General features: G+C 36.9%; 2 protein-coding genes and 1 long non-coding RNA gene across 3 annotated transcripts; all 3 read right to left on the reverse strand.

Moving 5' to 3' along the window:
* Nucleotides 1-13028: 13028 nt before the first annotated feature.
* On the reverse strand, nucleotides 13029-17063 carry LOC137817257 (uncharacterized). The gene is made up of 3 exons (XM_068620512.1): nucleotides 16408-17063; nucleotides 16118-16242; nucleotides 13029-13531 (listed from the first exon to the last, which is right to left on the reverse strand). Exons 1-3 carry the CDS (start codon nucleotides 17061-17063, stop codon nucleotides 13029-13031), a joined length of 1284 nt encoding a protein of 427 aa, XP_068476613.1.
* Nucleotides 17064-33823: 16760 nt separating this feature from the next.
* On the reverse strand, nucleotides 33824-37263 carry LOC137819449 (uncharacterized). Its single transcript, XR_011082292.1, has 2 exons — nucleotides 35459-37263; nucleotides 33824-34255 (listed from the first exon to the last, which is right to left on the reverse strand). It is a non-coding gene; the product is annotated as an uncharacterized lncRNA (long non-coding RNA).
* Nucleotides 37264-54814: 17551 nt separating this feature from the next.
* On the reverse strand, nucleotides 54815-56448 carry LOC137819084 (AT-hook motif nuclear-localized protein 22-like). The gene has a single exon (XM_068622824.1). The coding sequence runs from the start codon at nucleotides 55863-55865 to the stop codon at nucleotides 54933-54935; it is 933 nt and encodes a 310-aa protein (XP_068478925.1). The 5' UTR covers nucleotides 55866-56448; the 3' UTR covers nucleotides 54815-54932.
* Nucleotides 56449-72089: the final 15641 nt, after the last annotated feature.

The following is a 72089-nucleotide window of genomic DNA, read 5'->3' on the forward strand; positions in this document are numbered from 1 at the left end:
ACTTCAACTCCTCGGGAGGTGCCTTGTGCCAATCGGCGTGCTGCTGGCATTGTTTGCAGCACTGGGCATACTTCTTGCAATCTTCTCTCATGGATGGCCAATAGTAGCCTGCACGGAGAGTCCTCGCGGCCAGAGCTCGACCCCCGACGTGACTTCCACATATTCCTTCGTGGAGCTCTGCCATAATTCTCGTGCACTTCTCGCCGTGTATACATTCCAGGAGTGGGTGAGTGAACCCAAACCTGTACAGATCGCCATCAATCAATGTATACTTGCTGGAATTTTTCTTTACCTTCCTAGCTTCTTTTGGATCCAGCGGGAGGAGGCCATCCGCCAAGCACCGCTTGTACTGTGTTATCCAAGTGTCTGGCTCATGGGTGGCGCAGACCTGCATCACGTCCACCTTCTCTCCTCGGCATGCTCTGATTCTCGGCGATCTCAGAGTTTCCTGCGTCAAAGACTTATGGCTTCTCGCTGCTTTCTCCGTCGACTTGCTTATCTGAAGGACCAGGTGATCTGCTACAAATGCCCTCGGCGTCTTCAGAGTTTCTTGAATCACCGTCCTCTGCCTACCCCCCTTGCCTGAACTGGTGAGCTTAGCAAGCAAGTCAGCTCGGGCATTCTGTTCTCGGGGCACATGTACTACTTCAAAAGAGGCAAAGGAACTCTTCAATTCCTGCACATACGCCAAGTAAGCCGCCATTTGTGGATCTTTAGCCTGGAACTCGCCTGTTACTTGCCCTGTGACTAGCAGCGAGTCACTCTTAGCCATCAGCACCCTAGCTCCCATCTCCTTGGCCAGCAGAATCCCGGCGATCAGCGCCTCATACTCTGCTTGATTGTTGCTGGCTTTGAAGGCAAATCTCAACGATTGTTCGATCAGCACGCCGTTGGGTCCTTCCAATATGACTCCAGCACCGCTACCCTGCTGGTTCGACGATCCATCCACCGAGAGTACCCAACGGAAATCATCTCCTTCAACCCGCGTCGCCTCTGATGAGAGCTCGACTACAAAATCTGCAAAGATTTGCCCCTTGATCAGGCCTCGGGGCTCATATTTAATGTCAAATTCTGACAACTCCACTGCCCACTTCACCATTCTTCCCGCAACGTCAGGTTTCTTCAAGACCTTCTGGATGGGCAGGTCAGTCATCACCAGTATTGTGAAGCTGTGGAAGTAGTGGCGCAACCTCCTCGCCGAAAACACCACAGCCAGCGCAGCCTTCTCCAGGGCCTGATATCTCGTTTCTGGGCCCTGCAACACCTTGCTCACAAAATAAATAGGCTTCTGAGCCTGATCCTGATCCTGGGCGAGCACCGCACTCACCGCCCTCTCAGTCACAGCGAAATACAACCTGAGAGGGATTCCCGCCAGCGGTTTGCACAGAACCGGCGGGCTCGCCAGATACTCCTTCAGCTTGACGAAAGCTTCCTCGCACTCTTTCGTCCAAGCGAACTTGTTATTGCGCCGCAGACACTGAAAATAGGGATGCCCCTTTTCTCCGCTAGCTGACACGAAGCGAGATAGGGCTGCCATCCGACCTGTCAGCTGCTGGACTTCTTTTACTGTAGCCGGGCTTCTCATCGCCAAGATGGCGGCACACTTGTCCGGGTTAGCTTCTATTCCTCTTTCAGTCAAGAGAAAACCCAAAAATTTTCCAGCCTCCACGCCGAAAATGCATTTCTCCAGGTTGAGCTTCAACTTGAACTTGGCGATCGTCGTGAACAACTCTTCCAAGTCTGCAACGTGCTTTCCTTTCTCCTGCGAGGTTACGACCATATCATCGACGTAGGCTTGCACGTTCCTTCCCAGCATTGGTGCAAGTACTCGATCCATCAACCTCTGGTACGTGGCCCCCGCGTTCTTCAGCCCAAACGGCATCACCTTATAGCAGTAGCACGACCTCTCCGTCATGAAGGCTGTTTTCTCTTCGTCCATGGGATGCATCTTGATCTGATTATAGCCCGAGAAGGCATCCAGGAAACTCAGCAGCTTGCACCCTGCAGCACTATCAACCAGGGCATCGATGCTTGGTAAAGGATAGGAATCCTTTGGGCAAGCTTTGTTCAGATCGGTGAAATCGACGCACATGCGCCATTTCCCGTTGCTCTTCTTCACCAGTACGACATTCGCCAACCATTCAGGGTACTGGACCTCCCTGATGTGGCCTGCAGCGAGGAGTTTCTGGGTTTCGTCCCTGATCGCCTGCCTCCTCTCCTCGTTGAATTTCCTTCTCCTTTGTCGCACTGGTCTCACCATGTTGTCTATCGCCAGATGATGGCACAGAAAGTCGGGATCAATCCCGGGCATGTCCGAGGCGGACCATGCAAACGCGTCCAGATGCCGCTCAATCACCTTGGCGATCTGGTCCTGGAGATCGACTTCCAGAGATCTTCCCAGCTTGAAGATTTTCCCTCCGATCTCCTTTTCGAGCCACTGCTTGACAGGTTTGGGCCTGGATTCTCTGGCGATCACCGCCCTGGTGATTCCCTGTTCCCTTGCTTCCTCGGGGCGATTCCGCGCCTCTTCTTCCTCCAAGCCAGCGTTCCTCTCCCCCAGCTCAGCATCTACCATCTCTACATCCCTTCCGGCGGCCTCCTCTGTTACCGGCGGTCTGGGCTTCACACCGGGAGGCGGGGTGGTTGTAACATAGCTCACTGATCTTTTATTTTTCAGGCTATTCTCATAGCACCTTTTCGCTTCTTTCTGATCAGACTTTATCGTGATCACCACCCCTTCCATTGACGGCAGCTTCACCTTCATGTGCCGAGTCGACGGAATGGCACCTATCCTGTTAAAAGTGGGCCTTCCCAACAGGATGTTATACGCTGAGGGGGCGTTTACGATGAGGTACTTGATTTTCTCCGTCCTTGACACAGCCTCATCTGTGAACGTGGTTCTCAGCTCAATGTACCCCCTGACCTCCACCTGGTCGCTAGCGAACCCATACAAGCACCCTCCATAGAGCCTTAGCTGGTCAAGGGGCAATTCCAACTGCGTGAAAGTCGGCCAGAACATCACATCTGCCGAGCTTCCTTGGTCCACCAGAACTCTGTGGACCTTCCTTCCCGCCGTGATCAACGAAATAACAATGGGATCATTGTCATGAGGCACAACGTCCCGAAGATCCTGCTTGGTGAACGTAATGTCCACTTCCGGCGAGTGATCTTCAAACATGTCCACTGACATCACCGATCGCGCATACTTTTTCCTCTGCGATGCGGTGCATCCACCACCTGAGAAACCCCCTGCAATGGTGTGGATCTCCCCATGGATAGGCATCTCGTGTTGTTGGGCTTCTCCACCTGCTGGCTGGGAACTCGACGCTCCTCCGGTCCTTCTGTCCAGCAGATAGTCGTTTAGGAACCCGCTCTTAACCAGATCGTCGAGCTGGTATCCTAAAGACAAGCACGAGTCCAGGTTGTGGCCGAAGCACTGGTGGAACTCGCACCAAACGTCCGGCTTTGACCCCAGCACCTTGTCGCCCACCTTCTCGGGCGCCTTCAACCTAGCAGATATGTTAGGGATAGCGATCAGGTCCGCTAGTCCCATGACGAATTTGTGCTTAGGCGGGCGATTGTACTCTCGGCGTGCTGGTGGTTGGCGCGCTTGGCTTCTTCCCTTATTTCTCCTATCGTAAGGATAGCGAGCCCTTTGGTCTTTTCTGGCCGCTACGGCCGTTTCCAGCACCCTCTGCGGCTGGATCCTGGTCTGGGCGCGTGGCCTGGCGGGGGCCACGCTGCCTCTCTTCTCGGCGACTTCACTCTCGTCGGCGATGTGGGCCACCGCTAGTCGCCTGACTTCAGCAAACGTCGCTGGATGAGCCCTGATCAAGGCCTCGCAGAATGGCCCTGGCTGCACGCCCTTCTTGAAGTCATAAACCAGCATTTCTTCATCCTTGGCTAGCGATCTGACCATCTGCGCTCCGAAGCGATTGAGGTAGTCTCTGAGGGACTCCCCATGGTACTGCCTTATATCAAACAGATCATAGGACACCCTGGGCGGTGCCTTATTCACAATGTACTGTTCGACAAAGATTTTCGAGAACTGTTGAAAATTGGTTATGTGGCCGTTAGGCAGGCTCACAAACCACTCCATCGCCGTTCTTGGAGCGTGCTCACGAACATCTTGCAGTAGACGGCGTCTGACCCTCCCGACAGCATCATCTGCGTGTGGAACGTGGTCAGATGAGCCTCTGGATCCTCCACGCCGGTAAAAACAGCTTTAACCGGAACCACGCTCGTGGGAATTGGCGTGTCGGTAATTGCCTGAACAAAAGGCATTGGGAGCACACGAGGTGGCGTCGACGGTGCCACCTCTTCAGCAGAAGAACGTCCCTGCTGCTCCTGAAGAGCTCGACGCAGCTCCTCAGCTACCTTGCTGAGCTCCTCATTCCTGGCGCGAGAGGCGACCAGGTCCTCATGTATCCTTGCCTGCTCTACGCGCGAGGCTTCCACAGTTGCCTGCAACGAGCGCATCATTTCTGCCATCTGCGCCATGGTCATGGCGGCGTCGCCTTCAGCAGCGACGGGAGCCACGGGACTGGAATGATTGCTTCTCATCTTTCTCATTAACTTCAGCGGACCACAGGAATACAGCAAACAACACTTCAACCACGATCGAAACAGCGATCAATCGGAGAAAACTTAAGAAACTGCGCAAGAACTCAAGAACACCGCAAACCTTCGCAGAAAACCACAAAAGAACTCGAACTTCCACCAGACAGATTGCGCGCAAGCAACAAAAGACCTCACTCCACCGATTGAAAGCCAAACAAACGGTACAAAACGAAAACTCACCGAACGAAACCCAAAGAAACTGCAAACGACGGTTGCACCAGCACACAACCGCGCAGAAAACCTCGAAAACTTCCACGAACTCACGCTGTGGATGGGAGCACGTTTTACACGGCCCCACGGTGGGCGCCTGATGATCATGCCTGTTGACCGGAGCGCTGGAGAATGCCTCGTCAAAGGATCGACGTGCACACCGCTTATCACCTTCGTTCCTCCCTGGATCTACTTCAAGAACCTGCAAAGAAACGACACGGCGCCGCTGCGGCCGATCGCACTCCGACGCTCAAGTCAGTGACGGTATCACCAAATACTAAGAACTAGAACCGTGCAAATTCTCTCTCACAAACAGCTCTGTCACTCGCAAGCGTAAAGTGTATGAACTGAACGTGCGTACCTCAGAAAATCTGTTAAGAACTCTTATATACCTGGTGGTTTTCTCTCTCCTGGCAGTTACAGACTTGGACACGCGGCTCGCATCCAACCGTACACGTGCCATCATCTGGAGGCTCTCTGACTTGGCGCTGCTTCTACTCTCATTTTGGCTAAGTTACCTATGCATGGTACTGCCCAGTGCATAGCTAACTTAGGAGTGCGATCCCTACTGGAACTGGCGAGTTAGGGCCTTCATACACCTTCCCTGTGGTCTCGCCGGCCACCTTCATAATCTGCTTCTCCTTCATCTTCGGCGATGTGCTTGTTCTGGCGATCTCCGACTGCTTGGTCGCCTGGGTCTTCATCTGGCGACTTGATCCTTAACCTGGCGATCGCCTATTTTGGTAAACTGGGAGTCGGAACACGCCAGCTTAGCAACTGGCGACTACGCGTGCCCCCCGACTTCCTTCCCTTCTTGCCAACCTGGCGCCTTGTCAACACGCCTACACTGTAGCAGGGTGCCACATCATCACATCCGACCACCAGGGCGGTACAGTGCTTAATTGAATGGAAACTTGACTTGGGTAAGGTCTAGTCTTTTGTTAGGTGCTGGAATTGGAGAATTAAAACCTTCATTCTAAGGGGAAACAAAGCCAAGGCCGAAACAAGCTTTCTTGAAAAACACTACAAACACTTGGAGGGCCTACAAGCAAAGACAACAAGGAAGTGCATTTAGCAAAAAGAGGATCAACAAAGGGAGTTTTCTTAATTTCCTTGCAACTTAATTTGTGTTAATTACCTCTTAATTACGATTTAGACGGTGAGTGTGTCTTCAAGGGCTCAAAGTGTCCAAGAAGCCTCACCTAGGGCCGACTAGTATAGAATTCTTAATTAGCAATTGTTAATTGTTTGTAATTGCCTTTTCTTTTGCTTAGTTAGTAACGCTTTGCATGATTATTTTGATTTTGTGTTAAACCGACTAGCTTTGTTAAATTAGTTAGCATACATTGTTTTTCTTGCATTGAAAAAAAAAAGTTTTGATTTCTCAACTTAATTGTGTTCTAAGTAGTTTACTAAGAGGAAGTTTTGTGTGAAGACATTGAGGGATAGTTTTTGGTTAAGGCAAAGGCTTGGTACTTAAGTAGTCCTTTGTGACTCACCTCCCTTACCAGGAAAACTACCTTCTTTGACTTTCCTAAATTTCCTCAAGGTAAAACACTTATATACACAAAAACTTTAGCCATGTCTTCTACTCCTCACTCTCCAAAGTCTATTGAAAGTGAAGTCAAATCTATAAAATCTCTTTTAAAAGAAGTTTCACAAGCTGTACAAATGATTTCTTTTAGACAATTGGAGAATGAAAATAAAATCAATGAATTGGCTAAAGCCCCAAGAGGAGAAATCCCAAAAATCACAAAAATCAAAGAAAACTCATACTCATGCATCTAGGAGTAATGAGTCTCTAGGGGAGGGAAGCCTTAGAATTAATGACTACTACCAACCACCCCCTAGAAGGAATAGGCAAAGGGAGCAAGAGGTACCAAGGGAAACTAGAGTAGACCTACCTCATTTTCATGGTAAGGAAAATGTAGAAATCTATCTAGATTGGGAAATGAAGGTAGAACAACTCTTTGCTTGCCATAGGGTAAGTGAGGAACGTAAAGTACCCTTAGCCGCCCTTAGCTTCCAAGGGAACGCCATGTATTGGTGGACCTCTCTCGAAAGAGAAAGGCGTCTTCATAGGGAACCTCCCATTACATATTGGAATGACCTTAGGGGAGCCCTAAGACGCCGACACATACCTTCCTACTACCATAGGGAGTTGATGGACAAGCTCCAAAGACTCGAACAAAAAAACATGAGTGTGGAAGAGTATAGACAAAAAATGGAGCTCTACATGATGAGAGCCTCCATTAGAGAAGAGGAGGATACCACAATAGCTAGGTTCCTTAGTGGCCTATCACTTGAGATAAGAGATAGAGTGGAGCTCTTACCTTACCAAGACTTGAATGATTTGGTTCAACTTTGCATTAAAGTTGAGCAACAAATTTTACGCAAAACATCAAGTCAAAAGGTGAGCCCTTACTCTAACTTTTATCCCAAGAAAGAGTTTAGAAGGGAGGGTAGTACATCAAAAGAAAAACCAAAAGAACCTACCAAACCTTTTACCAGAGAAACCTCCACCCCACCCATCCGAGCTAGAGATGTCAAGTGTTTCAAGTGCTATGGTAGAGGGCATGTGCAAGCACAATGTCCAAACCAAAGGACTTTGTTTCTTAAGGGTGTAGACGAGTACACTAGTGGCGAGGATGAGCCTAGTGAGAGAGAGGAGGGGGGAGAGGATGAGAGGGTAGCTCCACTAAAGGGAGAATTGCTTATGATTAAGAGAACCCTCAACAATCACCCTAGCACATCCATTGAAACACAAAGAGAGAACATATTTCATACAAGATGCAATGTTTTAGAAAACATATGCTCTCTCATTGTGGATAGTGGATCTAGTTGCAATTGTTGTAGTGCTAGGATGGTGGAGAAGCTTAAGCTACAAGTAGTTCCTCACCCAAAACCTTATAAACTTCAATGGCTTAATGAAAATGGGGAACTACATGTAGACAAGCAAGTGGAAATCAAGTTTTCCATAGGGAACTACAAAGATAAGGTTTTATGTGATGTAGTACCTATGGAAGCTTGTCATATCTTATTAGGGAGACCATGGCAATTTGATAAGAAAACCTTGCATGATGGTCTCACTAACGAGATTTCCTTCACCCACAAGTATAAAAAGTTTGTACTTAGTCCTTTACCACATTCTCAAGTGGTAAAAGACCAAATACAAATGAAGCAAAAGAGGGATGAGGAAAACAAAAAAAAAAGAGCGCTAGAAAAAGAGAAAATCCTTAGGGATTGGAAGGCGTGGGAGAAGAGTGTTCCTTCCCACAAGGTTGGTCAACAAGAAAAGCCTCTTGAAAACGTTTTTGAAAATTTGCTTCTTGTTGAACAACCAAGCCTTATCTTTTGTAAAGGAGCACTTACATGCACTGCCACTAGTAGTGAACTTATGAATTTACCTCCTCAAATAGAAAACCTTTTAAGTGAATTTGAAGATCTATTCTCTAATGAGGGTCCCATTGGGCTTCCTCCACTTAGAGGTATAGAACATCAAATTGACTTCATTCCGGGGGCAAGCCTACCAAATAGGCCTGCTTATAGAACCAACCCCGAGGAAACAAAGGAGATAGAATCACAAGTTCAAGACTTGTTGGAGAAGGGTTGGGTTCAAAAGAGCCTAAGCCCTTGTGCTGTACCTGTCTTGTTGGTGCCCAAAAAGGATGGAAAATGGCGCATGTGTTGTGATTGTCGAGCAATCAACAACATCACCATCAAGTATAGGCATCCAATCCCAAGGCTTGACGATATGCTTGATGAATTGCATGGGTCAACTCTATTCTCCAAAATTGACCTTAAAAGTGGATATCACCAAATTCGAATCAAGGAGGGTGATGAGTGGAAAACCGCTTTTAAGACCAAATTTGGATTATATGAGTGGTTTGTGATGCCCTTTGGGCTTACTAATGCCCCAAGTACATTCATGAGGCTTATGAATCACACCTTGAGGGATTGTATAGGTAAATATGTAGTAGTTTATTTTGATGATATCTTAGTATATAGTAAAACCCTAGAAGACCATCTAAGTCACCTTAGGGAAGTTCTTCTACTGCTTAGGAAAAATAGTCTTTTTGCAAATAGGGATAAGTGTACCTTTTGTGTAGATAGTGTAGTTTTCTTAGGCTTCATAGTAAACAAAAAGGGGGTGCATGTAGATCCCGAGAAAATCAAAGCCATCCGCGAGTGGCCCACTCCACAAAATGTAAGTGATGTAAGAAGTTTTCATGGGTTACCTAGCTTCTATAGAAGGTTTGTGCCTAATTTTTCTAGTCTAACTTCTCCTTTGAATGAACTTGTTAAAAAAGATGTTGCATTTTGTTGGAATGAAAAGCATGAGCAAGCCTTCCAAAGGCTAAAAGCTCAACTCACCAATGCACCAATTCTATCTCTCCCAAATTTTTCCAAAACTTTTGAGATAGAGTGTGATGCATCGGGGGTAGGCATAGGTGCGGTTTTGTTGCAAGGTGGACACCCCATTGCTTATTTTAGTGAAAAACTCCATGGTGCCACCCTCAACTACCCCACCTATGACAAAGAGCTCTATGCTCTTGTGCGAGCCCTAAAGACTTGGGAACACTACCTTGTGTCCAAAGAATTTGTCATCCATAGTGATCACGAGTCTTTAAAATATTTGAAGGGCCAACACAAGCTCAACAAGAGACATGCTAAATGGATGGAATTTCTTGAACAATTTCCTTATGTAATCAAATAAAAGAAAGGAAGCACCAACATAGTGGCCGATGCTATTTCAAGACGGCATACACTCTTTTCAAAATTGGGTGCCCAAATTCTTGGATTTGACCACATAAGAGAGCTTTACCAAGAAGATCAAGAACTCTCATCCATCTATGCCCAATGTCTACATAGAGCGCAAGGAGGTTACTATGTGTCCGAGGGATATCTTTTTAAAGAGGGAAAACTTTGCATTCCCCAAGGAACACATAGGAAACTCCTTGTCAAAGAATCACATGAGGGGGGACTCATGGGCCATTTTGGAGTTGATAAGACTCTAGACCTTTTGAAAGCAAAATTTTGTTGGCCACACATGAGGAAAGATGTCCAAAGACATTGTTCTAGATGCATCTCATGTTTAAAAGCAAATTCTAGAACAATGCCTCATGGACTCTACACCCCTTTGCCGATTGCAAATGCTCCTTGGGAAGACATTAGCATGGATTTCATTTTAGGACTTCCTAGGACTGCAAGAGGCCATGACTCTATCTTTGTGGTAGTGGACAGTTTTAGCAAAATGTTCCATTTTATTCCATGCCACAAGGTAGATGATGCTCAAAATATTTCTAGACTCTTCTTTAGAGAAGTGGTGAGACTTCATGGTCTCCCTAGGAGTATAGTATCCGATAGAGATCCCAAGTTTATCAGCCACTTTTGGAAAACTCTTTGGGGCAAACTTGGAACAAGACTACAATTTTCAACTTCTTGTCATCCTCAAACGGATGGCCAAACCGAAGTAGTCAATAGATCTCTTGGGACTATGCTTAGGGCTATCATGAAGGGCAACCATAAATCTTGGGATGAGGGGGGACTCATGGGCCATTTTGGAGTTGATAAGACTCTAGACCTTTTGAAAGCAAAATTTTGTTGGCCACACATGAGGAAAGATGTCCAAAGACATTGTTCTAGATGCATCTCATGTTTAAAAGCAAATTCTAGAACAATGCCTCATGGACTCTACACCCCTTTGCCGATTGCAAATGCTCCTTGGGAAGACATTAGCATGGATTTCATTTTAGGACTTCCTAGGACTGCAAGAGGCCATGACTCTATCTTTGTGGTAGTGGACAGTTTTAGCAAAATGTTCCATTTTATTCCATGCCACAAGGTAGATGATGCTCAAAATATTTCTAGACTCTTCTTTAGAGAAGTGGTGAGACTTCATGGTCTCCCTAGGAGTATAGTATCCGATAGAGATCCCAAGTTTATCAGCCACTTTTGGAAAACTCTTTGGGGCAAACTTGGAACAAGACTACAATTTTCAACTTCTTGTCATCCTCAAACGGATGGCCAAACCGAAGTAGTCAATAGATCTCTTGGGACTATGCTTAGGGCTATCATGAAGGGCAACCATAAATCTTGGGATGAGTATCTTCCCCACATTGAATTTGCTTACAATCGAGTAGTTCACAAGACTACTAATGCTTCTCCTTTTGAAGTAGTATATGGTTTTAATCCTCTCACACCCATGGATTTGATACCTCTTCCTAATCCACAAGATTTTATGCATAAGGAAGGAGTAATCAAAGCCGACTTTGTAAAGAAAATGCATGAGAAGATTAAACTCCAAATACAACAACAAAAAGAGAAGTACGCAAAATACAACAATAAAGGGAAGAAAGAAATAATTTTTGAGGAAGGAGACTTAGTTTGGCTTCACCTTCGCAAAGATAGATTTCCAAATCAAAGGAAGTCCAAACTAAGTCCCCGAGGTGATGGACCCTTTCAAGTCCTCAAGCGAGTCAACAACAATGCATATAAATTGGACCTACCTCTTAAATATGGAGTTCATGACACTTTTAATGTAATTGATCTTTCTCCATTTATAGGTACCAATGACGATGACGAGCTGGATTTGAGGACAAATCCTTTCCAAGGGGGAGGGGATGATGGAGGAGGGCCAAGCACATCCCACCATGAAAGCCAAGACCCAAAGCTAGACCATGATGAGCGTCTAGACTCAAGGGAGGAGCCTCTAGAACGTGAAGAGGGGAGGCTACACAGGGAGCGTCTAGGGGGAGGCCTAGACCGTTTAGGCCCAATTACAAGATCAATGGCTAAGCACATTCACGCCCAATTGAATGAAGCCACAGATGGAAGAGAGAAAGCCTTGTACATGTTACATGGAGGCCCATTAGGGGTGCTTAGTAATTAGAGTAGTGTAGAAAGCATAATTGAGTGAACATTCTAGAACCTCTTTTGTGTTTGGCCGGTCATGAGCATGTGCCATGTGCCTTGTCATTCTTGCATTTCATTTGGCTCTCATTTCATTTACACTTAGCTTAGCTTTTACGGTTTTATAGCCTATAAATAGGAAGGCTATCCCTTGTATTTTCCAAGTTTATTGTGAGTAAAGTTATGCTGCCATTTTGTGCCAAGCTTTGCTTCTCCCTAGAATTCTAGGTTCTAAACTTCACATCCTTCACCTTTCCTTGGGCTGGCCGAACCTCCCAATGTTCATACACATCATGCACCTTCAAGATCAACATCACTCTTAGGAGGATCTTGCACACACACATCCATTGCTTCCGCACCCTCTTTTACATGATTCAAGAAGACCTTCATGAAATTTGCCATCAATATACATATAAACCAACCACTTCAGGGGTGATTCAACCCTTATACAAAGAAGTAGGAAGGACCTAACTCCCTAACACCTTCCAAACAACTAATAAAAATACTAATATTGAAAAAAACGAACTACATCACGAAACTAAAGCGAGTAAAGAAATACTTCTCTAAAGAAGAGTTTAGAAATATTTTGAGCATCATCCACTTTGTGGCAAGGAATAAAATGTGCCATTTTACTAAAACGATCCACTACCACAAAGATGGAGTCATGACCTCTTGCAGTCCTAGGAAGTCCTAAGATGAAATCCATGCTAATATCTTCCCAATGAGCATTTGCAATCGGTAGAGGGGTATAGAGTCCATGAGGCATTGTTTTAGATTTTGCTTTTAGACATGAAATACATCTAAAACAATGTCTTTGGACATCTCATCTCATGTGTGGCCAATAAAATTTTCCTTTTAAAAGATCAAGAGTTTTGTCAACTCCAAAATGGCCCATGAGACCCCCTTCATGTGATTCTTTTACAAGAAGTTTTCTATGTGTACCTTGGGGAATACAAAGTTTTCCTTCTTTAAAAAGATACCCCTCAGACACATAATAACCTTCTTGTGCTCTATGTTCACATTTAGCAAAGATGGATGCAAATTCTTAGTCTTCTTGATAAAGTTCTTTTATGTTGTCAAATCCAAGAATTTGAGCACCAAGTTTTGAAAAGAGCACATGTCTCCTTGAGAGAGCATCCACCACTATATTTGTGCTTCCCATGTCTCCTTGAGAGAGCATCCACCACTATATTTGTGCTTCCCTTCTTGTATTTGATGACATAAGGAAATTGTTCAAGAAATTCCATCCATTTTGCATGTCTTTTATTGAGCTTGTTTTGGCCTTTCTAATATTTTAAAGACTCGTGGTCACTATGAATAACAAATTCTTTTGAAACAAGATAGTGCTCCCAAGTCTTTAAGGCCCTCACAAGTGCATAGAGCTCTTTGTCATAGATGGGGTAGTTAAGGGTGGCTCCATGAAGTTTTTCACTAAAATAAGCAATTGGATGCCCCCCTTGTAACAAAACCGCACCTATGCCAACCCCCGATGCATCACACTCTAGCTCAAAAGTTTTAGCAAAATTTGGTAGAGCTAGAATGGATGCATTAATAAGTTGAGCCTTTAGCCTTTGAAAGGCTTGTTCATGCTTTTCACCCCAACAAAATTTAGTGTCTTTCTTCACTAACTCATTGAGTGGTGAAGCTAGACTAGAGAAGTTAGGCACAAAGTGCCTATAGAAGCTAGCCAAACCATGAAAGCTCCTAACATCTCCTACATTTTGTGGAGTTGGCCATTCTTGGATGGCTTTGATTTTTTCGGGGTCAACATGTACCCCCTTTTTGTTTACTACAAAACCAAGAAAAACTATGCTATCAACACAAAAAGTACACTTATCACTATTTGCAAACAAACTATTATTTCTAAGTACTAGAAAAACTTCCCTAAGGTGGCTTAGGTGGTCTTCTAGGTTTTTACTATAAACTAAGATATCATCAAAATAAACTACTACATATTTACCTATACAATCTCTCAAGACATGATTCATTAGCCTCATGAATGTACTAGGCGCGTTAGTGAGACCAAAGGGCATCACCAACCATTCATATAGTCCAAATTTGGTTTTAAAAGCGTTAGTGATATCCACTTTTAAGATCAATTTTGGAAAATATGATTGACCCATGTAGTTCATCAAGCATATCATTAAGTCTTGGGATTGGATGCCTATACTTGATGGTGATGTTGTTGATTGCTCTACAATCACAACACATTCTCCATTTGCCATCCTTTTTAGGCACTAACAAGACAGGTACAACACAAGGGCTTAGGCTCTTTTGCACCCAACCTGATATGATTCCACTAGCACAATTAGAATGATTCTTGACATTCTTAGGAATCATCTTGAGTTGGTTATGAGATAGGCACTTTATCATAGAATTGGATCAAGGTTCTATGAACAAGAACTCACCAAAACTAGTGCCAAAACACAAACTCATATGGAAGTTCCACATATTGTCAAATTAAATCGATTGAAATGAAAGAAAAGGTAAAGGCACCGATTGAACAACACAAAAACTAATTTGCACCGAACAAAAGATAAGAAAACTGAATTAGAAGTGCTGGAAATTAAAAGGCACCGAACCAAAATCAAAATAGAAGAAGAACAGCAGTTGGAAAATGAAAATGCCAAACCAAAAGACAAGGAACACAAGCTAATACATGAACATAGAAAGAGAAGGAAGGAAGGAGAAGAAAAAGCTCATGAAGATGGAGGAATGGTTGGATGATCACGCCACTAGGAGGATGGAGACTCCAAGATAAGTGTGCAAGCCGCCACTTGAGGTAACCATGGAACCATCAAGATAAGACTAGTGAAGAAGGCACAAAGCTCTCCAATGCTCTCTCAAAAATTGAGTATAGTTTCTTTAGTCTAAATTCAAATCTGAAATGTACAAGGGCAGCACCTTAATTTATAGCCTAGAGGTGCTGAAATGCAAGCTAAATAAATTCAAAAACTCCCCCCAAATTCAAATGAAAGTGGCGCCTAAACCAAGTTATGAGGAAGGTGTGATCTCTTCTCTCACTTTGGCACCTCCTTATTTACTCCTACACCTATCTACTAACGCACCCCCCTTCCTAAGACTCCTAACTAAAGACTAAAAGATGCTTTAACAATAGAGGTTTCTAATGTTTCCCTCTAAGCACCTTCAACCAAAGAAATTGCAAAAAGAGAAAATAAACGTCCCCTAGCTCCTAAAGCTTTGAACATGCTTCTTGTAAGCCTTTGAGGTGGGTTTTGACCTCCATGGCCGTCCTCAACCTCTTCTTGCTCTTGATGATTGGCCTCCATGTCCACTTGAGCTTGATCTCCATCATACTCCCCGAGTTGGAGAGAATTCGACCACGAATTCTGGAGACCTACAGAAAAAGGAGTTAGATCGCTGACATTAAAAGTATGATTACCTAAGAATGTATCAGGCATATCTAACTCATAAGCATTGTCATTAATCCTCTTGAGGATTTGGAAAGGTCCATCCCTTCGAGGCATTAGTTTGGACTTCCTTTGAGTAGGAAAACGATCCTTCCTCAAGTGAAGCCAAACCCAATCTCCCTCATCAAACAACAATGCTTTTCTCCTTTTATTGGCAAGTTCAGCATACTTGCCAACCTTCTTCTCAATTCTCTTCTTGATGTCTTTATGCAAAGTTTTCACAAAAGAAGCTTTTTCATCCCCATCTTTGCACAAGACATCTTCAAAAAGGGGAATAGGAAGAAGATCAAGAGGCGTTAAGGGATTAAACCCATAGACAACCTCAAAAGGAGAATGTGAGGTGGTATTGGACTTGAGACTCTATCTCCTTTGTTTCCTCGGGGTTAGTTCGATATGTTGGCCTATTTGGTAGGCTTGCCCTCGGAATCAAGTCAATTTGATGTTCTATACCTCTAAAAGGAGGAAGTCCTATGGGTCCCTCTTTAGAGAATATATCATCAAATTCACTTAAAACATTTTCAACTTGAGGAGGTAGAATCATAGTCTCAAGGTTTGTGGTAAGTGTTCCTTTACAAAAGATAAGGCTAGGTTGTTCAACAAGAAGCATATTTTCAAAGGTATTTTCAAATGTTTTATCTTGTTGAATGACCTTGTGGGAAGGAACACTCTTCTCCCACGCCTTTTGATCCCTAAGGATTTTCTCTTTTTCTGTTTTTGTTTTATTTTCTCCTCATCCCTTTTATGTTTCATTTGTATTTGATCTCTTACCACTTGGGAGTGTGGTAAAGGATTAAGTACAAACCTCTTTTCTTTGTGCGTGAAGGTAATCTCATTAGTTAGACCATTATGCATGGTTTTCTTATCAAATTGTCATGGTCTACCTAATAAGATGTGGCAAGCTTCCATAGGTACTACATCATATAAAACATTGTCTTTGTAGTTACCTATAGAGAACTTGACTTTCACTTGTTTATCCACAGCTAGTTCCCCATCTTCATTTATCCATTGAAGCTTGTATGGTTTAGGGTGAGGAACTACTTGTAGATTTAATTTTTCAACCATCCTAGTGCTACAACAATTGCAGCATGAGCCACTATCCACAATGAGAGAACATATGTTTTCTAAAACTTTACATCTTGTGTGAAAGATGTTCTCTCTTTGTGTTTCCATGGTTGCACTAGGTTGATTGTTGAGGGTTCTTCTAATCATCAATAATTCCCCCTCTAAAGGATACACTCTCTCATCATCTCCCACTTCCTCTTCTTTCTCACTAGGTTCGTCTTCACAACTAGTATATTCATCTATTCCTTTCAAAAACAAGGTTCTTTGGTTTGGACACTGTGCTTGCACATGTCCTCTTCTAAAGCATTTAAAACATTTGACATCCCTAGTGCGAATGGGTGGAGTGAGGGTATCTTTGCCTAAGGGTTTGGTAGTCTCTTTTGGTTTTTCTTTAGATGTACTACTCTCCCTTTTGAAATCTCTTTTTGGATAGGAGTTAGGATATGAACCTACCCTTTGACTTGAAGTTTTCCTTAAGTTTTGTTGTTCAACTTTGATACAAAGTTGAACCAATTCATTCAAGTCTTGATAAGGTAAAAGTTCAACCCTATCTCTTATCTCAAGATTTAGCCCACTTAGGAATCTAGCTATGGTGGTGGACTCATTCTCCCTAATGGAGGCTCTCATCATATAAAGCTCCATCTTTTGCCTATACTCCTCTACACTCATTGTTCTTTGTTGGAGTCTTTGGAGCTTGTCCATCAAATCCCTATTATAGTAGGAGGGTATATGGCGGCGCCTTAGGGCTCCCCTAAGGTCATTACAATACTCTATGGGAGGCTCCCTATGAAGACGCCTATCTCTTTCTAAAGATGTCCACCAATACATAGCGTTCCCTTGGAAACTAAGAGTGGCTAGGGGTAATTTTCTTTCCTCACTCACTCTATGGCAAACAAATAATTGTTCTACCTTCATTTCCCAATCTAAATAGACTTCTATGTTTTCTTTTCCATGGAAATGGGGTAGGTCTACCCTAACCTCTCTTGGGCTCTCTTGTTCTCATCTATCTCTTCTAGTTCTTCTAGGGGTGGTTGATGATACTCATTTATCCTACGGCTTTCCTCCCCTAAAGAATCATGATCTTTAGAACTAGATGCATGAGAATGTTTTTTTTTTTTAGAAATCTCATCCTTTTCTTTAGTCATTCTCAACTCCTTGATTTGGGCTTCATGCTCCAATTGTCTATATGAGAGTGATTGAAAGTCCTTGGCTAATTGTTTTATAAGAGATTTGATGGACTTTATATCATTTTCATTAGATTTAGAAGAATGAGTTGACATGACTAAAGATTTGTGTTTAAAAGTATTTTACTTCAAGAAAGAAGAGGAAAGTAGTGAAGGTAGCTTTCCAGGAAAGAGAGGTGAGTCACTAGGACTTCTTAAGTACCAAGTCTTTCCTTGCCAAAACCTATCCCTCAAAAACTTCACACAATTCTTTTTCTAAGTAAATTACTTAGATCACAATGAGGAATGAAAACTCAAATTTTATGCAAAGGAAAAAAAAAACAATGCAAAGCAATTAACAAAAAAAGCAATTAATCAAAGCTAAACAAGTAATTACCGTAAACGATTAAGCAAAGCTATACAAGTAATTAACGTAAAGCAAACTAGCTAAGCACAATTAAAGATTGCTAATCTACAAAGTTTTAAACTAGACGTTTCCTAGGTGAGGCTTCTAGACACTTTGAGCCTTTGAAGACACACTCACCGTCTACGCGTGATTAATTAATCCACTAATTAAACAAAGGTTGAATGTAATTACAAATCAAAGAATTACAAAGAAATTGAATTACACAAATTAAATTTCAGATTTCTATACTATGCACTCCTTGGCTTGTAATTGCTCTTCTTTGTTGTGTCCTTCAAAGTGTTTGTGTTTGGTATTTGTATTTGTGTTTGCTGCTGCTCCTTGCCTTAACCTCTTATGGAATAGACAATTAAATTCTCCAAAACAGTACCTACTAAGTAGAGATAGACTCACCACAAAGTCAATTCCACTTATCAAGCACCAATTGAATTTTATCCACCAACAATTAAGAGGTCAAGAAAAGAAAGCAAGAAACAAATTAAATTTTAAAACAGTACCACATCAAATGGATTTGAATTATGTGACACAACTTAGAAAGAGTTTAGAATGATATTGGACAAGCAAATAAAAAATAGGCACTCAATAAAGAATGACACACAAAAGGAACCTAAAGAAAGGCACTAGAATTGATTTGAAAAACCAAAACAGAACTACTAGAAAATTAAGGTTAAGAAAGCGTGACTTAAAATATTTATGCTGAGCTGGCTATTTTGAATTTGCTTCTAAAAATTTAACCAAAAACAATTCAATGTCTTAGCAAACTTTTGGCGTTGGAATCACACAAACATGCACCAAATAATTGTGATAAAGTTTTCAAAATCACTGTCCAACTACCGTATATTTTGGCGCCAGAATGCACTCTTTTCTTATTTTATTTATCATTTTTTTTTCTATTTTGTCTTTTCATCTGATTCTTTTTTTCTTGATTTTCTAACACATCAAACTGTATTAATCCAGATTTTCAGAATTTAAAAACAGAATAAGAAACTTCAAAAACACAATGGAGTAGATGTATATGAATTTGTATGGAACTAGCATACAAATATGAACTCAAACTAAAATAAAAATGCACCAAAGGTTCAACAAACACAGAAATATAATTCTGGACTCAAATCAAATCAAGAAACCAAAATTATCAACAAATTCAGCAGAACAAGGATTTGATGACAAATTAGGAAATACATGACTAGACAAAACATCATAGGATTCAGAAAATAAAATGACTCAAGACATATCATATGAACCGAATAAAATTTCAAACAAGACTCAAACAACCTAAACTCAAAACAGCAACACAAACTATATGGAATCCTACACAAAATTGCACAAGGATTGCTCAAGAATAATTGAACAAGATGCACCGATTGGAATTTCCAAACAACACACCAATTCAAAACGAAAATTAAAAAAACAGCAAGACATTGTGGAGAAATGAAGAACAACACAGAAACAAGAAGAACACACAAATTAAAATGAAAGAAGACACTTAGCTCTTGTAGAACCATAGCTCATGATACCAAATGATGGATTTGTGTCTCCTTTCTTGCGGTTTTTGTTGATGAATGCAGAAGCTCCATGGATTGATGGTGGAACAAGGCTCTCCTAAGAGTTGTGATAGCCTTGGAGGTGCATGAGAAGTAGGAAGAGTAGGAGTGGTTCGGCCAACTCCCTTTGTAGGTGAAGGTTTGAAGATTAAAAGCCTATTCCTAAGAGAGTTTAGGCAAGGAGTGAGAATGACACAATTTTGGCAGCATTTCACTATTCAATTAATCTTGTCAAAACATGAGGTAGGCTCCTCCTTTTATAGCCTAAGGAGGACCGAAAATGAATAGCCAAATGGAAAGGAAATTCAAGCCAAATGAAATGAAGTTGACGCCAAATGCAAGCACACATGACAAGCGTGACATGGTGTGTCTCATGTGATGCTTTTAGGCCTAAAGTGATCGGCCTTAGTTAGATTAGGAGTTTCTAGAAACCCTAATCTAACTTAGGTTGGTTTTTAGGAGCCAAAATTCATCCTAATTACAAATTAAACAATTTTACAAAAGAAAATTCTTATACTACTTTGACAAGAATTTAAAGACTATGCTACACTTGATTTTGGACCTCTTGGAACATGTAGAGGTAAGTTTCTCTACCATCAGTGGCAGTGTTCCAATCCTCATCAAGCCTCTTAGCCATGGCCCTTGTATTTGGCCCAATATGTCTTAATGTTTGGCTCTCTTTTGGGTTGGTGCTTGGCCCTCTTACATCATGAACCTAGAGAAATCATCAACTATAACAAGAGCATAGTATTTTCCACCAAGACTCATGGTTCTTGAAGGACCAAATAAATCCATTTGTATCAGTAAAAGAGGTTTTGAAGTAGAAACTACATTTTTTAGTTTGAAAGAATGTTTGATTTGCTTCCCCTTTTGACATGCTTCACATATATGGTCTTTCTCAAACTTGAGATTGGATAAACCTATCACAAGGTCTTTAGAGACCAACTTATTTAGATGATGCATGTGGATGTGTGCTATCCTTCTATTCCATAGCCATGATTCCTCATGTTTGGTTAGAAGGCAGCCAATAGATGCAGAATATGAGATATCAAGAAGATAAACATTGTTGACCCTTTTACCAATCAACAATACTTCCTGTGAATTAAGTAGTCGTATCTCACAAGTGTTGGGCTTGAAGGTTACTTGATAACCTTTGTCACACATCGGGATAATGCTAGGGAGACTATTCTTGAGTCCTTCCACAAATAGCACATCATGAAACAAGAAGGTGTTCTTGTCACCAATGGTGTCTCTTCCAATAATCTTTTCTTTGTTGTTGTCTCCATAAGTCACATGACCTTCTTGCTTGAGGAGAAGATTGACAAACTTTTTTTTTTATCCCTTGTCATGTGCTTATAACAACCACTTTACAGGTACCACATATGCTGATTTTCCACCAAAGGACCCTACAAGAGACAAGATCAAGAAGAAAGATTTTGTCCCCTTTTAAATTTGGGTCCATGAGCATCAATTGGATAATTAGGAACCTTAAGAACCTTATAAACCTTAGGAACCCATTTCAAAATACCTTAGGGAACAAAAAAATTCCTAACTCTGCAGAATCTAAAAGAGTGGCCCTTCTTCATACAGTAAAATCATGAAACAACCGATTGTTTCGACTTTTCAATCGGTTGTTTTTCAAAAAAACTTGAAAAAGGCTTTGAAATAGATCTCTTCTTGCTATGTGGATTAAAACCCAATCCAGATTTTCCAAAAACACATTTTTGAGATGCAAGAGTTGTTTCAAATTTTGATTGGCCTTTTGAAAGTTTATCCACAATTTTCACAAGATAGTGAACCTTCCTTTGAAGAGATTCACAGTTTTCACAAAAACATGAGTCATATTTGCAAGAAGAGTTTTTGTAAATCAATTCCAGATTTTCAAAATCATTTTTTGAATTATTCAGCTCTTCTTCCAATTCTTTGACTCTATTTTCCAACCAATTATTCATGCCTTTCAAGTGGTTGTTCAAAAGGGCCAGCTTATTAGCTTTTTCATGAGTTTCTTTAAATGCATCAAGAAGTTGGTTGTAATTTTCAACATTGATTGAGGTGCTGGAACTTACATTACTTGTGTCAGATTCTTCTTTAGCCATCAAGCAAATATTTGCCTCTTCATCTCCATTGGATGATGAGCTTGAGGAAGAAACATCATTGTCTTGCCAAGCAATGTAGGCTCTTTTAGATTTGCCCTTCTTTTCAAACTTCTTGCCTTGTCCTTTCTCCTTGCTTTCATTTTTTGGGCAATAAGCTTTTATATGGCCCTGTTTACCACATCCAAAGCATGTATAATTGTTAGCATTAAAATCATTGAGTTTCTTGTTGTTATACCTGTTGGAGGATTGATTCTTGTTGTTTTCCTTCAAGAATTTGCTGAATTTTCTGGTCAGCAAACTAAGAGTTTCTCCATCACTATCTGATGGAGATCAAGCCCAAGAGAACATGGAGGCCACTCATCAAGCTCAAGAAGAGGTGGAGGCACAAATGGAGGATGCCCATGGAGGTCAAAGTCCACCTCAAAGGATTACAAAAAGCATGTTCAAAGCCTTGGGAGCAAGAGGACATTTATTTTCTCTTTTTGTAGTGTCTTTAGTTGAAGGTGCTTAGAGGGAAACCTTAGAAACCTCTTTTGTTATAGCATCTTTTAGGTTTTAAATAGAACCTTTAGGGGGGTGTATTAGTAGATAGGTGTAGGTGTAGTTTTTGGGAGGTGTCATAGTAGAAAAAGGTCACACCTCCCATGTGACTTGTTTTTGGTGGGAATTTCAAATGAGTTTATTTGAAATTTCCCACCTATTTTTCAGCACCTTAGGCTATAAATAGAGGTGCTTCCTTTGTAAAATTCAGATTTGATTTTATCTAAAGAAACTATACTCAAAATTGGAGTGAGCATTTGGAGAGCTTTTGAGCTTCTACTCTAGTCTTATCTTGAAGGACCATGGTTTCCTCAAGTGGCGGCTTGCACACTCATCTAGGAGCATCCATTCTTCTAGTGGCGTGATCATCCAACCATTCCTCCATCTTCATGAGCATTCTCTTCTCCTTCCTTTCTTCTTCTTCAATTTGTTCATGTAGCCTTGAGTTTTGAGTTGTTTTTGTTTTGGTTCCTTTAATTTTCCAGCACCTATTTTCTGTTTGCTTCTTAATTCTGTTCGGTACTTTTGTTTTTAATTCAATTCTGTTCGGTCTCTTCTTTTCATTCTCCTTTGTTGATTCAATTTGACAATATTTGGTTCATCCAAATGAGTTTGGGATTTGGTACTTGTTATTGGTGAGTTCTTGATTTTAGAACCATGATCCAACTTCTAAGAAAGTGCCTCTACATTTTCCAGCTCAAGGTGATTCCTCAAAGTGTCAAGAATCTTGTTCTATGTGGCTATTGGAATCACATCATGTGGTATCATGAGTCTTAGGTTCATTCTTGTTTAATTGTTGAGTTGTGTGCACTTTATTTCAAGAGCTCTTTAATTTTTCTTGCAATTTAAGTTTCTGTTTTAGAATTTTAATTGAGTATTCTTGCTGTTTTTCTTTTGCTCCAAGTGTTTGTGGAAAGGTTTATGGCACTCATAATTCTTATGAGTATGGTTGCTCTTTTGGAATGGCATTATCCTTCCTAGAGTTTACCTTAAGCTTCCTTCCACTTGTTACAATTTGTGTTGTGTCTTTTAATTTTTGAATCTTGTTAAGTTTTGTCTTAGTCATGTTATTCCATATATGTCATTACTTCTAGTAGTACTTTTATTGTTTTGATTGTTTCTTGCTTTGGTGTCATATATTTTTTCTGAATTGATGTTGATCCTTTGAGCATTTTCTTTTTAGCATTGAGTTCATACTTGTATTCTAGACCTATACAAGTTCCAATACATCATTTTCTATTATGTCTTTGCTAGTTCATCTTCCTGTTTTTTTATTCCTATTAGGATTCCTCTGTTTCTGAAAAAAGTGCTTACTGTTTTTCCTTATTGCAATTGATTTACGTACTGTAAAATTCTGAAATTCTGGATTTGAGATATTCAAAGTGTTAGAAAAGAATAGAAAAAAGAATCATTCAAAAATATGAAGTACACAAAAAATGATAAATAAAATAAAAAAAGTGTACATTCCTGCCGAAAAAAATACGGTAATCTGGCAGTGATTTTAAAAAATTTATTTCTCTCAATTGGCTTACTGTTTTTAATTGATTCCAGTGCCATTTTTGAGTTAACATCTTGAAGTTTCTGTGGTATAAATTTCATAATCCAGTTCGCTCTACAACGTTCCAGTTAAATCAGTGAATATCAAACACAGTTTGCATTAAAAAAAAATTTCCAGTAGCTAAATTTTTTTTGTTTTCTTCATCTACTCTAGTGCTTTTCCTTAGGTTTTTTTTTTGTGTGCCTACTTTTCTCATTGAGTTCTTTATTTTCTTGATTGTCTTTCATTCTTACTCTTTGAGTTTGTCTTACACATAGTTTTCCTTTTGCAATTACCTTTCCTTGCTTATACCTTTTCTTGTTTGTCTTTATTGTTTCATTGGTTTTGTGGTGGTTTGCTCTTAAGATTGGTGTGCTTGCTTTGACATATTTCATTTGAGGATTCCAAGGCCTCAAGATCAGATTGGTGCAAGAACATTATTTCTTTGAGAGTGATATCTTTTCAGCCTTAAATTCACTTCGGCAGTTTCAATTGGAAAGCTCACTGTTTTTGCTAATTTTTAACTTGTTTGCTGTTTTGTGTGTTTGCTGTTTTTTAATTACAAATGGCTGGATCTTCAAGTGATGCATCCTCCAAGCAGAATTCTCCTTCCAAAGCTTCAATTCTTGGTGAATTACATGAAGCTCAAAGAACAATTAGAAGGTTGGAAGAGAAATTGCAAAAGATGGAGGTCAAACAAACTAGACCATCTCCTTCTATCCATGATGGACATCATTCTCATAGACCATCTTCAAGAGCTTCTTCAAATGATGTTGGCCGTGAAGATGAGCATAGGAGAAGGAGACCTCCACCCCAAGTCCATGGACAAAGACATCATCACCAAGGGGAAAGAATTCACTACGGCAATGGCTTCTACCATGATGCAAAGTCCAAGCTTCCTTCGGTCAAACTACCTTGTTTTAATGGTTCTAGTGATCCAAATGTGTATTTAGATTGGGAGGCTAAGTGTGAACAAATTTTTGAGATCCATGAGATCCAAGATGAGCATAAGCTCAAGCTAGCCACCCTAGAGTTTAGTGATTATGCCATGAAATGGTGGCATGGGATTGTAAAGGACATTATCTATCACAAGGGTCCTCCCGTGGACTCTTGGAACTCTTTAAAGGATCATATGCGCGCTAGGTTTGTGCCCCCACATTTTAGGAAAGACCTCATGTTGAGACTCCAACGGTTTCAACAAGGCACGCTAAATGTGGATGAATATTATAAGGAGCTTGAGACGCTTGTGCTTAAAATTGAATTAGAAGAAAGTGAAGAAGCCATGGTTGCTAGGTTTGTGAGTGGTCTTAGGAAGGATATCCAAGACATTGTTGAGTTACAAGAGTATTCATCATTGGGCTCTTTAGTTCATCTTGCAATGAAGGTGGAAGCCCAACTTGCTAAGAAAAACTCTTTTAAAAATGCTTCCAATAATGGATACTACTCCAAGTCTTGGAGAAACAAAACTTCTTTTTCAAAACATCCTTCCAAAGATTCTTCTTTCAAACCCAAGGAATCTAAGCCATCAACATCTAGACCTAAGTCTCCCACTAGAACATCTAACACTAAATGCTTTAAATGTATGGGTTATGGTCATATTGCTGCAAATTGTCCTTCAAAACGAAGTATGTACATGCATGAGGGCATTGTAGTTAGTGAGCATGATTCGGATTCTTCAAAGCATTCATTGCATTCTCATGCATCTAGTGAGGAAGAGAGTGAATGTCCACTTGAAGGGGACTTGTTAGTTGTGAGAAGACTTCTTGGACAAGTTTCACAACCTTTTGATGAAAGTCAAAGGGAAAATATTTTCCATACAAGATGTCTTATTCAAAACAACATTTGTTCCTTGATAGTGGATGGGGGTAGTTGTGCAAATGTGGCTAGTACAAGAGTAGTAGATAAGCTTGGATTGCCTACTATCTCTCATACAAAGCCCTACAAATTACAATGGCTTAGTGAAGTAGGAGAAATAATTGTTAATAAACAAGTCCTCATCCATTTCTCCATTGGAAAATACAAAGATGAGGTATTATGTGATGTTGTGCCCATGGAAGCCACTCATGTTCTTTTGGGAAGGCCTTGGCAATTTGATAGAAAAGTTTTACATGATGGCTTTACCAACAAATTATCTTTTGAATTCCATGGTCACAAGGTTACTTTAAAATCTCTCTCTCCAAGAGAAGTCCATGAGGACCAAGTTATCATGAAGAAAAAGAGGGAGAGTGAAAAAGATAAAAAAGATAAAAAAGATAAGAGTTCTAAGCCTACACTCCTTGTGTCTAGGCGTGACATTGAAAGGGAAATAGTGGCTCATCATCCTCTTTTTTTAGCCATCCCTAGAACTCTTAGCATAGAAACACTTGTTGATAGTCCTCATTGCTTGGAAAATTTGGTAGAAGAGTTCAAAGATGTGTTTCAAGATCCTCCAAATGGCCTTCCACCTTTGAGAGGGATTGAGCACCAAATTGATTTGATATCGGGCTCTTCTTTACCAAATCGTCCCGCATATAGGACCAATCCAAGTGAAACCAAGGAAATTCGCCAACAAGTTGAGGCTTTGATTGAAAAAGGGTGGGTGCAAGATAGCATAAGTCCTTGTGCTATGCCTATCATCTTAGTGCCAAAAAAGGATGGCACATGGCGAATGTGTTCGGATTGTAGGGCCATAAATAACATAACCATTAAGTATAGGCATCCCATACCTAGATTAGATGATTTGTTGGATGAATTACATGGTTCAAAAATCTTTTCAAAGATTGATCTTAAAAGCGGCTACAATCAAATCCGTATCAAACCGGGTGATGAATGGAAGACGGCTTTTAAGACCAACTTTGGTTTATATGAGTGGTTAGTTATGCCTTTTGGTTTAACTAATGCACCAAGTACCTTCATGCGCCTCATGCATCATGTTCTTAGACCTTTCATTGGTAAGTTTGTTGTGGTTTACTTTGATGACATTCTCATTTATAGCTTATCTTTGAATGACCATAGGTTGCATGTTAGGCAAGTTTTGGAAACCCTTAGGAAGGAACATTTGTATGCTAACCTTGCTAAATGTATGTTTGCTCTTGATCATATAGAATTCCTAGGGTTTGTTGTGAGTTGTAAAGGGGTCCATGTGGACAAAACCAAGGTGGTGGCCATTCAAAAGTGGCCTACACCGAAATCTTTGAATGAGGTCCGAAGTTTTCATGGGCTTGCTTCTTTCTATAGAAGATTTGTCCCAAACTTTGGTACCATTGCCGCACCACTCAATGACATAGTGAAAAAGGATGTGGTCTTTCATTGGGGAGAAGCACAACAAAATGCTTTTGATACTTTGAAAGAAAAATTGACTAATGCTCCCATCTTGGCCCTTCCTAATTTCACTAAGACATTTGAGATTGAGTGTGATGCTTCAAGCATAGGTATTGGGGCTGTTCTCCTTCAAGAGGGCCACCCCATAGCCTATTTTAGTGAGAAATTGAAGGGAAGTCATCTCAACTATTCCACCTATGATAAGGAATTATATGCACTTGTTAGGGCTTTGTTTACTTGGCAACACTATCTTTTTCCCAAAGAGTTTGTGATACATAGTGATCATGAATCTCTTAAATATTTGAAAAGCCAAAACAAACTTAACAAGAGGCATGCTAAGTGGGTGGAATTCATTGAGCAATTTCCTTATGTGATCAAACACAAGCAAGGCAAAATAAATATTGTGGCGGATGCTCTTTCTAGAAGATACACCTTGCTAAATCTTTTAACCTCTCAATATCTTGGTTTTGATCACATTAAGGAACTTTATCATGATGACCTTGATTTTTCTCTCCTCTATCAAGAGTGTCTTAAGGGAGGACACAAAGATTTTTTTATTCAAGATGGCTTTCTTTTTAAAGGAAAACGTCTTTGTGTTCCCCAATGCTCTATTAGATTATCTCTTGTTAGAGAAGCTCATGAGGGGGGCTTAATGGGACATTTTGGGGTTGCTAAAACTTTGGATGTGTTGCATGAACATTTCTTTTGGCCTCATATGCATAAACATGTTCATAGTTTGTGTGATAAATGCATAGCTTGCCGCAAAGCTAAATCTAAAATGCATCCCCATGGTCTTTATACTCCTCTTCCTATCCCTTCAATGCCTTGGGTAGATATATCTATGGATTTCATCTTAGGCTTACCCAAGACATCAAAGGGAAAGGACTCCATTTTTGTGGTAGTGGATCGTTTTTCAAAAATGGCTCACTTTATTCCTTGCCACAAAGTGGATGATGCATGCCACATTGCAAACCTCTTCTTCCAAGAAGTGGTTCGCTTGCATGGGATTCCTAGGTCTATAGTGTCCGATAGAGATCCTAAGTTCTTGAGTCACTTTTGGAAGACCTTGTGGGGCAAGCTTGGAACTAAGCTTTTATTTTCTACCACTTGCCACCCACAAACCGATGGTCAAACCGAGGTGGTAAATAGAACTTTGGGACAACTATTGAGATGCTTTATTTCGGGGAATCCTAGAGTGTGGGAGAATTTACTACCCCATGTTGAGTTTGCATATAACCGAGTAGTAAATTCTACCACCTCCCATTCTCCTTTTGAGGTGGTCTATGGGTTTAATCCCCTAACACCTCTTGATCTTCTTCCTATTCCCCTTCTTGACGATGTCTTGTGCAAAGATGGGGATGAAAAGGCTTCTTTTGTGAAAACTTTGCATAAAGACATCAAGAAGAGAATTGAGAAGAAGGTTGGCAAGTATGCTGAACTTGCCAATAAGAGGAGAAAAGCATTGTTGTTTGATGAGGGCGATTGGGTTTGGCTTCACTTGAGGAAGGATCGTTTTCCTACTCAAAGGAAGTCCAAACTAATGCCTCGAGGGGATGGACCTTTCCAAGTCCTCAAGAGGATTAATGACAATGCTTATGAGTTAGATATGCCTGATACATTCTTAGGTAGTCATACTTTTAATGTCAGCGATCTAACTCCTTTTTCTATAGGTCTCCAGAATTCGTGGTCGAATTCTCTCCAACTCGGGGAGTATGATGGAGATCAAGCCCAAGAGAACATGGAGGCCACTCATCAAGCTCAAGAAGAGGTGGAGGCACAAATGGAGGATGCCCATGGAGGTCAAAGTCCACCTCAAAGGATTACAAAAAGCATGTTCAAAGCCTTGGGAGCAAGAGGACATTTATTTTCTCTTTTTGTAGTGTCTTTAGTTGAAGGTGCTTAGAGGGAAACCTTAGAAACCTCTTTTGTTATAGCATCTTTTAGGTTTTAAATAGAACCTTTAGGGGGGTGTATTAGTAGATAGGTGTAGGTGTAGTTTTTGGGAGGTGTCATAGTAGAAAAAGGTCACACCTCCCATGTGACTTGTTTTTGGTGGGAATTTCAAATGAGTTTATTTGAAATTTCCCACCTATTTTTCAGCACCTTAGGCTATAAATAGAGGTGCTTCCTTTGTAAAATTCAGATTTGATTTTATCTAAAGAAACTATACTCAAAATTGGAGTGAGCATTTGGAGAGCTTTTGAGCTTCTACTCTAGTCTTATCTTGAAGGACCATGGTTTCCTCAAGTGGCGGCTTGCACACTCATCTAGGAGCATCCATTCTTCTAGTGGCGTGATCATCCAACCATTCCTCCATCTTCATGAGCATTCTCTTCTCCTTCCTTTCTTCTTCTTCAATTTGTTCATGTAGCCTTGAGTTTTGAGTTGTTTTTGTTTTGGTTCCTTTAATTTTCCAGCACCTATTTTCTGTTTGCTTCTTAATTCTGTTCGGTACTTTTGTTTTTAATTCAATTCTGTTCGGTCTCTTCTTTTCATTCTCCTTTGTTGATTCAATTTGACAATATTTGGTTCATCCAAATGAGTTTGGGATTTGGTACTTGTTATTGGTGAGTTCTTGATTTTAGAACCATGATCCAACTTCTAAGAAAGTGCCTCTACATTTTCCAGCTCAAGGTGATTCCTCAAAGTGTCAAGAATCTTGTTCTATGTGGCTATTGGAATCACATCACTATCCTCACTTGATTCCTGACAGTTTTTGTGACCACCAACCTTCAAAGCAATGCTTCTTACATGCTTCTCTTCATGATCTTGATCATTCAGCCTATTCATCTACAATTCATGTTCCCTAAGCTTTCCAAAAAAGGAAGTTGTTGTCAAGGTTGTTAAATCTTTAGATTTAGAGATGGCTGTGACTTTGGGCTGCCAAGATCTGTTTAAATACTTGAGGATCTTGATATTGAGTTCCTCCCTTTCAAAGGTTTTTCCTAGGCTGATGAGATGGTTGACAATATGAGTGAACCTCTTTTGAACATCAACAACGGTCTCCCCTTTTTGCGTTCTGAACATCTCATACTCCTAGATAAGAGCATGCCTTCTTGCTCTCTTTACATCATTTATTCCTTCATGAGTAACTTCAAGAATATCCCACATTTCTTTTGCTGAAGTACACTGTGATACCTTGAAAAACTCATTAGAATTTAGAGCAAATGTTATGATGTTCTTAGCAATGCAATCAAACTTAACCTTTTTGCTTTCAGACTCAGTCCATTCGGACAAAGGTTTTTCAATAGAAACATTATCTTTTTCAGATTTTGGAATAAAAGGTCCATTTCCAATGGCATCCCAAATTCCTCTATCTATTGATTCCACAAAGATCTTCATTCTTACTTTCCAAAACTGATAATTCAAACCACAAAATAGAGGTGACCTATTAATTGAAGCACCCTTCCCAAAGGGTAGTTTTTCAGCCATGAAAAAGATTTTAGGATCGAAAACTTGAATGACTTTCAAGAACTTAGCTCTTGATGCCAATTGTTATAAATGTAGGCCTTAAACAAGAGGGGAGTGAATTGTTTATGAAATATTTTCGCAAATATTAAAGGTGGATTGAAAGCCAATGAGGAATCAATGAAGTATAAATTAGTTCAGCCAAATTCAAATCTGTTTTTAATGTAATTCTAGAAAATCAATTGGTTGTTTTTGCGAAACAATCGGTTGTTTTTATCAGTACTGTTAAAAACAAAGCGAAAGCAAATTTAAAAGAGAATATGGATAGAGAGATGAACACAGAGAGTTTATACTGGTTCACTCTTTACCAAGAGCTACATCCAATCCTTAAAAAACCTCTCAGAATTCACTAAGGAATAAAACACCTTGATTACACAACACCCACCAAAGTGGTGATCTTGAACCTTAAAGAACACACACCACCTTTGGAAAAACACCACAAATTTAAGAACAACCTTTGAATCTGCACAACACCAGTCTTTACAAAAATAAAATAGTCAAGAGAGAAAGGAATGAGTACACCTGGGTACAATCTCTGATTGAAGTAAAAAGAATACAATGCAATCCTATTCCACTCTTAGAAAAAAAATCCAAAGCTTGAAGCAATCTTGGAAAAACTGTTTTGAAAGTGTTATCTTGAATCAATAACTACCAGAGCGTATAACCACTTATTTATACTCCTAACAGTTGTTAAAAGCATTTAATGCAAGAGCCAAAACAGTTTTAAATCAATTAAAACAAATTAAATCAACTTAAAAGAATTCTATTAAGGATTTCAAAAAATCAACCAATTGAAAACACGAAACAATCGGTTGAATTGGCTTGATAGCAAGGTCAACCAATTTCAAGCCTTTTCAAATTCTTTTCAAAATACTCTAAGTGTAAAACAACCGGTTGAATCAAAATTTCAACAGGTTGATTTTCCACTTTCTTAAGAAAACATCTCTTTTTCAAAAGAACTTGAATCAAGCAACCTTGAATCATAACTATGAGTGGATTAACAAATTCAAACTACACAAAATATACACATTCAACCAGCAGCAAGGTCTTCAAGCAATCTACTTGGATTTGGACACATTAAAGCCTATGTTCAACACACACATCTAACAAAAACCTACGTAGAAAAAATATTACACTTGCCAAGGACAAACAAAAGGGAAACAGCCAAACAAAAAGCTTTCCTATTATTGGAATTCTATTTTTTTCCTTTTTAATAATTATCGGTTACCTAACCTTTGTTTATTTCGGTTATCATGGTTAGATTTCGATTCCTTGTTCTGCATTTAAGTTTTCCTATGTTTTTTGTAAAATGAAATTGATTGAAATAAAAGTTCTGAGATATAAATGTTAGTCATCATCAACCACATGAATATTTCATTTTCCAACACAGGCACTGTAATACCTGATGTTTAATTCATTTCAATTTTCATTATTGATTCATTATGAATACAAATTATTTCTTCTATAATCTTGGAAGGGAATATCATTTTCTTTTTGGTATCAGAGAGGATTGAGAAACCTATTTTGCTTCCATTGTGCTCTTTTCCGTTAATCTTATTGTTTTTGTTATTTTTTTGTTCTTGTTTGTCCCTACTTTTCCATGGATTCTTCAATTTCCAAGACCAATGTTTCCGAGCCCAAGGTTTCTGAGATCAATGCTTCCAAGGATCCTTCTAGAAATCCTTCTAGTGCTTATTACCTTTATCCCAATTAGAATCATGGAGCTATTCTTGTTAATCCTCAACTCAATGAGCATAATTACCACTTTGGAGTAGAAATATGAGAAGAACGCTCTTATCGAAGAAAAAATTAAAATTTGTTGATGGTAGTATTAACTTTCCTGAGCGCCATGATTCATTGTTTGAAGCGTGGGAGAAATGTAATGTCATGGTTTTTTCTTGGATTAATCGCACCTTGTCTACAAAAATTGCTAAGAACGTGGTTTACATAGTGATAGAATGTCCCTAGTGAGTTTTGAGCCTTAATTGATATATCATTTAATACTCTTTTTAGTGTGTTTTCACTCATGTTTGCTTATACTCTAGAACTTAGCTTGATTCTTTGTTTTACAACTGTGATTTACATGCATGAATTGATATGATTGAGGCATTCTTTGTTTAAATTAACCCACTAGCCATATTAGCCTACCTTTATGATAATCCATTTGTTAACCCCTTGAGCCTATAGCCTTTTTCTTATTTTTAACCCTCATTGCAACCCTCAAAACAAGAAAAACCATGTTTGTCCCTACCTTAGAAGATAAAGGAGCTTTGAAATCATTTGGGAATAGGTTTTTGAATAAGTGTGAGGGTGTATCTCATTTTCATAATTTACCTCTTCAGTTTTAAAGGGTAGAAAAAAAAGGAATACAACAAGAAAAAAAAAAGCAAAGCAAAATAAAGAAAATAAGAGTGAATCATCTAATACATTGGATTTACTGTCTATTATATGAAAAAAAATTATATCTTGAAATAAAAAGAAGAGTTGAATTGTCATAATACTTACACTTGTTTTTAGACCTATCTTTCATTGCTCCTTTGTTTTTCTATGGTTTTTAAGCCTATTTTCCCACTTTTTACCTACATTTACCTTAGCCTCATTACATCCCTTATGAAGTCCTCTTGATCTTTGATTGCATGTTTTTTTCAATTGTTGTGAATATTAGAGTCTTGCTAAGCATATGGTAGTGTTTGTCTACATGGGTGCTGAGTGTAAATACAAGCCCTAAACACTTGAGTTGGAGAGTGTCCAGTGAAGTTCTGTCAATTTTGATTCAACCTTTAACTTCAATTACCTGCTTGTATATTAAAATATAGGATTTTCCATTCACATTTTTCTTGATTCCTTGACTTCTTGAATTATATCATGTTTGTCATTATGCATTCTTAGAATTTGCTATTTGTTATTTGCACTGCTTTTACTTCTTCTTTTTCTAAACCTTAGAATGTTTTGCCCAGGAGTGCAAAAGGATAAGTGTGGGGGTATTTGATGAGCATATATTTATTCACACACAATAGCCTTAATCATAGATTATTGGACTATAATAATAAATAAATCCATTGTTTTAATTAATATTCTTATAATTGGGTTTATTTGGGCCTTAACTATTATTAAAATATAAAATATAAAAGAAATTAAAATAGGAAATAAAAAGCGGTTGATCCCAAGTTTTTCCACCATTGAATTCTTCATAGGTTCTCTAAAGATTAATCTTTTTTTAATCCTCCAACAGAGCTAAACCAGATTGAACATGCGCCGATCTGATTCAACTGAAACTCACCAGTAAAGCATGCGTCTACTAGTTTAATCAATACCCATTTTGTTCCATGCGTATACTCCATGGGAATGCTTACCTCCTCTCCCTTGAATCATGCGCCCAAGAAATTAATTAGAACAATGCGAACTAACTAAGAAACCAAAGTTTAAGATAAGGAAGACTCTCAATCATGCGTTCAAGTACAACCTCTCACAAAAACCAGTTTTCCAGGAGATTAGACAATAAAAACAACTGCTATAGAGAATTAAAAATCGAAACTTTTATTGGAACAAAACCTCAGAACTCAATGGGGAATTACAAAAGAATCAACCAAAAAGGTTTAGCCTTCCATGCGGAGGCAAAACAAAAGAATTACTAAGAAGAAAATAAACTAAGAAAACCCTATGAAGCTCTCCCTTCTCTCCTTGATGCTTGTGTCCTTTTATAGGCTTTTCTGCTCCAAGGATCTTGAGAAAATATTGCAGTTTAGATTTTGTAAACAGTTTCCACTTTCCATAATTCTTTTTATTTTGCAGAAGATTTGCTTCCAATTCTGTTTCTGGAATCTTGTAGCTTTTATTTTCTTTTTCTTCTCCTCATAATATTTTTCCTGTTTTGGTTCAAGAAGCAACTTGGACTTTTGCATATTTGGCCCATTCACAATGGTAGATGCTTCCTCCAGATAATTTACTCTAAAAACACAAAATTAACAATAATAATAGTTAAGGCCCAAATAAACCCAATTATAAGAATATTAATTAAAACAATGGATTTATTTATTATTATAGTCCAATAATCTATGATTAAGGCTATTGTGTGTGAATAAATATATGCTCATCACATAGACATTGCAAAGAATCTCTGGGATGATTTGAAGGAACGTTTTTCAAGAGGCAACCATTTTTTTCATCTTCGGTTTACTCTAAGAAATTCACTCCATCAAACAAGGTGAGAGAAATGTTACCCAATTTTATACTGATATGAAAATTCTTTGGGAAGAATTGGAATATTTGAGACCTATATCGAGATGCACATGTGGTGGTACTTGTAAATGTGATCTGTCAAGAGTCTCTCTCGAATATAGAGATTTAGAGTACGTTATATGTTTTTTGGAAGGGCTTAATGAGGTTTACAATGCTCTGAAAACCCAAGTCTTGATGCTGAAACCCTTCCCAACATTAGTTGTGTGTTTGCTTTATTGATTCAGCAAGAACACCAACTTAACGGAAATGGAAATTTGTAGAATATAGTTGTGAATAATCTTTTTGAGAAACAACAAAATTGGAATGGCACTGATAAACAAAATAATTGGAAATTACAAGATAAAAGGAGTTGGAAACCGCAAGGTAGAAATAATAATTGGAAAGGAGGAAGAGGTAGAGGTAGAAGTTATGCTCAAGGGAAACAATGCGCATATTGTCACAGAATGAATCACACAATTAATGAATGTTATGCAAAGCATGGGTATCCTTCGTGGTACAAACAAAGAAATGATCAATCTGAAAGGGAGAAAAGTAGTGACCAATCATGCAATATCACTCTAAGAAATGATAGAGGTCAATTTCACAGAAACAATAGTGATCAAGATATAAGATAGAATAATCCTTTTACTGGTGAACAAGTCCAACAACTTTTGAAATTGTTGCAAGAATCACCAAACCACAGTATAAACCAAATACATAGAGTCAACAAGGATGATTCTGCTATACATCATACTAAAACAGGTAAAAAAAACTCTTATTGGATTCTTGATACTGGCGCCACTGATCATGTTACTTAGGATAAAAATAAGTTTATTAAATTTTTTAAATTAAACCTATTTTCATAAAACTGGTTCATACTTCATATGTCACTCGTGAACATGCTGGAACAATACAATTCGCTAATAATCTTACCATTTATAATGCTCTTGACATTCTTAACGAATGTGGAATGCTTGTCAGCAAGCCATCCTCTACTCCCTTGGTTCGTGATATCAAAGTCTTATTTGAAGACAAACCTCTTCTTCACGATGCTAATTCCTACCACAGATTAATTAGGCGGCTTCTTTACTCAACACACATCCTGACATCACCTTTCCTATGCATCTCCTTAGTCAATTTGTTCAACGACCAATTATTCATCACCATCAAATTGTTCAACATATTCTACGATACATATAAGCCAACCTTGCACAAGGCATTTTTTTGTTGTTGATAATAACATTCAGTTGAAGGCCTTTAGTGATTTTGATTGAGCTTCATGTCCAAACACAAGGCGATCCACGACTGGTCTTTGCATATTTCTTCGCACTTCTCTTATTTCTTGGAAGTTCAAAAAGCAAATCACCGTGTCTCGTTCTTCATCTCAAGCTAAATATCGTGCTCTTGCCAAAAAGGTAATGAAGGCTAGCTTCTTCTTCTCCAACTTTCCTCACGATCACAATGAGAGGGATATGTGGAAGATTTTTCAGAGGTGGGGATGGATTAAGGGCATTTTTTATCTCAAGCAGACTTAACGTTAAAAGACAAAGGTTTGGCTTTGTAAGATTTCAAGAGGTGGTAGATGTTGATGAGCTTGAAAGAAAACTAAATGTCATCTGGATTGGGATTTGGAAGTTGAGGGTGAATAAACCAAAATATAGAAGATCATGGGGGACAAGGAAGGAGTGGAATGGAAGTCATAGACCAGTACAACAAAAAAACGAATGGAGACAGAAGGAACCTAGTCAAACATACGCACAAGCAGTGGGTAGGGAGAGTCACCAAGCGCTTGTTCAGACTGTGAGGAAGGTGAATGAAAGGAACATAAAAGGGGTCGAGGAACAAAACAGGATCCATATCAGAGTTAAAGAGGAAGACACAAAATGGTTGAAGAGTTGTTATATTGGAAAGGTGGCAGATGTAGGGAAGGTCAAGGCAGTGAATGAGAGTTTTCTTATGGAGGGGTTCAATTTCATCAGAATGAGGTATCTAAGGGGCTTTATGTGTTGTTGTCTAGAGAATCGAAAGAGGTTCTTCAAAAATTGCTTGAAGAAAATAAGGAGGTGTTTTGCTTAAATCTTCGAATCGGTAGTTCTGTGGAAGGACAACCTTGAAGTCCAGGAACATTTGGTGTGGGTCAGATGAAGAGGAATACCCCTCAGATTCTGGAACAAACCTTGCTTTGAAAAAGTCGTTGCTCAAGTAGGTTTGTTGGTGGAGGTCGATGTTGCAACGTTAGAACGTGAAACGCTTGAGCTTGCAAGGCTGCAGGTAAGGGTCCCTGTTGGTGGAGAGCTTCGCATTGTGAAGAACATGAGTTTCAACGAAATCTCGTGCCATGTCGTTTTTGAAGAGGAACCTCTCATTTCGAGCCCTTGTGTTGGTTGCTGCCAACAAAACTAGGGGGTAGAGCGCAATGGGTAGTCAGATGAGGGTTCGGAAGGGAAGCTTGGAGAGGAACTTCTACAGTCAGAGGGCTCTAAATTTGAAGGCCAATTTGATGTTGCGATACACGACAGTAAGGAGTTTTTAGTGAAATTTCTGGTGAACGAGGAGGCGGTTCACGAAGGAGGCGCGTGGATTAGCAGCTTGAATGGAGGCAATGAGTCTAGGTGTGAGGGTAGGTTTTCCTTCTTGGAGGAACAAGCAGGCTGCAAGAGAAAAGAGGGAGAGGACAGGGGTCTTTCTGAGAGTGTGTTAGCGTAGAAGAATTTTAGGGTTTGTATGAGGGAGGCAACGGTTAGTGGGAGGGTGAAAAACGCTTTTGACCTAGTTGCAGATGGGCCAGCTAAGGCCCAAGCAAGGGAAGCGTGTGCTCTTAGTATTTTTTTTGGGTTTAGATTCAAGGGAAGTGGAAGAAGAGCAGTCAGGGGGGTGCCAAAAAAGGTTTTTCCACAAGGCAGGCTTAGTGGCAATCTTTAGTATTCATATATGTCAACCCAGGTATGCTCTTGACATTCTTAAGGAATGTGGAATACTTGAAAGCAAGCCATCCTCTACTCTCTTGGTTCGTGATACCAAAGTCTTATTTGAAGACAAATCTCTTTCCTATGCATCTCCTTAGTCAATTTGTTCAACGACTAACTATTCATCACCATCAGGAGAGCAGGAGAAAAAAGGAATGCGGGTACGAATGGTGAGCACCGAAGGAAGATGAGAATGTTTAATGATTTTATTGAAAGTTCAGAGTTGTTTGATATCCCGCGAAGAAAGTATATGTGGTATAAGCCAAATGGTCTGATAAGAAGTAGAATAGACAAATCCTAGTGTCGAAGAATACAACTATCAAGGACTGGGGTCTGAAACCGTTCAGGTGTTTGGACGTATGGCTTAAAGACAACAAGAATAAGGATTTCTTTCGAAATAAGTGGGTTAGTTATGAAGTGCAAGGAAGTTGAATATTTGTTTTTAAAGAGAAGATGAAGAAGTTGAAGTCTGATTTAAAAGTTTGTAATGAAGAGGTCTTCTACAATGTTTTCCAGCAGGTGGAGAATCTTTAGAGGAGAATACGAGAGCTCGATGCAAATGATGACAAAAGTGAGTTGGATGAAGTAGGAAGGGAGGAGATAAGGTGATTATTATCATAATAGAGACGAAATAGTCACAGTCAGGAAGTTATTCTATGACAGAAAGCTCACCTTAGATGGCTGAAGTAGAGGGACTTGAACACAAAATACTTTCATTCAGTCATCAAATGGAAATGAATAAGGAACAAATTGTGTGGGTTGAGAGACAAGGGTCAATGGTACGACGAGCAGGGTGTGGTGAAGGAGAAGGTCAGACAATTCTATTAAGAAAGGTTTTCTAGAGAAAATAGTCAGCGAGTCTGGATAGATAACGCTAGGTTCAATAGAATTAGAGATGAAGATAATGTCTTGTTGGTAGGTAGGATATCTGAAGAGGAAGTTAAGAGGGCAGTGTGGAGCTGTGATAGTGATAAAAGCCCGAGTCCTGATGGTTTTAACTTCAGGTTTATTAAGTTTTTCTCGGAAGAGATTAAGGATGATATCTTAAGAGCAGTCCATAATTTTGAGGAAGAAGGAAAATGGCCAAGGGGAACGCATTCTATCTTTAAGGTTGAAGAAAGTGTTGCATACGGTTATAGATAGTAGACAGTCCGCATTCCTAGAGAGCAGAGGAATTTTGGATAGCGTTCTTGTAGCAAATGAAGTGTTGGAAGAAGTCAAAAGGAGAAAGGGTTGTGTTCTTCAAGGTTGATTACGAGTAGGCGTACGACTCGATTGTTTGGGAGTTTATTTAGTACATGCTAGGGAGGCTACGTTTCTGTGGCAAGTGGATTGGCTAGATAAGAGCTTGTCTTGTGTCCTCATCGATGTCAGTTTTAGTAAATGGGAGTCCTACTAAGGAGTTCAAATCGAAGAAGGGGTTGAGACAAGGTGATCCCTTAACACCTTTTCTTTTCCTCATAGTAGCACAAGGCTTAGCTGGAGCTATAAGGGAGGCGGTCGAAAAAGATTTGTTAGAAAGTGTGGAAACCAGAGGCAAGTCCATAAAGGTTAATATGCTGCACTACGTGGATGACACGTTCTTTTGCAAGGAAAAAAGCACAAAGTGTATTTGTTATCAAGGCTATTCTAAATTGCTTTGAATTAGCCTCTAGCCTAAAGGTCAGTTTTCAAAAGAGCAGAGTCGGAGGGGTAGGTTGCAGCTCCCTGTTGGTACAACAGTTCGCGACTATTTTGAATTGTGAGAAGATGAAGACTCTTTTATATATTTGGGTTCGCCGGTAGGTGGATGTCACAAAAGAAGTAAGTTATGGGAAGAGGTGGTGGAAAAAATGAGAACAAGGTTAAGCAAAGGTAAGTTTATATCTATGGCAGGTAGACTTTGTTTGATTAAATCGGTGTTGTCTGCTCTTCCTCTATTATTTTTGTCCCTGTTTAAAATGTCGGTTATGGTGATGAAGAAAATAGTGAGGTTGCAGAGGAATTTTTTGTGGGTTTCATGGAAAAAGTTTTGTGAGTCAAAAGAGGATGGAGGGCTCGGCATGATAGATTTAAGGCGTTCTAATAATGCCTTGTTGGACAAGTGGATATGGAGTTTAGGATTTCAGAAGACCGGTTTGTGGAAAGAAATTCTAGATTCAAAATATGGAGGTTGGAGGGATCTCCGGAGTCGAAGAAAGAGCATAACCGATTCTCTTTGGTGGAGGGACTTGAAGGAGGTATGGTCTTTTGACGAGTTGAAATATAAATTTGAGGATACTTTTTCTTGGGAGGGTAGGAATGGGAGGGAGATAAGGTTCTGGGAGGATAAATGGGTAGGCAACTTCAATCTCAAGGACATCTTTCTAAGACTTTTCAACATCAGCTCCAACAAGGATTCATCCATTTGGCCTGCAAGGGAGAGGTCACAGAATTCATAGTGGATTTGGAAGATCAAATGGAGAAGGAATATGTTTAAATGGAAACAGAATTAGGAACAACAGTTGATGCAAGTCTTGGGGGATCAGAGGATAAAGTTAGATAAGGAGGATTCTTGGGCTTGGAAAGACAAAGAGACAGTCGTGTTCACAGTAAAATCAGTGTACAAAGTCCTTAAAGAAGTTGTTCAAGGGGTTGAGAGGGAGCTATACGGGGGGTTTTGGAGGCTGAAGGCACAACCATCTTCACAACTTATAGCTTGGAGGGTTTTGGAAGACAAAATAGCAACTAAAGCAAAATTGGTTAGAAGGGGGTTATGCATGACTACCATTACGTGTTGTTTGTGTGGAGAGGAAGAGGAAATCACGTCCCATCTTTTTTACACATGTAGAGTTTCCTGGCTAGTGTGGTCTAAGTGCTACGAGTGGATGGGGTTGGCAGGAATAGTTCATAGGAAGCCAAAAAAATATTTCGAAAGCTTCAGGATGAGTGGTGTTAAGGAAAGCGTTAATGAGATATGGGGAGGAGTGTGGATAGTAGTTGTAGGAGAGTTATGGTTCCATAGGAACAAGAGGATATTCAGAGGTGGTAGGATATATCACATTGAAATCTTCGCTCTGACACAGATAAAGGCTTGGTCATGGGTCTTGTCTAAAATGCATGGAGTAAGTTTTTCCTACTTAGATTGGTGTCTTGAGCCATTGATTTGCATGAGGTCAGTCAATGTTTCTAGGAGATAACTGCTTGTAGTTTTTCAGTTCTTGTTTGGAGGTTATAAGTTTAGAGCCTCAGGCAGATCTTTTGTATAAGGGTTGAGGTATCCCTAAAATACCTCTTATTTATTCATTCATTTTTTGTTGATGAAAAAGAAAAAGAAATCGTGCTCTTGCCACTACTACTTGTGAGGTTCAATGGCTCACCCATCTTCTTGATGATTTTCATATCAAGCCTAACGCTACTACATTTTTATACTGTGACAATCAAGTTATCCGCCACATAGCATTCAATCCTACTTTCCATGAAAGAACCAAGCATATTGACATTGACTGTCATGTTGTTCGAGAGAAACTAAACGCTCAACTTTTTCATCTTTTTCCCATTCGATCTTGTGATCAACCAGCAGATATCTTCACCAAATCTTTGCATCATGCTAACTTTAAAACCATCATTTCCGAGTTTGGAATAATGAGTATCGCTTATACAGCTTGAGGGGAGGGTATTGTAATTTTATTGTTTTTCCTTTTTAACGGTTATCGGTTACCTAAAATTGGTTTATTTCGGTTACCATGGTTAGTTTCCAATTCCTTGTTTTGTATTTAAGTTTTCCTCTCTTGTTTGTAAAATACAAATGATTGAAATAAAAGTTCTAAGATATGAATGTTAGTCATCATCTACCATATGAAGATTTCATTTTTTAGCACAGGCACTGTAATATCTAATCTTTAATTCATTTGAGTTTCCATTACTAATTCATTATGAATACAAATTGTTTCTTGTATAATCTTAGAAGGGAATATCATTTTCTTTATATAGAAGCTTAAAAAAGAACTAAAAAAATAAACATAAGCATAACCTATACAATCTTAAACTATTGGAATACCTAAAAGTTTAAAGAAAAATTTTCCAAAAAAAAAATGAATTAGTCTTCAATTCAAAGTGGAGCATTGTACTCAACAGGTTGCAAATCACAGTTGAACATTGCATTGAGCCTAATAAGTATCGTTGATCACTTATGTATAGTTTGTTACATGTAATTCAATTCAGTTGTGTAAGATATATTGTTTGTAAAGGTACAACCTTTATCGAGAATGTAAATATGGTCGCCCTATTAAATCGAATGAATTGTTTTTTTACCATTCACACCTACAAGAAAGGTGGTTAGGTAGATAGTCACTCCTGTGAGACTTATGTAAGTTATTGCTTTAAATTTTCTTACTTTATTTATATTTTTAACATAATTTCCTACATTTATAACTCCCAATAATCATTTAAGAAACCTACCATCAATGATTGAGGGCCATACAATCAGATAATTATAAAGGATTAACTTCTGATGTCCACCAAATAAATATAACAATAAAGTTTCAATGTAGGAAAGATGTTGTTGAAGGAAACAGTAGAGGTAGAGTTTATGGCACCACAAATATGGTTGCTAACATCCTCCCTAGAGTGTCATCCCCGAGTCAGCTCTCGTTACTAACTTTTACAACTGATTACAATTTTTTTTATCAGTAAAGAATTATTAAAATTTAAAAGGGAACACTTCAGGGGTGTCCCAACCCTTATATTAAAAGAAACCAGCAACCCACCCTTCATACCAGTTCAATCCTTTTCAGTCATCTTGGTCGCATTTTCACACACTAACATAAGATTTCTGTGGAAATATGGCAAAATAGAACTGTTAGAAAAATAATATCATGCATGTCTCTTCAACGGTTTGCAAGTAGGTAGAGATACGTAACGTGCATGCTCCGGCGAGGGAGGGGAGTGATGGCGGATACCTCTTTTTTCTTTACTAACTTCACCGAACATTTTATGGAGAGAGATCTCTGGAAGGTTTTTCAAAGGTGGGGGAGGGTTTTGGACGTGTTTGTTTCAAGAAAACTCAATGCAAGGAATCAAAAGTTTGGCTTTGTAAGGTTTCAGGGTGTGAATGATGTTTTTTCTTTGGAAAGAGAGTTGGATGCAATCTGGATTGGCACATGGAAGCTGCAGGTGAACCTTCCCAAGTATCAAAGGAAGGATGGACCAAGGAAGCAGAGGAATGAAGGGTCTAGACTCGGGTGGAATCCAAAGCTGAACATAACGCATCCTAGGGAAGTAGGGGGTGCGAAGGGGAAACAGATGGAACAATTTTCGTTTGCTCAAGTTGTTTCTGAGGGCGTAGCCAAGAATGGAACAGGTGAGAATGCAAGCAGTTCTCTAGGGGACGAGTTAGCTTATCAGATTACAGTGGAGGTAAAACAGGATTCTTGGCTAGAAGGAAGCTTTGTTGGATGTTTTAAGGAGATTCCATGCTTGCAAGTGATTAAAGAGAGCTTTGTGATGGGAGGTTTTAGCCTAGTCAAATTGAGATATCTTGGAGGAAGGTTTGTTCTTCTATCATGTGATGAAGGAGGGAGTCTGCGAAAGATCATAGCAGATAACAGATCTTGGTTCGATGAAGTCTTTTCGACGGTTTCTCCTTGGGATGGTTCTTTTGTTCTGAAAGAACGCTGTGCATGGATACGCTGTAGAGGGATTGGAGGTCGTGGTGGGGGAGGTGTTGGAGATTGACGAAGCAACGGAGAAAAGAGAAACAGTGGAGTTTGCTCGTTTTAGAGTTAAAACAACGGTAAGCACCGCAATCAACATGGAGAAGGAGTTGTGTATCAATGGCTGCTCATGCAAGGTGACCTTCGTGGAGGAGGTGAGCTTCTCGGAGATGCGTCTTGGCAAATGGGATGGCGGCGCTTCTGAGGTTGATACCGAAGCTAGTTCCGATGAAGGTAGTCTAGGGGGTAGCTTGTGCGGTTCTTTGGGGTTGGAGGATGGGGCAGCCAGAGAAGGAGGTGAGAGCGCCGTTGGAGAAGGAAGAATGGGGAACGAAGACACGGTCCAGGGCAAGCTGGATTCGGTTTGCCTTGGGAAGGAGCGCCAGCTGCACGAGGGAGTTGCTCAAGACCAATTAAGAGGGTCATTGAATGTGCACGGCTCTCTTAGTCTTTCTAAGAAAGAGAAAGCGGAATCATTGATTGGGCACGGTTCTATTAGCTATTTTAAGAAAGAGAAAGTGGAATCATCTTTAAAGGTTGTGGTGGATATTCCCAAGGAAACCAAGTCAGCAGCTGAAAAGGCAAAGAGTGTTTCTGATGTAGGCGTGAGTAAATGTAGTAAGAATACTCCAATGGGGAGTGAATCCAAAAGGGTAGAAGCGTCGTTTCACGTAGATGGAGTGCATGGAGTTTATGACCGTGGGCCCTCTTCTCTTTTAAAGGTATGCTCACCTTTGATTGGGTGCTTGGATAGTGGTGCATTGAGTGGGAAAGAAGAGGCGCGGGATTTCTAAACTGCACTTTCGAATTCTTTGAGAAATAGAGAGGATTTATGGAATACGAATACGTGCTTCCAGGATGGTGGTCACGAGGATGCTGTAGTTGGGTGTGATTCGGAACAGACTGGCTTTGTGAGTAGGGTTGAAGATTCTTTAGGTACAAGACCATCAATGGACGAATTGGAACAGTCTAGGGCAAGGGTGGTTGAAGAAGGAGACGTTGAACACTTGTAAAAGATCATCCAAAGAATTCAGTTATCCACGGACTGTTAGATAACGGAGCTGCAGATTTTGATGAGTTAGATGATGTGGAGGAGGCAAGGAGATCCGAGGACCTAGCTTCGGGAGAGTGTGGGAGAGCTTGTCCTCTGGGAGGGTCGTCAACAGGGTTGGGGGCGAGCTTGGAAGTTGATGTGGAAGGCGGGGGAAATAATGTTTCTCTTAAGGGTAGGTTGTTGGGTTTGGCTGGAGAAGTTGAAGGAAAACATCCCATAGTGGATCAAGTTTTTTTGGTCCACCAAACAGGCAGTTCGTCGAATTCTTTATTCACTTCTGATAGTGCCATTGAGAATTGTAACAAGATTTTCTGGGTGAAGACTGATAAGAATGTGGCGGCAAGTGTCTGGGGAGTAGGGAAAGAAGCAGGGTTTTTGTTCCCTGGTCGAGAAGATGTAGTTATAAATGGTATTTATTCGTTATCTAATCAAGGCGGAGTGACTACGAGGAGGATGTGGAAAGAAAGGAGTAAGTTTGTCAATGAAGATTCCTAGTCTGAATATCAGAGGGGTAGGCGGGGTTGTAAAAAGGAATTATGTCAGGGATTTGATCAGTAGGGAGCAGGTGGACATGGTGTGCTTACAAGAGACGAAGTGTTCAGATTTTAGTAGGGAAAAGGTGTGCCTCCTTTGGGGAACCAATGAAGTGGAATGGGTGGAAAACAAAGCGGTTAACAGTGCAGGCGGGGTGATTACGATGTGGAGTAACAAGGCGTTTCAGTTGTTCAGTTTCGTGAATGGCAGGAATTTTTCTGTGCTAGAAGGGGTTTGGAAGAGGGGCATTGGAACCTACGTAACTATTGTAAATATTTATTGTTCTGGTTCACTACGAGAAAAGAAAGAGATGTGGAACGAGATCAGTGGTCTCAGACAGGGTCAATTAACAAAGGCTTGGTGCACCATTGGAGATTTTAATTCTATAAGAAGGCAGGAGGAAAGGAAGAGTTTGGTTTCGTCTTCTGATTACTCTAGAGAAATAAAGGGTTTCAACGATTTCATCGAAAGCTCTGAGTTGGTAGATATTCCGTTGGTGGGCAGGAAGTTTACTTGGTTCAAGCCCAATGGTTTGGTAAAAAGCAGGATTGACAGGGTGTTGGTCTCTAAGGAGTGGTTGGAGCACTGGCCAAACAGTCAACAATTTGTCCTAAATAGATCAATCTCGAATCATTGTGCAGTTATTTTGAAGGAAGTCTCAATGGATTGGGGTCCGAAGCCTTTTAGATGTTTGGATGTATGGTTGAAAGATAGTAGGTTTAAGGAGTTCGTGAGTTCGAGTTGGTCTGCTTACAAGGTGTCAGGAGGGGGAATTTTTTGTTAGAATATATGGCTTTAAACTAGAGGGGGGTGAATTGTTTAAAGAGAGTTTTCTCAACTTTTTCAGCCTTGAATGAAATTACTTCAAGAAAACCTTGATTAAGAAATCAGTTTTTCAAATCATAAAGCAAAAGGCACAACACTAGTAAAAACAATCGGTTGTTTTACCGAAACAATCGGTTGTTTATACCAGTTAACAAATATCAAAACTGAATTTAAAGAGTTAAGGATAGAGAGAATGCACACAGATGTTTATACTGGTTCACTCCAAATCCAGAGCTACATCCAGTCTTCTCAGAAACCCTGAGGAAATCCACTAAGCAATCACAACTTGATCACTTACACCACAACCAAGAAAGTGACCTTGAACACCTCAAGACACACACTCTTCTTGGCCAACACACCAACACTAAGATTGTTGATCTTGATCCCCTCAAGAACACACAGCCAATCTCAGCAAACACAGAAACGAAACTTGTTTCACAGAGTACAAGGATTACAGTTGTTACAGAAGATAATCTGAAATCAATACAAGCAGAATCCTATTCCACACACTTTGATCAATCACAAACTCTAAGCAAACTTAGCTCTTTGAAAAACTCAAAAACTCTTTTCAAAAACTTGTAAAAGATTGTTACTCAAATATGTTATATTGAATTTATTCAAAGATGTTGTTTGTTATCAAATCTTAATAAACTCTTATATTGCATTAAAAGATTGGTCAAAGCATTTAATGACTGGAGCATAAGCAGTTAAATCATTTAAAGCTCAGTCAAAGATAAAACAGCTTTTCTGTTATGGTCCCAAAACAAACAATCGGTTGTTTCCTCGAATCAATCGGTTGTTTTGGTTTTAACAGCTCAACCATTTGAAAAATAGTTTTCAATCTTTTCTCTAAACATCTAAGTATAAACAATCGGTTGTTTCAACAAAACAATCGGTTGTTTTAACTTAGTTTGAAAAACATTTTACTTTCACAAAGATTGAGAATGCCTATGCTTTAGATTCAATCAAGGGGTGGATTACAACACTCAAACTACCCCAGAACTAAACTAAACCAGCACAGCAACAGCAAGCACAACCAAGACTTCAACATCCTTCAAAGGGTTTGGATTCTTCAAAGCTTGAACACCACTTGGTTCAACATTTTTGTGTTTAAAGAAAAGCTGAAAAAGCTAAAAGCAGACTTAAAGGTGTGGAACAGGGAAGTCTTCGGAGACGTGAATCAGGCTAGTAAGGGAATCCAGAAAAGGTTAGATGAATTAGACTCTCGTGATGACGAAGACGGGTTAGTAGAGTCAGAAAGGGATGAAAGAAAGTCTCTCTTCGCTAAACTTTCCGAGTCTAAGTCCAAACAAGAGGCAATTTTATTTCAGAAAGCACGACAGAGTTGGATAAAGCAGGGGGATCTCAATACAAAGTTCTTTCATTCAGCGGTTAAATGGAGGAGGGCAAGGAACCAGCTACATGGAGTTTTCGATAATAACAAATGGTGTGATAATAAGGAGGAGGTAAAGGATAAGGTTTGTAAGTTCTTTGAAGAAAGGTTCGCCAGGAACGATGTGTGTCAGGTCAAAATGGACAAGGTTAGTTTCAATACCATTTCAGAGGCTGACAATGATTTGTTAGTAAGAGATTTATCTGAAGAAGAGATAAGAGTTGCGATCTGGGGGTGTGATAGTTCAAAAAGTCCAGGTCCCGACGGGTTTAACTTTGGTTTTATAAAATCTTGTTGGGATATTTTGAAGAAGGATGTGATGTCGGCAGTAAAAGATTTTGCTGGTTTTGGTTGTTGGCCAAAAGGATCAAATGCGTCGTTTCTTTGCTTGATTCCAAAAGTTGAAAACCCTCAACAGTTGGGGGAGTTTAGACCTATTTCTTTAGTAGGCTGTCTGTACAAAATCATTTCTAAGGCGCTTTCCTTGCATTTGAAAAAGGTGATTGGAAAAATTATTGATGTAAGACAGTCGGCTTTTATTGAAGGAAGAGGGTTATTGGATAGTGTGCTTATTGCAAATGAGGTTCTAGAGGATTACAAGAGAAAGAGAAAGCAATGTATCTTTTTTAAAGTAGACTATGAGAAGGCTTACAATTCTGTGAAATGGGACTTTATATATTACATGCTAAGGAGGTTGGGGTTCTATGATCGTTGGATTCGGTGGATAAAGGGATGCTTGGAGTCAGCATCGGTGTCTATCTTGGTTAACGGGAGTCCAACTAAGGAGTTCTTTCCTAGAAAGGGTCTTCGTCAGGGCGACCCGCTTGCCCCTTTTCTCTTTCTTACAGGAGTGACAAGGGTAGCAGAAGAAAAGAAGTTGATTGACAGTTTGGAGGTTGGAAAGGGTAAAGTAAAGGTAAATATGTTACAATATGCGGACGACACCCTGTTCTTTTGTGAAGCAAATACCAAAAGTGTTTTTAATATCAAGGCGATTTTGTAGTGTTTCGAGCTCTCTTCTAGGTTAAGGGTTAATTTTGCGAAAAGTAGGATGAAGGGACGGGGATGGACCAGGTCACACTTCAGCGTTTCGCAACGATTCTTAACTGTGATACGATGGTTTCTCCTTTCATATATTTGGTTATGCCAGTTGGAGGAAGTCATAAGTGCGGTGCTTTTTGGAACGGAGTGATTGAGAAAGTGCAGTCCAGATTAAGCAGGTGGAAGGGAAGAATTTTGTCAATGGCTGGGAGGATCTGTCTGATAAGGTTTGTGCTTTCTTCTATTCCGTTATTCTTTATGTCGTTATTCAGTTTGCCTTTTGGGGTGGCAAGGAAGTTGATCAAGATACAAAGGGTTTTTCTCTGGGGTTGGGGTGCAGACGGAAGGAAGATTGCTTGGGCTTCCTGGAACCTGGTTTGTAAGCCTCGTGAGTTCGGGGGGCTTGGAATCATAGATCCAAAGCTATTCAACTTCGCTTTGATGGGGAAGTGGATTTGGAGACTGGGCTCGGTTGAGGTAGGTCTTTGGAAGGAAGTCCTTATTTCTAAGTACGGCGGGTGGAGAGGTATGGGGGAGGAAGGTAAAGGTAGAAGTTGCTCTCTTTGGTGGAAAGATTTGAAGGAAGTTTGGTCTTCAGAGGGTTGGGGGAGCTGTTTCGAAGACAGTTTTGAGTGGAAAGTAAGTGATGGGAAGGATATCCTTTTCTAGAAGGATAGATGGTTGAAGGGTGAGGCGTTGAAGAGTGTATTTCCAAAACTTTTCTCTATTAGCTCCAACAAAGATTCAAAATTGCAGGAGTTGGGGTCTTGGACTAATGGAAGATGGGTTTAGCAGCTAGATTGGAGGAGGTCGTTTTTTGAATGGGAGATTCCGATGGCGGATCAGTTGAGCCAGCTCCTACTTGGGGCTGGGGTTGTCCCTGATGAGGTTGATAGATGGCTTTGGAAGGTTGGGGTTCTCCAATATTTTACAGTCAGCTCTGCGTACAACCTTGTCAGGAAGGATAATGAGGAGGATTCTTCGCCGGTTTTCAATAAGTTATGGACGTCCAAGGCAATTCCTTTTGCAGGGCTTATGGCTTGGAGGGTGTTGGAAAACAAGCTTGTTACTAGGGTTAATCTTAGTAGAAGAGGGGTGCAGTTAGAAAGCTTGAGGTGCGTATTATGCGGGAAAGAGGAAGAGTCTGGTAGCCATTTGTTCTTTGGATGCAGTTTTGCTTGGCGTGTTTGGTGTTTATGCTACAGATGGCTTGGGATTCTGTTTGTGTCTCACATTGAACCGAAGCTGAACTTTGATCAGTTTAGGATGAGTTTTTCTTCTGAGACAGGTCTTGTAGTTTGGAACACAATCTGGGTAGGGGTAGTTAGCGAAATCTGGAGTCACAGGAATCGCCTAATTTTCAAAAGAGGAGTGGCGGATGCATCTGAAGTTTTTGCTTTAGTACAAGTAAAAGTTTGGTCCTGGGTGTCTACAAATTCCCGGTCAGTTTCTTTCTCTTATTCTGATTGGTGTTTGGAACCAATGGAGTGTATGAGGTTAGTTTCCTGAAGTTGTTTTTTTTGCTAGTTCATACAAGGGCAGGGTTTGTCTTGTTGGTTTTGGCGGTAAACAGATGGAACTGGTATTGAGTAATGTGTATAAGGGTTGAATCACCCTAAAGTGGTTCTAATTTATTTATTTGTGATTGCCGATTAAAAAAAAACTTACCATTCATCTGGAGAATTCTCCACACAAATTCTGCATAAAAGGATTGATGCAGGACCTTTGTAAAGCACCATTAGCAAGGTACCTCCAAAAGTTACTATTGTTCCAACCAAACTGGTTTGACATGCCACCTCCTTCATCATCATGTGCTCCAGCAATTCTTGTTGCAGGATAAAGCATAAGCGGTCTGCATAAAACTGCATTCAAATTCCACCTCAAAAAAGGTTTATCGTTGGTTCTTGGCTTAGATGGTTACAGCATAATTTTGCCTACTTTCAGGTTCACCTAAAGCAATGCCACATTCCATTCCAACAGTCTTGCTTCTCCATTCTGCTTCATCCACTCTACTTTATTTTTCTTACATACCAGACCTTGATCACACCACTGATAAACCACCCTGCATCAAAAACTTCCATAGAGATAATCCTATGATGGCCTAGCCGGTCCAACCATCACTGCTGCCTCCACTTTGATCAAAGAAAAAACTTGTCACCACTCTTGGCTAGCTAACATTCTAGACTGAATTAGGACAACTGTTATCAAACATTATTCATTCTTATTTTTTACCTTTTTTTTTCCTAGACAATCTTTGAATTGTTCATGACACGTGGATGCTACATTTTACTTCACTAATGTGCTTGATTATCACCTCTTTATAATATTTCTTTAGAACTTAAATTATAAAATAAACAATTGGTTGGTTAGTATTTAATTGAATTTGGAATTACTATTCAAATTGAGTTTGGATATATTGAAATTAATATTGGATTTGGATTTTGAATTACAATTGACATTGAATTTGGAATAATGATATTGAGTTTTGAATTATAATTGATATAGGCAATTCAAATTTAAAAATGGATTGGAAAAACTTTTAAACTAATTTTTTTTTTCATCACCCCATCGATTTAACCGTCAACCTGACCAATTTTTAATTCTACTTTTTTTGTTAATTTTTTAGAGTCAGTTATAGCAACACAAACTTTTTAAATAAAATACTTTAATTAGTTAAAGTGTCTGCTTTTGCAATGTTAAAATTACATTTAAAGTTATATTTTTTATATTTCGTTCATTTAGTATCAGTCTATTTGATCTTATAATTAAATTATTATATATTTGATTGTCTTATTTGCATTCTTTAGCTCAACATTACTAGTAACCCCTCCATAAGCTAACTGCATGATTCAATAGCTTCCACACGGGATGTGGACTTTTAGCTATAACACAAAGTGGACATTAATCACACTTTAATGTCATTTTTTTATTTTTTTATTTGTATTTGGTTTTTAGTGGCGCTGAAACCATTTTTTTATTAATAAAAAATAAATTGAATTAAAAAGGATACTTTAAGAGTGTCTCAACCCTTATATATAATTCCTATTTACCTACCATTTACACACGAAGTTAAATTCCCTGCATGTATAACTGCATCTTCACATATAAAACAGATACATGGTTCCCTCCTCACCCTCTATGACCTTAACATAGCCCAGAGCATGAAACAACAATAACAAGTAATATTGTATTCAAGGTTAGACAGCTTCCAACTTGTGTGCTTCTATAGAAAACATCTTATACGCTGAAACCATTTATTTTTGTATTTCTTTACCGATAATATAGCCCAACATTACAAGAAAATCATGGAATAGAAATCAATTTTAGAAATAAAAAATAATTAGTTGCTATAGTGACTAAATTAGAGACCATTTTAGAGACTAAATCTTTTTTTGATTTCTAAATTAGATTCTATTATTGTTAAATAATTTTTAAATTGGTATCTAATTAGCTACCAAGGTTTTAGCTACCAATTATTTAAATTTTAAATTTGGTAGCAAAAACTTAGGTAACTAATTAGATACCAATTTAGAAACCATTTAAAAATAATATAAACTAATTTATAAACCATTTTTTTTTTAGTTTTTAAAATGGTTTCTAATTTAGTCACTATAGCAACTAATTATTTTTTGTTTCTAAAATTGGTTTCTATTTCATGATTTTCTTTTCTTGTAGTGCAATAATTTATATTTATTATTCATATTCATAATAAAAGGATTTCTCACATATTATATATAGAGAGAGGGAGAAATAGATTATTTGTCAATGTAACAATGGTTTCATGCATGGAGTGGAGCTCTTTAGATATTCAAGCTCTTTTAATTCAAACTATATAAATAACATTATTCATTGTTATAATTTATAACGAGAAGTTGAGGACTATACGTCCTCGAAGGTAAATAATAAGTGGACTTTTCCTCTCGTAAAAAACATTTTCCATAGCCCTAATCAACCAGAAGAGTGGATCTAGTTATTTATTAGGCATGTTAAACTTTGTTGGTTTCAAATTAAAAAAAAATGATAATTGAAATAAGTAATTTTAATCATTGGATGAGGATTTAATTTTCAATACATTAATGATTTGGTATACATTTGATAATATACATTTGATAATATAAAATTGATAATTTTCTCATCAAAGAATATAAGATTACTTATTTTAGCTTCTAAAATAAGTTGTTCATATGACCAAAAGATTGATATGGAGTGATGATGCTACAAAAGTTTTGTAAATGTTTTTATTCAAATTTAACACACAAAAACTTAAGCCAAAAAACTAACTTTGAATTTATTTTTTATTTTCATGCAAAAGAAATTAAAATTGTGTAGGCTACACTACTAAAATAATAAATAACAATAACAGATAACATACTAATTAATATCATGAAGTCATTTGTATTAACTCTTCACCTTCATCTTCAATGTTATTTTTCTCATAACCCTCCAATTTAGTTTTCACAACAAATTGATCTCTCTCTCCTCTATCCAATAGCACGAATACCTTCCACAAAATTTTATCCAAGAAGAACAAAAGTTGAGAAAGGTTGTGAAATTGGTATGTACTTATTAAATGGACTTAAGGTTTTATGATAAACAAGTAGGTGAAAAAAAGACATTGATTATAATGGAACTTATTATCTCAAATTGTACTATATTATTATAATGTAGTTCCAAGTTCCAAGTGATGCTCACCATGATGAAGCAGAAAGGTATAATCATCTAATCTAAAGCACAGTAGTCATGGTCCACCAATATGAACATTACAGATCTAAAAACATCTATAAAAGCTATTGATTATCAAATTAAGAAAAGATAAAGGACTAAAGCTACGTGTCGGTATTTATTCCAGGGTTTTGATGCTCTAAGCTACCTATACGTGAAGTCATAATTAACCAGAGCTTGCTCCAAAAACTAAAACCAGAAAAAAAAAAAAACATGTGTATCAGTTTCTCATTCTGAATGAGAGGACTCTAATTAAAGTGCTGATAAATTCAAGATTCTCTGTTTCGTTTCTTTAGCGTAAAACCCGTATATAGCTTCCATAAAAAAAAATGATATATTGAATTCAGTGTAATTAAATGCAGATACATGTTTTTTTTATCAGGAGTCATGGGATTTGTATCATGAACAAGAGTAGCGTTTTATATCGATCCTTCCAAAATATAATAATAATCTTCCTAATACTTTATAAAACAAATAGTGTATAAAAAATAAGTATACACAATATTTTAACAATATAAAAAAAATAATATAGTAAAATGATAACTAGTTTTCATGAAGAAGAAGAAGAAGAATGATAAGTAGTAGAAATATATATGTTATTGTTGCATGTTTTTCAGAAGAAGAAAAATGAACAGTGAGTGTGGCAGTGTGTCGAAAATGGCTCCCTTAACACAAGAAATGCTGTATGTAGACTTTTTCAGGCAGTGTTTTGTTCATTATTGAGAATGATCTTTGGGAAGTGCTGATCTATGGAAAAACTGAGCTAGAGGAACTGGACAAGGCTAAGAATAGAATCCAAGGAAAAGATGGATATTAATAAATTAAGAAAGCACATATTGGCATTGGTGGAATAACAGTGTAAAGAAGCAGAGAGAGCTAGCTAGGGTTTCAAGGAGCATCTATTCTATAGTGAAGACAAAACTCTGAGTTTATTATTATCTCTCTTCTCTCCTTCAATATGCAACCATATATATTAATATTAATATTAATATTAATATTAATATATAGTATATAGTTTTATACTTACTGGTATAACACTTACCTCAAACTTTTGATTTTACTTGCACCCTTTTATTTGTCTAGTGCCAATGGCACTTTAGGGAGAGGCTTTAACTCTTGCTAGCTCTTGAGGTCTGTTTGTTCCGGTTGTTGCCTCGAAAAGGAACCTTTTTTTTTTCCAGAGCAGCGCACGTGTGACCCAACACCCAATGCTCATCTCTGCCACCATAATACTAGTAAACCCTAATCACACAGAGACAGACAAAACATAGTGAAGCCCATAACCCCCACCATTCCCCTTATTCCTAGAAATGCATGAATTTAACTGTCCAACATCTGTTACTTTCTAAGAGTTATCAACTTAATAATAAAATACTCTAAACATTTAATTAACTGCAGTGATATAAGGGGTGGTCTTCTAGTACTAGAATGCTTAAAAGAATTGGAGAAAAATATGTTTTTCATCAGACATGGTGCTAATTTTGAGTATGGGGTTTGGATGTAATGATGGTGTTAGTGGAAGAGAAAGAGAAAGTGAGAGTGAGTGAGTGAGTGATAATGATGGTTGAGTTAGTTGTTCTAAGTACATGAGGCTAATTATTGTGTCCAAGACTTTTTCTTCAAGTAGATAAAATTTAGAATAAGTTCATATGTACATGTTATTGTGTTTTACTGTTGTTGGGTTATTTGTATTTTTAGATCATGTTTTAGAATCTGAATCTAGGTTCGGAGTCCTAGAAAAACCACTCCAAACAGATAAAAAGGCACAAATGAAGGAAAAATTGAAAAGAAAACAGAAAACCGTTCTCTTTTCCTACTTCCTGCAAAGATTGACTGATAAATTATCAGACAAGATGCTGGAATTGCAGCAAAAGCATGAAGAGAGAGAGAGAGAATGCACATGATATAGCTGCTGCTTCGTCTCGAAGCAACTACATATATAACGACAATTTAGATGTGTAATAATGATCAAACCCCACCGAAAATTCATGAATTTTTACATCCTTCTGCAACTCAACACCGATCAAAGGCTTTAATTAACAGTAAACTAAGTTATAATTAAGCAAGAAGGAGAATGAACAGTGAAGATCATAAAGAGAGAGTCGAAATTAAAAAAGAAGAAAGAAGGAAGAGAGACATGAAGAAAAATAAAAGAAGAAAACAAAGATAACCGAAAAACCCATGAAAGTAAAACATTTTGTTAAAAAGAGGGGCGTGCAGTGCCACCCCAATAACCCTCAGCCGGTAATTGAACCGAATTCAGAAGATTCTGAGGAACTCCATGGAAGAGAGAAGAAGTATTGGGATCTCCCACAAGCTGCTGTGGCTGTTGCGGCTGAGATTGCGATTGCTGCTGTGTCCCTGCAATTCCCGGCGACCCTAATCCGCCAGTGCCCGGAACTGGTACCGGAGTTTCCTCATCCTCTAAGGGTAGTCTCTCATAAGCAGCATTACCAAATGAAGCAGCCATGATAACAACGGGACCTGAAGCCAGCAGGGGTCCCACCACGCTTCCACCTACTACCTGTCCCTGTCCGCCAGCAAGGTAAATGGCTAGTCCTGAGGCGGCTGGCGGAGCCGGCGGCGGCAGAAATGAACCGGACAGGGATAGAATCTCGAACCTTCCATGAAGGGTCACAACGGCGCCCGGAGAAGCTGGCTGCCGGAGGGTCACGTTGGTGACGGTGCCGCTGCCGCTGAGCACACAAACACCACGCTGTCGCCGCCTTGCGAAGGCAGTGACGCTCTCCATGATGTCGCAGCCGTTGGCGATTTCCATAACATGGGATCGGAGAGCGTTGGCACTGTCCCTTGTGATGATAATGGGTGGTTTGGGCTTGTTCTTGGACCCTGCGGGTCTTCCTCTTGGCCTTCTCCCCATTTCACTTCCTCCTCCTCCATCTCCTGACCCGGGTTCCTGGCCATCTCCGCCGGCGTGGGGGGGCGTGGTGGCCCCGCCTCCACTGCCGGTGTTCTCGTCGCGACCTCGCTTCTGGCCGCGGCCATTGGCAGCTTCATCCTCCGTGTTTTGGTGGTTGTGGTGGGGTTGGAATTGGTGGTGAGGGTGTAAGTGAAGATCTCTAGTGAGAAAAGGGGGAGGGAGAGGACGTCCTTGTGCTGCAACAGGATCCATTAATCACAACCCTAAAACTTGAGTCCTTGAACAATGAACACCCAGAAACCAAAAGGTAGAAGCTAATTGAAAAGACAAGAAATTTAGATCTAGAAGGTGGTGATGGTGCTCTCTCTTTTGTGGGGGCTTGCTTGGTTTTCTTTGGGTTGTTTACTTTGAGGTGTTGGGAGCATGCTACTTAGTACTTACCTTGAAACATAAAAGGAAAGGAGAAGAAATTAAGGTTGTTTGCAAAACCCCACCAAAAATTGAGCTGAAAAAGGCACCATTTGGTGATTATGGTCTGTGTGTGTAGAGAGGCTTGGTTAATTTGATGATTGGCATCTGAAGCTAAGCTACCTTTATGGGAGTAAGGGAGAGGTAGTTCAGGGTTTGGAGGGAATAAGGTAATAAAGAGTTCTAAGAAAGGAAAAAGAGGGGAAGAGAAACGAGTTGGGGGAGGCTTTTGTGTTGGGTTAATATGGGAGATGGTGGTGCTATTTCATTTCTCTTTTTCTTTTTTCTTTTTCATTTTTTTTTCTTTTTAGTTTTTCCCTGAGTTGAAATGAAACCCCATTTGGGTTAGGGTTAGGTCGAAGGAATCGGATCGATGATGGATGATGGGTTTGATATTGGTAAGAAAGACAGCGTGCGCATGGGCGCTGTGTGTGGGCCCCACACTTCTCTCTGTGGGTCCCACTTTATTCAACACTTCCATGCTTTGCTTCCTCTCTATGTCTCTCTCTAAGTTCCTATTCTATCCAAAAAAAAAGCCTGCAAAATAAGATCACAGTGTGTCCTTAACTTATTGGCCAAAACCCTTACTCCATAATCCTTAATCCTTAGCTCTTTTGCTGTGATCTCTCTGACCACCTCCTCTTTCAGCCACCCACCTCTCAAACTCTCACTTTTCCTTTGGAACTCATTATTGCTTCCTCTCATACCTTCCCAGAATCAGTATACTTCAAACTCCACCCATATTTCTGAACTCTAACCTTCCCCACCATTCACAAATCTCTTTCAGTTTCTATAAACAGTATTCTACAAACAACTCTTTGTTCTTTCTAAAACTCTACTCCCAGAGAATGATTCAAACAAAATCTATATATATCTACTATATTTATCAACATTTTTCTTATATATCACAAGTGTTAGACATTAATTTAGAACAGCTTTATGTGGATTGATTGAAGTTCAATATGTTTTATCCTGAAAATCATATGGGAACAACTTGTCTTTTGTATGGATTGGTATAATATATATGCATGTATTTTTATTATTGTTAGTTTTTCCATGAAACTAATAAAATGGTATTAAAAAGTTGATAATCATTGATTCTGAATAAAAAACCAGGTACTAGGAGTTTCAAATGATTTCTAGAAGTACGTTCTTGATATGTTGCTCTTGTGCAACTTTATGTTTTCTTAATCATGAAATAATAAAAAGATTCGGTTCGTGGTATAATGTAACAGTTAATAATACCATTAATAATAGGAAAAAAATGTCATAAAAATACATTTTTTCATGATAAGATTTGTTGAACGTTTATTTTATTTTGTTTTCATATCCCAACCAAATATCTATATACTTTAAAGGAGTCCTTTATAGTCAGCATTATAATATATACATTATATTATATATATATATATATTATAATATATATATATGAGTTATAGAGTTTGAAAAATATTATTATCCACCAATAAAAGAATATAATTCAATTCAACTTTTCTTTTGACTGTTTCTAACTCACTGTTAATGTTAAGAAAATTATGAAGTCAAAGAAAACCGTGTTCAACTATCAGATAGCAAAAACTGATAAAAAAAAACACATTTTGACTGTGTATTGGCATAACGCTTACTTTTAAAATTGAAGACATTCATTACAGAGTTTTGTTTTTATTATATTTTTTATAAATATTATTACTTTGACCTTTAAACTAGTGGGCGTTTTCTACTGGTTAAATTTGTATATTCAAAAAGATAAATAGTTCACATTGTAAATAGTTTTTACAGATCAAATTAATAATAAATAATGTTCGCATGTATGACCATTTTTATTAGATAATTATCTCAAATAACTTATTTTATTATGGATAGTTAAAAATCTTTTACATTGTAACTCATAGAAATTAAACTCATAAACTTGGTCTGATTAACTTTTTTGAATAAAACTTATATATAAATCATACAATTATACATTTCTTTTATAAAATTAATAAAAGAAGAAACTGAGCTGAGTTTAGATGAATTTTTAAATTAACTGACCCAACACTTAAAACTAACGTTTCATTTAACTTCAGCTAATTCAAAATTCAGTATTAAATCCATTTTACTTTTAATCTTTTTAGAAAAGCCTGGATTTAAAAAATAGCTATAAAAAATAAAATAAAAATATTATATTAGGCTAACTTAACTGGATAAAAAAAATCAGTTTTTAGTAAAGATTGTATACCATTGTTTGTAAAGGGAAATTTTGTCTAAAAGAAATTTAATCATCTTACTCTTTCCTATATTTAGATAGAAATAGAAGAAGTGTATACTAATTAATATAAACATATTTATATATTAAAATAAAAAATATTTATATAGTGTGCTATTTTTTTCTGAATTTAGTTTGTGGATATAAAATCTTATATACTTATATATCAAATATAATCACAGCATTTCAAATAACAAAACAGAGGTAGACTACTAAATAAAAGATAATCACACATAAATCCATCTTATAAATAATTGTTATGCTTATAGATAAATATATATAATTCTAAATATCAAATAAGTATATAATAAAAAATATCAATTAATATATTTGATTAGATAAATAGTAGATTTCAATGGATGTATCAGTGTCTTTGTACCTTTATTATTTTTTGGAATTTTGAAAATCATGTTTATTCTTGATTTTCATATCTAGTATTTTGCCTAGTTGGTATGTGATGGTTCTTTTTATTGATAAAGAATAAAATTAAATAAATTATCACATTTAAAGGATGTTTCTGTTGGAGATCCCACATCGACTAGAGATTAGAGCCTTTCATTGTATATAAGTGGGTGCAAACCTCAACCCTATGAGCCGGTTTTATGGGGTTGAGTTAGGCTTAAAGTCCACTTCGTAACATGGTATCAGAGCCATTTCGAGCCTATCCTAGCGAGTATTTGTTGGGCCTATCATGCCACCCGCTATCGGGCCGCTATCGGACCACCCATAATATATAGTCTCACGCCCGAGCTTCTATCTATCACTCTCGGCGTGAGGGGGGTGTGTTGGAGATCCCACATCAACTAGAGATGAGAGCCTTTCATTGTATATAAGTGGGTGCAAACCTCAACCTCAGAGCCGGTTTTATGGGGTTGAGTTAGGCTTAAAGTCCACTTCTTAAATATGGTATCAGAGCCATTTTCGAGCCTATCCTAGCGAGTAATTGTTGGGCCTATCGTGCCACCCGCTATCGGGCCGCTATCGGACCACCCATAATATATAGTCCCACGCCCGAGCTTCTATCTATCACTCTCGGCGTGAGGGGGTGTGTTGGAGATCCCACATCGACTAGAGATTAGAGCCTTTCATTGTATATAAGTGGTTGCAAACCTCAACTTCATGAGCCGGTTTTATGGGGTTGAGTTAGGCTTAAAGTCCACTTCGTAATATGGTATCAGAGCCATTTCGAGCCTATCCTAGCGAGTGTTTGTGTTGGGCCTATCGTGCCACCCGCTATCGGACCACCCATAATATATAGTCCCACGCACGAGCTTCTATCTATCACTCTCGGCGTGAGGGGGGTGTGTTGGAGATCCCACATCGACTAGAGATGAGAGCCTTTCATAGTATATAAGTGGGTGCAAACCTCAACCTCAGAGCCAGTTTTATGGGGTTGAGTTAGGCTTAAAGTCCACTTCTTAATAGTTTCAATCTGTAAAAATAAATGAGATTAAAGAACCCTACAAATTGTATCCATACAAAAGTGTAGGCAAGTTCATTTGTTTGAGCTTACTCTCATCAATATCCACCCAAAAAAGAATACACCCCTTTGTATTAGTTACATTTTTTTTATTAGAAAAAAACAAATGAATAAACATGATGTATTTCGGGGATATCCCAACCCTTATACAACTATCAACCCATAAAAACTCCTCTACTCATCAACTAGACCTCCTAATAATTTCTAATAGACTTTATACAGACTAAAGGCTCAAGACACCAATTAGAATAGGAAAAACATACTCCACGTACTTTGAACTTTACCCAAGACTAAGCCTTGACCTACACTAGAGAAAAAATTTCATTATGATCAATCCTACCACCATTAAAAATTCTTTTATTCCTATGCTTCCACAATTCTCCTACAACTGTTATCCACACCGAACTCCATATTTGATTAACACCTAAACCCTAAAGCTTAAAAAATGTTGTTTTGGCTCCCGGTGATCCGTCGATGCCAGTCCCATCCACTCATAACACTTAGACCATACAAGCCAGACAACTCTACACATGCAAAAAATGTGAGACGTAGTTTCATCTTCCTCCCCACACATACTACAGATATTGTTAATGATACATATTCCCCTTCTCACCAAATTCGCTTTAGACGCTATTATATCATCCATGACCTTCCATTTGTTGGTTGTACCTTTATCCTCCAGAAACCCACGAACAGATCCTTCTCATCCACTTGAACCTCTTCTTTAAGCATTTTGTATGCAGATTTGACTGTGTACAACGTTGTCTCCCCATCTTTCCAAACCCAAGTATCCTCCTTATCCGCCTTATTCTCTGTTCACCCAAAAGATGCATCATTTGGAAAGACAAAGAGATAGTCGTGTTCAGAGTAAAGACTTGGTCTTTTCTCTTGAAAGTCAGGGTTCTTAAATCAAAATACAAGTTTAGAATGGTTTATAAATCCTCATCTCTTTGACCTGGAATTAAGCAGTTTTATTCTACTATACTTGGTAATACTTCTTGGATTGTTGGTACAGGTACTTTTATTAATTTCTGGAATGATAAAAAGTGTTCTACTACTTCTTTATCAAATATTGCAGGATTATCTGATGGTTCTAGCATTTAGGATACAGTCTCTCAGTTTTGGACTAGTTGTAATTGGAATATTCCCTTGTCTTTACAGTAGATGTCTCATTTTTTAATCATATCATGGTTAGAAATGAACAGGTTCCCCCTAATTGGATTCTAGATGAGTCTGGTTGTTTCAATCTTAAATCAGCTAGGACTTTTTTCTTGGAACTAGGAGTTCCATGTGGTTGGGGTAAATTCATTTTGTCTTCATATATTCCATCTTCCAAAACTCTAGTACTCTAGAATTTTTTTCATGGGAGGCTTCCTACAGATCAACGTATTCATAATAAAGGTTTGCATATATGTTCTATGTGTACGCTTTGTGAAAAAGCACGAGGAATCTATTCAACATTTAGTTTTTGAATGTTCTCATGCTTTGCATATTTCACGACAAGAAAATCATGAAATAGAAACCAATTTTTAGATACCAAAATAATTAGTTGTAATAGTAACTAAATTATAGACCATTTTAGAAACTAAAAAAAAATGGTTTCTAAATTAGTTTCTATTATTGTTAAATAGTTTCTAAATTGGTATCTAATTAGCAACCAAGGTTTTTGCTACCAAATTTAGAAACTAAATAATTGGTAGTTAAAACCTTGATTGATAATTAGATACCAATTTAGAAACTATTTAACAATAATAGAAACTAATTTAGAAACCAAAAAAAAAATAGTTTCTAAAATGGTCTCTAATTTAGTTACTATTGCAACTAATTATTTTGGTCTCAAAAAATTGGTTTTTATTTCATGATTTTCTTGTAGTGTTTGGAGTTGGGTTCGACTGATTTTTCTTACTTCTCATTTCTCTAATATGGATGATCTTCTTTCTTTTATTAGGAGTGATGGTAGTCCTTTGGTTAAATTTATTAAGCTTGTTGTGATAACTTTTTCTATTTGGATGATATGGCGTATGATGAATTATGCTAGATTTCAGGATAAGATTGATGTTTCTAGGGCTATTTTGATAATTAAAGATTTAACTTGTCTGGTGGGAAATTCGTCTAAAGTATCAATGAAGATTGATATGTTGGATTTCAACGTGATTAAGTTTTTTTGTATTAATACTCGTACTGGTAAAGTTCTTCGTCCTCTTCCTGTTAGATGGGAGTTCCCTTCACCAGGTTAAGTTAAAATTAACATTGATGGGGCTTCTAGGTTATATTCTGGTCTTGCTACTTATGGAGGTATTTTTCATGGGAGTATGAGAAGTTTATTGGTGCTTTCTTTGCGTTTCTTGAAGTTTAGACTGTTATGGTTGCTGAGTTTTATGGAGCTATACATGTTATGGAGGAAGTTCAAAAGATGGGGCTTACTAGCTAATATATGGCTTGAATGTGATTCTAACTTGGTTTGTGTTACATTTATTGCTAGGACTAATTCCGTAATCGATGGAATACTTGTCTTAATTACTATAGGAAAATCAGGCTTAGGGTTACTCATATTTTTCGTGAAGGAAATGTGTGTGTTGATAAGTTGGTTAATTTAGGATTTATTAACAGAGAATCATTTCATTGGTATAATAGACTTCCATCTAGTCTGCTATTAGAATTCTTTATGAATAGGTATAGTCTATATATGTATCATTTTTGTTAACATGTGTGTTTTGGTCTAGTCCCCCCATATTTTTTTTATTTTCTTTATTTTTTCTTTTTGAATAATATTTTTTCATGTGATGGCAGATGATTGTTGTTACTTGAGGTGTCAACCTAGTTGAGATGTCAAGTTGTATAGTGTTGCCTAACATGAAAGCTTTTATAAAGAAAAAGATATATCATACTTATTAATATCACTAAATTTACATTTAACTTGAACAACAAAAATAGTATAAAACTAGGTGTAAACTTTATACATTTTACATAACGGGGAAGCATTTTGCTTGAGTGATCAAGGGAACACTTGAGAAAGAATGTTTTTTAACAACATTAATTACTACTACTAGAGTATCACTTCAGCAACTAGTCATCGATGCTTAAATATATGCATAAAACAAAAAAGAACCTACAATTTGTACAACAATTTCCCAAAATCAAACTAACCCATTTTTACTAATTCTAACATGTAATAACTCTTTTTTTCACCTATTAGTACAGCCAAAACCACAATTTTATCACTAGTTTAAAAAATAGTATGCAAACTCTAAATTCCAAAAAAATCAACATAACTAAACAACTATAATCTAATTCAAAATCAATCATTTTTCATTTAACATTCAATATACAAATTCAAATTAACGACACCCAAACATTGTTTAAATGTAATTAAAGTATGCTTACCTAATAGTTGTTTGTTTCTCCAACACCAACAATCTAAAGTAGGAGAAACAATCTTGGGCACATTGTGTACATTAGACAAAGGTGATGGAAAACTTAATTCATAAGTCACTGCTCCAATAAGTCAAATGATCAAGTACAACCCAATGAACTTAGTAGTTAACTTCTTTGATTGATGACTCTACATACACGTGTGGTAGGTCTAACTCTTAGAAACACACATGTGATCTAATTAGCATAATATTCATGGCAACTCGAAGATGCCCTCATTTTCTCTTAAATTTGTTTCACCTTATCAATAGTCTTTTGCAATAATGTAGGTCCCACTAAGATAGTATCTCCATCCTAAAGCAAATAGAGAGAAATCTTGCATTTCCTATCATAAAGATCCTTAAATGGTGTCTTAGCAATGTTGGAATGATTATTTGTTATATGTAAATTTCACCAAATATGGAATCTCATTCCAAGTTATCTAAGACATACATCCTCAACGTATCTTCTAAGGATTAAACTTTTCCTTCATAGTAGTTGGTAGGTAAATTGAGTTTGAGTGAAGTTCCCAAAGCCTCCTATAATGTTTGTCAAAATCTCAAAGTGAATCAATAATCTATGCTAAGACTATATTGAAAGGTATGCAATTGCATAATCTCTCTAATATTCAATGCAATAAGCTTCTACAAAATTATTCATATATTCATAAGTAAGAAATGAACACTCTTCATTAACAATAATCCACTCAATCATGACCTCTCATAATTCTAGGTAAATGAGTAACAAAATGCATATTATTTCCATTCTAAAATAACCTTTACCATTTTTCTTGGTTTTTTTACAAGTCAAAAAATAAGCTACAAATTGAGCACATCTCTCTTCATTCTAAACCACTAAAAATATTTCTTGAGATCCTAAAACATCTTAGTCATATTAGGTTATAAACTAACTTTACTTTTATGTCATTTTTCTAAAATCACTTTATACAAATCATCAACCCAAGTATAAATATGTTGTCTATATATATATATCATAATAATATGTGATCATAAAAAGAAATATTTAACTTGATCAACATCCAACAATTCCTTAGTATTTTTCTAGTTGGTATAAATCAATTGGTTTTCTTTTATCAATTCAAACAAATAATTAGTAATGATCAACATGCCATAGCTAATGTGATCACCAAAAAAAATTTACTCCCAAATTCATATATCTTAATGATTCAATCAACTCCAAATCTTTTAACACTAAAGCATATATCTAAACGGTTTTTCTGCAAAAAGAATGTGCTACCACATTAACTTTCTTTAAATCATATATTAGCTGAAAATTTAAATCTTTTAGGAACTTATAAATCTTAATATTTATCTCTTTGTGAAAAAATAGATATTTCTAACTTTTATGATCATTAAAAACATCAAAATGAATTCTATAAAGATATTGTCTCTATATCCTCAAATCAAAAATTAACAAAGACACTATAAAAAAAATAAAGATGAAATATACAAAATGAGTTTAGACAAATTATGGAGGTTTACAAATGATTTTAATTTTTATGTACATGTATCTTACAATTTTAACAATTTATATACACTTATTATTGAGTTTTTTTCCAAATGAATTTACCTTCATATTTAATATTCTAATTCAAAAGAAAATGATTCTATAAAAAACTGTTTCATAATATCGATATTTCTTTTTTATCTATCCAATATATATTTAATTAATTATTTTAATTAAATATGTTCTCTCTTGATTTTATTTTTTTATTATAAAAGATATAAATATAAAAGCTTAGGTTTTCTCGTAAAAAAATGTTGTTAATATGTAATAGTTGTATCATAAAGTTGTAAACTGCGGGAAAAAACAGAATGAGGAGAAAAAAAGAGTTTTTGTACAAGTTAAAAGCACAAATAACTTTTTTTATATTCATAAAACATTCTTATTGATATTATCACGAAGTAAAATCCATTTTTAAAAAAAAATAATAATTAGTTGATATAATGACTAAATTAGAGACATAGTTTCTAATTAGCAATCAAAGATTTTGCTACAAAATTTAGAATCTAAATAATTGGTTGTAATTAGACACAAATTTAGAAATCATTTAACAATAATAAAATCTAATTTGTCTCTAAAATTGTATTTAATTTAGTCACTATAACAACTAGTTATTTTTATCTCTAAAATTAATTTCTATTTGATGATTTCCTGGTAGAGTACGAATATGTATGTTCTTTTATTGGTGAAAAATAAAAAAAAAGTGAATTTAATATATTAATGTTATTTAAAGAAAACTAATAAAGTCAATGAAATGAATTAATTGTATTTCAATATATGATTATATTAAAAATGTCTTGTATTAAAAACGATAAAGAAAAAGAATATTTTATTTATGACTATGAAAAATGTGATAGAGACATGTGGGGTCTATGGGAAATTGGAGAAGGGCCATGACCTAAATTAAGGTAAGTGAGGAGACTCATGAAACTTTCTTTTACTCTCCATTGTTTGTTTAACTTCTCTCTCTTTCATTTTGATTTTGATTTGGAGGTTTCTAGGTTTGTGGGTTCCACTTCCTTAGGTGTCCTATCCCCACCCTCTAACTCATCTTCTTTTTTTTTTAAGGAAAGAAATATTCTTTTACTTATAAAAATTCTTTCTTTTTATGGAAATAAATTAAATATTTTTTAAAATTTAGAAATAAAAGCTATTTTTAATATTTATTGAATATCACACATCTATTTGGGTCTATAAAAGCCACATGTATTTTCTCATTAACTCTCTAGTGTCAATTAAGCCAAGTCTCTACTTAACATTGAAACAAAAATTAATTTATCAGTCTTTAAAATTAATTATTAATTTAATTAAAGATTAATTTAAAGTTTAAAGTAGTAAGTAGTTAAAATTGAATGTTAGATACAATTTAAAGTTATTCATAAATTTTATTAATATTAAAAATTAATTTAGATATTAATGTTTTTTTAGTTTGTAGAATATTTTTAACTTTAATTAATATGATGATTAATGATTTTTCTTTAAACTAATTAGTATTTAATAATTTTTTTAAGATTAAATTAATTTCATTAAGTTTTAATTCTAAATTTTCAGTCAAGTCTTATTCATTTAGGTAGTTTGGTTAAATTCAAAACTATATATATATATATATATATATATATATACTTTCTTATAAATACCTTTATAATATAAAAATTACATCCCAAATTTGGCATATATATTTTATCAACATAGTATATATATTATACAATAAATTTTATGTAATACAATAATAATTTTATGAAATAGAAACACATACATATGTGTATGTGTGCACTTTTGTTTTGCAATAAAAATAAAATGTGAAATTGAAAATCGATTATAATAATCATTATTAAATAAAAATAGTTATTAAATTCATAAAAAATTATATATAAAAATTATACTTTATTAATTTTATAATATTATAGTTATATAATATACTTAGTTGTCTTTTTTTCTATTACAATTATTTATAATGCATAATTTCTTTATAAATAAATCAAAATCTCTCTATATTTATATAAAACAAAATATATATATAATATGACGTGAGAAGTTTGGTGATACATTGCATGTTTAGGGATGACAAGGATGAGGGCCATCTGATGATAGATGAGGATGTGAGGCACCGTTGAATGTTTGACCCCACCACCTTATCATCTTCAAACTCAACCTTCCAACTTATTGCACGTGCATGCATTATACTTTCTGCACATACCCCACTTTCCAAAACTTACCTCTGCTTTTATGCCTATCATCTCTAACTTTTTCAAAATAAGATTAAAAGGATAAAACATTGAATATGTTATTTAAGGGATTATTTTTTTTATCGCCAAAAGACTGAATAAAATATAAGAAATATAAGTGAAATATTTCATGAATGTTTCAATCTTTATATAAGAAACACTATTTTTAAAATAACATTCCTAATAGATGATATAATATTTTTGTTTGAAGTTCATTGTAAAAATCCTAAAAGACAACAAAGGGAAAATATCTCATCCAAAAAATCACAAGAACCAATATCTTCGTAGTTCGTAGAAAATTTTAAAAACTTAAAGCAATTAGACAAACAAATTAAACAATCAAACACTACAACAATAACATAAAATAAAAACCAATTTTAGAAAAAAATTAGTTGTTATAATAACTAAATTAGAAACTATTTTAAAAACTAAAAAAAAATGTTTCTAAATTAGTTTCTATTATTCTTAAATGATTTTTAAATTGGTATCTAATTAGCTATCAAGGTTTTAACTACCAATTATTTAGTTTCTAAATTTTGTTATTGATATGATGATTAGAATAATCATGGTATAAAATGTTATTCTAACATCAGAATTAATTCAATGATTCATCCTAATCCAGATCCAACATTGGAGACTAACTACGATCCTAAAAATATGCATTCAAACTAAAACAAATATTTGCATTCATAATACTCAATCACCAATGACTGAACTCTAACTTAAACATCAAAATATCCTCAAGTTCCAACTTAAGACCAAAGATCTTATGGAAACATTCACCAACACCCATAGAACCGAAGACCAATCTTCATCAGTTGAAGAAGACATTCCCGACTAAAGCAAGAAAAATTTTCTTAATTAGTAACTCAGAAATTGGGAATATTTAATATTAAATCAATTAAAAATAAAAATTTAATCAAAAAATACTTTTTTTTATATTTTTTTAATATATTAACTAAATTTATTGTATTGACATATAATATAATGTATTTAGAGGAAACACTTTTATGCTACAACCTTTAGAAGTGTTTTTTTAGTTGATTTTTCTGGTAAGGTTGCCCTTAAGTTGCTTTAATTAGTGTTCCACAAATCCTCATTAATTTATTCAAGTATTATTATATTGATTGTTGATACCTAAATTTTATATGGTCTAATATGATTATTATTTATTCTTAACTATTATGTATTGGTAAACATGTAAAACCTTCTTACTGGAGAAATAGTATTAGATTCCTATTGGGTATAAGCTCCAGGTAATTATGTGATTAGTAATACGTCGGTATTAAAACTTTCATCAATGTCAATAAATAACTTAACAATAACATATCAATGTCGATGAATTTATTTAATTTTTAAAATACTAGGACATTTTTATTACAACTTTATTATGTAATGATATTTTTACTTTTTTACTTTTTTTTGTTAGAAGTTACTTTGTCATGATTTTTATTTTTTGTTTTACGTCTTTTACTATCTAATTGTGTTAATAATAACTAAATCGATTACGTCTGTACCTTGTAAATTTTTGTTTTAAATGATTTTTGTTACATTATATATGTCGTATTTCATATTGGTGACTAATTGATAATCCCATGTCATTTGACCGTTTGGTGTGCATACTAACCGATATATTTGTTATTTATTTGTAAAAATAAATTCAAGTTATTGCATAATATAAAATTAATTAGTTTATTTTAGTCATTTATTACTTATTCGATCATAATTTCAATCATACTCAATACATATGAATCGATGATCTGTTTAATAATAATTATATATAGAGGAATTCAAACTTCACACATTATTGGATCTAATGATGGTATCTAGACAAAACAATATTTGAGTGTAACACATTTTGTCTAGCTATAATGATTTGATAGAATGACGTTTTTATCGCTCTCTTCAATGTTTAGATAGAGGAAACTTTCGAATATTACTCATTTCATCAGTCTCTTCGACATCTAAATAAAGAGATATTTAGATGTCACTCACTTTGTCTAGGTTTAACGAACGATATATAGGCATCCGAATGTCACTCACTTTGGTTAGGTATAATGACTCGGTAGGGGACGTGAGGACATCACTCACTTTGTCTAGTAATAATGAAAGTGAATCCTTACAAATTATTTCTAGATACTATAAAAATATTTCACTAAAGTTGAGTCCTTAAAATTTATTTGTAGACATGTAAAACTGTTAGACTTCATTTTCTTGTATGCCTTGTTAAAGAAACATAAGAAAACATAACATTAAAAACCACGTCACATACACTTTCAAAGGAGACAATGACAATCCCTAGGTATGTCGCAAACTCAAAATTAGGGATCTAGACAAAGTGTACACATATAACCACCTAAAAAACATATAAAAGTACGATTTTTTTGTTTTTTACTTTTTTTCCTTTTTTTATTGAATTTTTAAAATGAATAATAATAAATATTATTTATGAATTTAAACAATATAATACTTTAAAATAAATAAATTGATATAAAAAATGTAATTTAAAGTGAACATATTTTATAGGAAGCCAAGAAAAGAAGGTGTAAAATAAAATAATTAGGACTTATTAAAATATTAGAACAACAATTTAAATTTTCCTTAAATACTTCAAAATAATGGATCGTACAATCATGATGGAGATCTAATATTGAAAAATATTCTTTTATTGTGAATCAAATGTCAAATTTATTTATTTTAAAGATATAAAACATGTAAAATAGATATTATAGGAAGAAATGATTAATAAGATAAAAATATAAAGAATAATAGTTTGGTTTTTGAAGAGTGCAATTGGCTTTAGAAGAGAGGGTTGAATAGAATCTGAACTTAAATAATGACAAAAGTGCATATAACGTATCTAAAAGTGCATATAATGTATCTGAAAGTGCGTATAAACTAAGGAGTTGATGAACTATAACGTAGAAAAGTGCTTCCAATAAAAACTCCACCACTTTTTAGTATCAGGATGATTTCAACAACCTATAAAATCTTTATAGTGGAAGTGTCATCATAAAAATAAAAATGATAAATTGAATTGACATAAGGTCACCCCAACCTTCAAATCCTATTTTCATAACGAAAACCCTAACCCATGAGAAAATCGAAGGAAGAGATGTAGCTTAAACCTTGTCTCTTCACATCATTTTTCATCTGACAACATCATTGTGGCAAATGGATTGCAAGAAAAAACAACTTAAGAACCAGGAATACTAGTGAGTGTGAGCATGCAAATGTGTCTGACTTGGAAGAAGATTTTCTTGAATTTTCCAATTTCAGAATCAGGCGTAATTTTCGAATCAAGTCATTTAGTTTTGGAATGAAGGTTTGAGGTTTCATAATCAGGTCTTTGAGGTTAGAAACAAGTCTTCAAGGTGTTGAAATCAGTGGAGTCATATAATTTTGACAACGTCGTTATATGATATATTAAAGACAACATGTAATAAATGTTGTCTTAATTATCCATAATTTAAAATATATGGCCTAAAATATTATTTAAAGCACACTCATTTTAAAAATTGTTGCATAAAATGTTATTTAAGCAACCATAATTTAAAAATGTTGTCTAAAGTACTCACATTTTAACTAGTATTTATTGGTAAACCACAAACCTCCTTCATTGTTGGAGATTTTAGATTTTTTGTGGGGTATATGGTCTATAGGCCTTGTAACTAGTAATATGTCAATACTAAAAATATCATATAGGTTGATCAATAACTTACCAATAATATTAAAATGTTATAGGACCAATTTGTCTCTAATGGACGCCTTTAAGATTTTCGATGGATAATTTATGTAAGTTTTAAAGTATTAGGACATTTTCATCATATATTTATTATGTAATGTCATTTCTATCTTTCTTTATTTTTTATTACGTCGGAAACTACTTATTACACAAGTGAGATGACGCTACTTGTTGAGCTCCAAAAGGAGTTAACTGAACTAAGAAATGGAACACTGAAGAAATAGACGCATTGAGGAAAGAAAATGCACAAACAAGGAGGAAGTTGGAGGAAACCTCCAAAGTCCCTAACACTACAAAAGGATAGACAAAAATGTCCCAAGCTATTTGCAGCAACTGTCTTCTCATACCCCCCATACATTTTTGGAAAAAGTGATAGTACTCAAAGAGTCAATTCACAAATCTAGATGCTAACTTATACCTCTTTAATGGATAGAAGATTCTTATATAAACATGTAAGGATATTAAGATTGTTACATAAACATGCATGTGTGTGTGTCATTTTTAGCACATAGATAGACATTTAATAAGAGTCATCTTAAACACAAAGTATCTAAGAGTGTTAAATAAGAAATAATTTGTTTAAGATTTAGTCATATTTATTACTATTAAAACTTAACATGCATGAATCCTTCATTATTCCTAGACTATATGATATCAGACTATTCAAATCTTACTAATCTTCTATCGTATTGTCAAATGTATGGAAAAAAGAGGAGGAGTATATGGCCTATGATCAAATGACATGAAATTCAAATATTATTCTATCATTTCTTCTAATGTCATCACATCAAGTAAATACGAACAAATGAAGACCCTTATTTCTATATATTGTTCAAAGAAAATTAGACGTCGAAGGAGATTATCCTCGTCTATTAAGCAAAGTCACATTTGTTTCATGAACAAATGACTCAATTTATGATTAACTTTTATTCTAATCAAATATCAATTCAAACCTTAGATATGTCCAACATCCTATACAAAAACAAGAGGAATAATCATATGACAATGACAAATAGTTATTTTAATTATATCATATATACTGTATGGTATGCTTTCTAATTAGTAATTTTAATTTTATCATATGTAATACTCTATGGTATATTTCCATCTTAGAAGACAAAGGTTGTATGTGTTGCAAAACATTGTTTATGAATGTAAAACATTGAATGTGTTGCTTATTTCCATTACTATGCTTGAATTTTTAACAATATTGTAAATATTTTCTATTTAATATATTTATTTACCGTTTTATTTCATTTATAACTAAAAATCAAACATGATTGCAACATATTAAATATGTCACCAGTTTACGAATTTAACATCGATACAAGTCATTGAATCAGTCATAGTTTATGACAAACTAAAATCCATTACAAAT

This window comes from Phaseolus vulgaris, chromosome 10 (genome assembly GCF_000499845.2).
Source record: "Phaseolus vulgaris cultivar G19833 chromosome 10, P. vulgaris v2.0, whole genome shotgun sequence".
NCBI classification, from domain to species: Eukaryota; Viridiplantae; Streptophyta; class Magnoliopsida; order Fabales; family Fabaceae; genus Phaseolus; species Phaseolus vulgaris.

What these genes read in the sequence shown, in the direction of transcription:
- LOC137817257 (XM_068620512.1), bottom strand. Translation starts at nt 17,063, where the DNA reads ATGTATTGGTGGACATCTTTAGAAAGAGATAGGCGTCTTCATAGGGAG. An exon ending in GTGGGAGATGATGAGAGAGT is followed by an intron (nt 16,243 to 16,407) that starts GTATCCTTTAGA and finishes CAATTGTTGTAG; the next exon opens with CACTAGGATGGTTGAAAAAT. An exon ending in GAAAGTCAAGTTCTCTATAG is followed by an intron (nt 13,532 to 16,117) that starts GTAACTACAAAG and finishes TTGGTTTTGTAG; the next exon opens with TAAACAAAAAGGGGGTACAT.
- LOC137819084 (XM_068622824.1), bottom strand. Translation starts at nt 55,865, where the DNA reads ATGGATCCTGTTGCAGCACAAGGACGTCCTCTCCCTCCCCCTTTTCTC.